Raw genomic sequence first — 68995 nt, forward strand, 5'->3', positions numbered from 1 at the left:
ACAGTTCACCAACAGCACGTGTCAGGACGAACGACCAAATGTCAGCTAGCTTCTGTCTTCAGTGGGGGACCAGGCAGGGATGCCCACTCTCCCCCTCACTATTTGCTATCTTTATTGAACCACTAGCAGCAGCAATTAGGCAAACAACAGATATTAAAGGGATAAAGTGTAAGAAAATAGAACATAAGATCAGTCTTTATGCAGATGATGTTTTACTCTTTCTCCAGAATTCTCAATCATCTCTCTCCCAAGCAATAGAACTGATAAACTCTTTTTCCAGAGTTTCAGATTACTCTATAAACTGGTTAAAATCCACAGTTCTACCAATTAATTTCTCATTTGTCAATTTGCTTAATACACAATTGGAGTCAGGGAATATCACATACCTGGGAATTAATATCTCTCCCAAGTTAGCGGATCTAACCAAACTGAATTACATCCCACTTTTAAGGAAAGTGGAAGATGATATTGCAAGATGGAAATCCTTACCAATATCACTCATGGGGAGAGTTGCTACAATTAAAATGATGGTCTTACAAAGAATAAATTTCTTATTCTCGATGATCCCAAACAAACCTCCAGCTGACTGGTTTAAATCTCTGGACTCCTCAATTACTAAATTCCTTTGGCAGGATAAACCTCCACGAATTAGCTTAAAAACGCTTAGGAAGACCAAAGACAGAGGAGGACTGGATTTACCCAACTTTTATTATTATTTCTTAGCCAACAGGCTGCAATATATACCAAGATGGGTGCAAGATAACCCATTAGACGAGGCCTGGTTAGATATAGAACAGACACTTTGCAATACGATAGAGCTTTCAGACTTACCATTTATTAGCCCAAGCATAAGAAAACATGAAAGCTTCAAAAGTATTAGTATCAGCACCTCTCTGACAGCATGGTGGGAGTATCATAAAATGACAGAGTCTTCACTAGTACCATGCAGACGCACACCTATCTGGAAAAATCCTGACATTTCCTTGAACCGTCACCTGATCGTGGTGGAGGAGTTTGAGTGCCCTAATGATCCTAGGAGCTATGTTGTCTGGGGCACTTAGTGCCCCTGGTAGGGTCTCCCATGACAAATTGGTCTTAGGTGAAGGGTGAGACAAAGAACGGTTCGAAGGATCTTTCATGGCGGTTAAAACGAAGAGTCGGAGTACTTGGCCCGGAGGGTTACCGGGGTCCCACCCTAGACCCAGGCCTGGGGTTGGGGCCCGTGAGCGAGCGCCTGGTGGCCGGGCTTTCGCCCATGGGGCCCGGCCGGGCCCAGCCCAAACCGGATACATGGGCTCGTCCAACTGTGGACCCACCACCCGCAGGAGGAACATGAAGGGTCCGGTGCAAAGCGAATCGGGTGGCAGACCAAGGCGGGAGCCTTGGCGGTCCAATCCCCGGACAAGAAAACTAGTTTTTGGGACATGGAACGTCACCTTGCTGGCGGGGAAGGAGCCGGAGCTTGTGGCAGAGGTTGAGCGGTACCGGCTAGATATAGTCGGACTCACCTCGACACATTGCATTGGCTCTGGAACCCGAGACCTGGAGAGGGGTTGGACACTCTACTTTGCTGGAGTTGCTCCGGGTGAGAGGCGGAGGGCTGGGGTTGGCTTTTTGTTAGCCCCGAGACTCTCTGCCTGTGTGTTGGGGTTTACCCCAGTGGACAAGAGGGTAGCTTCCTTGCGCCTTTGGGTCGGGGAAAGGGTCCTGACTGTTGTTTGTGCTTATGGGCCAAATATCAGTTCAGAGTACACACCCTTTTTGGAGTCCCTGGGACGAGTGCTAGATAGTGCTCCATCAGGGGACTCCATTGTCCTGCTGGGGGACTTCAATGCTCACGTGGTCAATGACAGCTTGACCTGGAGGGGTGTGATTGGGAGGAACGGCCCACCTAATCTGAACTCGAGCGGTGTTTTGTTATTGGACTTCTGTGCAAGCCGCAGTTTGGCCATAACGAACACCATGTTCGAACATAAGGATGCCCACCGGTTCACTTGGTACCAGGGCAGCCTAGGTCACAGGTCGATGATAGATTTTGTAGTCGTATCATCTGACCTGCGGCCGTATGTTTTGGACACCCGAGTGAAGAGAGGGGCGGAGCTGTCAACTGATCACCACCTGGTGGTGAGTTGGATCAGATGGCAAGGGAACATGCCGCGTAGACCTGGCAGACCCAAACGCATAGTGAGGGTCTGCTGGGAACGCCTGGCAGAAGAACCTGTCAAGATGGTCTTCAACTCCCACCTCCGGCAGAGCGTTGACCACGTCCCGAGAGCAGTGGGGGACATTGAGTCCGAGTGGGCCTTGTTCCACTCTGCGATTGTCGAGGTGGCTGTTGCTAGCTGTGGTCGTAAGGTGGCCGGTGCCAGTCGTGGTGGCAACCCCCGTACCCGCTGGTGGACACCAGAGGTTCGGGGAGCCCTCAGGCTGAAGAAGGAGGCCTACAGGGCGTGGCTGGTCTGTGGGTCTCCGGAGGCAGCAGACAGGTACCGGATAGCCAAGCGGGGTGCAGCAGTGGCAGTTGCCGAGGCAAAATCTCGGGCGTGGGAGGAGTTTGGTGAGGCCATGGAGAAAGACTATCGATCGGCTCCAAAGAGGTTCTGGCAAACTGTCCGGCGCCTCAGGAGAGGAAGGCAGCAACTCGCTCACACTGTTTACAGTGGGGATGGGGAGCTGCTGACGTCAACTGAGGCTATAGTCGGACGGTGGAAGGAATACTTTGAGGAGCTCCTCAATCCCACCAATGCGCATTCCAAGGAGGAACCAGAGCTGGGAGGCCTGGGGATGGACTGTCCGATCTCGGGGGCAGAAGTTGCTGAGGTAGTCAAACAACTACACAGCGGCGGAGCCCCGGGGGCGGATGAGGTTCGTCCTGGGTATCTCAAGGCTATGGATGTTGTAGGACTGTCATGGTTGACACGTCTCTACAACATTGCGTGGTCATGTGGGGCAGTTCCTAGGGAGTGGTAGACCGGGGTGGTCGTCCCCATCTTTAAGAAGGGTGACCTGAGGGTGAGTTCCAACTATAGGGGGATCACACTCCTCAGCCTCCCTGGAAAGGTCTACGCCAAGGTACTGGAGAGGAGGGTCCGATCGATAGTTGAATCTCAGATAGAGGAGGAGCAATGTGGTTTTCGTCCTGGCTCTGGAACTGTGGACCAGCTCTATACCCTTGCAAGGGTGATGGAGGGGGCATGGGAGTTTGCCCAACCAATCCACATGTGCTTTGTGGATTTGGAGAAGGCTTATGACCGTGTCCCCAGGGGCACCCTGTGGGGGACGCTCCAGGAGTATGGGGTGGGTGGCTTTCTGTTAAGGGCCATTCAGTCCCTTTACCAGAGGAGCGTGAGTTTGGTCCGCATAGCCGGTAGTAAGTCGGACCTGTTCCCAGTGAGGGTTGGACTCCGCCAGGGCTGCCCTTTGTCACCGGTTCTGTTCATCACTTTTATGGACAGAATTTCTAGACGCAGCCGTCGTGTGGAGTGTGTTGAGTTTGGTGGCAGGAGAATCTCGTCTCTGCTTTTTGCGGATGATGTGGTCCTCCTAGCTTCATCCAGCTCTGACCTTCAGCTCTTGCTGGGTAGGTTCGCGGCCGAATGTGAAGCGGCTGGGATGAGGATCAGCACCTCCAAATCTGAGACCATGGTTCTCGACCGGAAAAGGGTGGCTTGCCACCTCCGGGTCGGGGGAGAGGTCCTACCTCAAGTGGAGGAGTTTAAGTATCTCGGGGTCTTGTTCATGAGTGAGGGTAGGAGGCATCGGGAGATCGACAGGCGGATTGGTTCGGCGTCTGCAGTGATGCGGACGCTGAGCCGATCTGTCGTGGGGAAGAGGGAGCTGATCCAGAAAGCCAGGCTCTCGATTTACCGGTCGATCTACGTCCCAATCCTCACCTATGGTCATGAGCTTTGGGTAATGACCGAAAGAACGAGATCGCGGATACAAGCGGCCGAAATGAGTTTCCTCCATAGGGTGGCCGGGCTCAGCCTTAGAGATAGGGTGAGGAGCTCGGACATTCGGGAGGGACTCGGAGTAGAACCGCTGCTCCTCCGGATCGAAAGGACCAGTTGAGGTGGTTTGGGCTTCTGGTAAGGATGCCTCCTGGACGCCTCCCCGGGGAGGTGTTTCGGGCATGTCCTGTCGGCAGAAGGCCCCCGGGTCGACCCAGGACACGTTGGAGAGGTTACATCTCAAATCTGGTCCGGGAACGCCTTGGGGTCCTGCCGGAGGAGCTGGTGGACAAGGCCGGGGAGAGGACGGCCTGGAGCTCCCTAATTGGGATGCTGCCCCCGCAACCCGGACCCGGATAAGCGGAGGAAGACGAAGACAAAGACGAAGACAAAATGATGAACCTTCCGGACTGGAAAAATAAAGGAATCCTATACCTGGAACACATATATGAAGGATTGGACTTCATCCCATTTAATCAAATAGTCTCCCAATTTGGAATGGATAAGAATAGCTTTTTAGAATATCACCAAGTTAAATCTGTAGTCAAACAAAAATTTAAGCTCAATAAAATAGAATTACAAACACCACCAAGGGTATTAGAATTTTATAATCTCAAACCCCCCAAACTACTGTCCAAAGTATATAAGACACTGTCCAAAATAGACGATAAAATTGCAATCCCTATTGAAAAATGGGAGATGGATCTATCAGTTAGCTTTGACCAGGACTTCTGGTCCCAAACTTGTTTAAAAACTTTTGAAATGATCAGACACCCCAATTTACAATTAATTCAGTACAAAATTCTACACATAGTACACTATACAGGTCATCGGATGTTCAAGATGGGGTTTGTGTCGTCTGACACCTGTACACACTGCACAAACAACATTTCTGACAATTACATTCATGCACTGTGGTCCTGCCCACCTGTCCAGGAATTTTGGGGTAGAGTATTTGAGGATCTGTCAAAATGTCTGAAATGTCATATCCCACCTTCCCCCTCTCTTTGTTTACTGGGACAGCTGCACGATGTCCCGATTGCAACATCTTTGGTTCACGTGGTTCTGACTGCCATATGCATCTCTAAGAAAACTATCCTCTTGAATTGGAAAAATAGAGAACGTCTCTGCATTAACCAGTATAGAAATCTTTTGTTAGATCATATTGCACTTGATATAGCCTCTGCTTCCACTTCAGATGAATCTCTCTGGGCTCCTTTGATCGGTTCCATCACATAGTGAGGGTGGGGGGCCATTGATGTTGTCCTGCGGGATGGTGTGGGTGGGGGGGTGTGGGGTCTGAGTTTGGAGTATCCAGATGTTCCCTGGAGGTGGGTTCACTGGGGGTGTCTGGGACTGGAGGGCTGTTGCCCCCCTCTAGAGGTGCTTGGGTTGCCTCGGGGGGTGGACTGCTGGCGTTTGTGAGTGGGGCCCCTTGGGGATCTTGGCGGCGGCCATGGGTCACTGCCTGGCGGCTTCAATACCCCTGGGCGAGTCTGGGTGGGGGCCTCGGGGCTCGGGGTTTGGGGGTCGCCGGCCCCGTGGGGGGATCTGGGCGGGGCCTTGGGGGTCGGGTCCTGACATATATGCTGCCGGGAAGAAGGCAGGAACACTTGGCAGTGCCTGGCCCGGGTTCGGGGGCATCAGGTAGACCTTGGCTCCTCTGCAGTTCCATCACAGGGGAGGGGGAGGTCCAGGACGGGGAGGACCACACCTTACCTGGATGTCCCATGTCTTATATATTCTGGAAGTTGTGCAAATGCAGGGGTGGGCATAGATAGTCTGCTGGGATGGGGCTGGGATGGTGCCCTCGGACTCCGTGAGGCTCTGTAATGCTGCTGCTTTGGGCCCTGGCAGGATGGGCTGGGGTCTCCATGCCCTGGGTGGCAGTTTGACAACAGAGGTGCCTATCGGGGCCAGTAGGGGAGCTGGCTCCCTGGAGGGCTAAGCCTAACCAGCCATTCCTCCCCATCCCTGCATATTTCTCTCCTCCTGCTCCCTCACATCATCACACAAACATACACATAGGACCTTGGGGGGTGGGCAAGTCAGGGAGTGCGGGTATGGACCCCATTTCCGCATTCCTGTGGCAACCTGCCCCCCAATTTTATTTGCACCTTATACACTTCCACTGACGACATTCCACCCAAACACACACTTAGGGCCTTGGGAGTGAGCACATTCAACGGCATTTGGCAGGGGGATATTTCAGCCTCCTCCCGAGTGCCGGTGCCCACTTCCAATTTTAAACCGCACTTAGACACTGATGGCTGAGGGTGTAAGTGGGGTGGTGCGGTGGCATCAGCTGGCATATGCCGGATGATGCCCGCACTGCCCACTCACCACAGCCATGGAATACACCTCATGATCACACAACACTAAATTGGAGCAGGTGGAGGGAGACTAGGGGTCTTAGCAACCTCTGTTGTTGCTACGCTTCCTGGGGATGGAGGCTAGGAAGGAGATCTGGCCGTCTGGTTGGGGTCTGGGGTGGTGGGTTGCTGTGCTCAGCGTTGGGCGGGGTAGCCTGCTCATCAGCAGCCCAGCAGAAAGGGTCAAAATCTGGTTACCGGTGATGGTTGTACCCCATGTGCAGCAGTACCGGGACCAGAGTTAATAGGGTGTGTATGGGGAGCATGAGTGAGTGTCCGGCATGCATTTTTGTAAGTCTTGGGTTGTATGTGCATGTCTGAGCATGAGGGAGGGAGTGTGTGACTGTGTTTGTGTATGACTGTATATGTCAGGTGGGGCCTTTGGGTCCTCCCCTCTCCTTGAACTTCTCTTGATGATATAGATCTTTGCCCCCCCCTCCCCCTGCCACACCTGGTGTGGGGGCTTGTGCCATGGTCTGCCTGAGTGTTCGTGACAACCGGGTCTGGGGGTTTAAGATTTTGGCATCTGCCTGATAGATCCTGGTGGCTGCCTGGTGGGGTCTGGGTCCCTGGGCTCTGCTGGGTCCCCGGCGGGGGTGGTCACCCCTGAGTCCCGGGTCGCTGTGTCCCGGGCACGGCCGGCTAGGGGGTCGGAGGCTGCTGGCAGGCCTGTGGGCTTGCCTCTGATATCTCCAGGGACTCTGCCGGCTGCTGGTTGTGGCCCCCCGGGGCGATCCTCTGTGCCTCTCGAGGGGGGCGGGGGCCCTTCTGGTTGCAGTCTCCTTGGGATTCCTGCATTCTGGGGCAACGCCTGGATCTTTGGGACTTGGAGCTCCCCCCGTCTCCTGCACATCTTTGGGGGGCGGATCTGTGGTCCCTCACACTCTCTGTTGGACGCTCCTATAGAGAAACCTTAAATAAACAAGCGCGTGTACACACACAGGTGCTCACATGGTGCTCTCAAAAGTATGGGCTTGGGCATGTTCAACACATGTCTTAAGACTATGGCGGGCACTTAATGCATTGTGATTTATTATCGTGATTCTTCAGTTAAGCAATGTTGATTATATATATATATATATATATATATATATATATATATATTGTTTTTTTTTTGTTTTTTTTCATCAAGTTGACGCAGTGATAGGTAGATCTTGTTGTATTGTTGTTGTGTCCCATTTTTGTGTCCCTTTGTTTTTTTTTTGTCTTTTTCTGCAGGTTTAGAAGCAGACTCTTGTTCATTGTTTATTTTTGTGGACCCCCCCCCCCCCCCTCTCTCCCCACCTTTTCTCTTCCTTTCTCTTTCACCTCTGTCTCCATGTCTGGTCGGAATTACAAAGCATTCAACAACAATAACAATAAACTTTTAAGTATCAGGCGTGACATTAAAAGCAAACGCTTTGATGCTCCACCTGAGAATAAATCTGTAAGGCTTGTCACCAGCATTCAGACATCAATTCTGGTTGGTTCACAGCCAGACAGGACACGGTAAAAAAATAAATAAATAAATAAATAAATAAATAAATAAATAAATAAAAAAAGAAAACAGCAGCAGGACCAGAGCAGTCGCCGACGCCGACGATCAGAGCAGAAAAAAACAGCAGGACCAGCGCAGTCGCCGACGGCGACGAGCAGAGCAGGAAACAGCAGCAGGATCAGCGCATTCGCTGACGCCGATGAGCAGAGCAGAAAAAAGCAGCAGGACCAGCGCAGTCACCAACGGCGACGAGCAGAGCAGGAAACAGCAGCAGGATCAGCGCATTCGCTGACACAGATGAGCAGAGCAGAAAACAGCAGCAGGATCAGCGCAGACGCCAATGAGCAGTGCAGAAAACAGCAGCAGGACCAGCGCAGTCTCCGACGAGCAGAGCAGAAAACAGCAGCAGGGACAGCGCAGTCGCCGACGCCTACAAGCAGGGCAGAAAACAGCAGCAGGATCAGCGCAGTCAACGACGCCGATCAGTAGTGCAGAAAACAGCAGCAGGACCAGCTCAGTCGCCGACGAGCAGAGCAGAAAACAGCAGCAGGACCAGTGCAGTCGCAGACGCCGACGAGCAATGCATACGCCGACGAGCAGAGGCGAAAACAACAGCAGGACCAGCGCAGTCGCCGACGCCGATGAGCAGTGCAGAAAACAGCAGCAGGACCAGCCCAGTCGCCGACGAGCACAGCAGAAAACAGCAGCAGGACCAGCGCAGTCGCCGACACCTACGAGCAGAGCAGAAAACAGCAGCAGCATCAGCACAGCCGCCGACGCTGATTAGCAGTGCAGAAAACAGCCGCAGGATCAGCGCAGTCGCCCATGCCGTTGAGCAGTGCAGAAAAAAGCAGCAGGACCAGCGCAGTCGCAGACGCCGACGAGCAGAGCAGACGCCGACGATCAGAGAAGAAAACAACAGCAGGACCAGCGCAGTCGCCAACGGCGACGAGCAAAGCAGGAAACAGCAGCAGGATCAGCGCATTCGCTGACGCCGATGAGCAGAGCAGAAAACAGCAGCAGGATCAGCGCAGACGCCGATGAGCAGTGCAGAAAACAGCAGCAGGACCAGCGCAGTCACCGACGAGCAGAGCAGAAAACAGCAGCAGGGACAGCGCAGTCGCCGACGCCGACGAGCAGAGGCGAAAACAAACAGCAGGACCAGCGCAGTCGCCGACGCCGATGAGCAGTGCAGAAAACAGCAGCAGGACCAGCGCAGTCGCCGACGAGCACAGCAGAAAAAAGCAGCAGGAGCTGAGCAGTCGCCGACGCCTACGAGCAGAGCAGAAAACAGCAGCAGTATCAGCACAGCCGCCGACGCTGATTAGCAGTGCAGAAACCAGCAGCAGGATCAGCGCAGTCGCCGACGCCGATGAGCAGTGCAGAAAACAGCAGCAGGACCAGCGCAGTCGCAGACGCCGACGAGCAGAGCAGACGCCAACGAGCAGAGAAGAAAACAACAGCAGGACCAGCGCAGTCTCCAACGGCGACGAGCAGAGCAGGAAACAGCAGCAGGATCAGCGCAGTCGCCGACGCCTACGAGCAGAGCAGAAAACAGCAGCAGGATCAGCCCAGTCTCCGACGCCGATGAGCAGTGCAGAAAACAGCAGCAGGACCAGCGCAGACGCCGATGAGCAGTGCAGAAAACAGCAGCAGGACCAGCGTAGTCACCGATGAGCAGAGCAGAAAACAGCAGCAGGATCAGCGCCGTCGCCGACGCCTACGAGCAGAGCAGAAAAAAGCAGCAGGATCAGCCCAGTCGCCGACGCCGATGAGCAGTTCAGAAAACAGCAGCAGGACCAGCGCAGACGCCGATGAGCAGCGCAGAAAACAGCAGCAGGACCAGCGCAGTCACCGATGAGCAGAACAGAAAACAGCAGCAGGATCAGCGCAGTCGCAGACGCCGACGAGCAGAGCAGACGCCGACGAGCAGAGGCGAAAACAACAGCAGGACCAGCGCAGTCGCCGACGCCGATGAGCAGTGCAGAAAACAGCAGCAGGACCAACGCAGTCGCCGACGAGCACAGCAGAAAACAGCAGCAGGACCAGCGCAGTCGCCCACGCCTACGAGCAGAGCATAAAACAGCAGCAGGATCAGCACAGCCGCCGACGCTGATTAGCAGTGCAGAAAACAGCAGCAGGATCAGCGCAGTCGCCAACGCCGATGAGCAGTGCAGAAAACAGCAGCAGGACCAGCGCAGTCGCAGACGCCGACGAGCAGAGCAGACGCCGACGAGCAGAGAAGAAAACAACAGCAGGACCAGCGCAGTCGCCAACGGCGACGAGCAGAGCAGAAAACAGCAGCAGGACAAGCGCAGTCACCGACGCCTAAGAGCAGAGCAGAAAACAGCAGCAGGATCAGCGCAGTCGCCGACGCCGATGAGCAGTGCAGAAAACAGCAGCAGGACCAGCACAGTCGCCGACGAGCAGAGCAGAAAACAGCAGCAGGACCAGCGCAGTCGCGGACGCCGACGAGCAGAGCAGAAAACAGCAGCAGGACCAACGCAGTCGCAGACGCCGACGAGCAGAGGGCAAAACAACAGCAGGACAAGCGCAGTCGCCGATGCCGATGAGCAGTGCAGAAAACACCAGCAGGACCAGCGCAGTCGCCGACGAGCAGAGCAGAAAACAGCAGCAGGACCAGCGAAGTCGCAGATGCCGACGAGCAGAGAAGAAAACAGCAGCAGGACCAGCGCAGTCACCGACGCCGACAATCAGAGCAGAAAACAACAGCAGGACCAGCGCATTCGCCGACGCCTACGAGCAGTGCAGAAAACAGCAGCAGGACCAGCTCAGTCGCCGACGAGCAGAGCAGAAAACAGCAGCAGGACCAATGCAGTTGCAGACGCCGACGAGCAGAGCAGACGCCGACGAGCAGAGGCGAAAACAACAGCAGGACCAGCGCAGTCGCCGACGCCTACGAGCAGAGCAGGAAACAGCAGCAGGATCAGCACAGCCGGCGACGCTGATTAGCAGTGCAGAAAACAGCAGCAGGATCAGCGCAGTCGCCGACGCCGATGAGCAGTGCAGAAAACAGCAGCAGGACCAGCTCAGTCGCAGTCGCTGACGAGCAGAGCAGACGCCGACGAGCAGAGAAGAAAACAACAGCAGGACCAGCGCAGTCGCCAACGGCGACGAGCAGAGCAGGAAACAGCAGCAGGATCAGTGCTGACGGCGACGAGCAGAGCAGAAAACAGCAGCAGGATCAGAGCATTCGCTGACCCAGACGAGCAGAGCAGAAAACAGCAGCAGCATCAGCCCAGTCGATGACGCCGATGAGCAGAGCAGAAAATAGCAGCAGGAACAGCGCAGTTGCAGACACCGACGAGCAGAGCAGAAAACAGCAGCAGGATCAGCGCATTCGCCGACGCCGATGAGCAGTGCAGAAAACAGCAGCAGGACCAGCGCAGTCGTCGACGAGCAGAGCAGAAAACAGCAGCAGGACCAGCGCAGTCGCAGACGCCGACGAGCAGAGGCGAAAACAACAGCAGGACCAGCGCAGTCGCCGACGCCGATGAGCAGAGCTGAAAACACCAGCAGGACCAGCGCAGTCGCCGACGCCTACGAGCAGAGCTGAAAACACCAGCAGGACCAGCGCAGTCGCCGACGCCTACGAGCAGAGCAGAAAACAGCAGCAGGATCAGTGCAGTCGCCGACGCCGATGAGCAGTGCAGAAAACAGCAGCAGGACCAGCGCAGTCGCCGACGCCTACGAGCAGAGCAGAAAACAGCAGCAGGATCAGCGCAGTCGCCGACGCCGATGAGCAGAGCAGAAAACAGCAGCAGGACCAGCGCAGTCGCAGACGCCAACGAGCAGAGCAGACGCCTACGAGCAGAGCAGAAAACAGCAGCAGGATCAGCGCAGTCGCCGACGCCAATGAGCAGTGCAGAAAACAGCAGCAGGACCAGCGCAGTCGCCGACGCCGACGAGCAGAGGCGAAAACAAACAGCAGGACCAGCGCAGTCGCCGACGCCGATGAGCAGTGCAGAAAACAGCAGCAGGACCAGCGCAGTCGCCGACGAGCACAGCAGAAAAAAGCAGCAGGAGCTGCGCAGTCGCCGACGCCTACGAGCAGAGCAGAAAACAGCAGCAGGATCAGCACAGCCGCCGACGCTGATTAGCAGTGCAGAAACCAGCAGCAGGATCAGCGCAGTCGCCGACGCCGATGAGCAGTGCAGAAAACAGCAGCAGGACCAGCGCAGTCGCAGACGCCGACGAGCAGAGCAGACGCCAACGAGCAGAGAAGAAAACAACAGCAGGACCAGCGCAGTCGCCAACGGCGACGAGCAGAGCAGGAAACAGCAGCAGGATCAGCGCAGTCGCCGACGCCTACGAGCAGAGCAGAAAACAGCAGCAGGATCAGCCCAGTCTCCGACGCCGATGAGCAGTGCAGAAAACAGCAGCAGGACCAGCGCAGACGCCGATGAGCAGTGCAGAAAACAGCAGCAGGACCAGCGCAGTCACCGACGAGCAGAGCAGAAAACAGCAGCAGGATCAGCGCCGTCGCCGACGCCTACGAGCAGAGCAGAAAAAAGCAGCAGGATCAGCCCAGTCGCCGACTCCGATGAGCAGTTCAGAAAACAGCAGCAGGACAAGCGCAGACGCCGATGAGCAGTGCAGAAAACAGCAGCAGGACCAGCGCAGTCACCGATGAGCAGAACAGAAAACAGCAGCAGGATCAGCGCAGTCGCAGACGCCGACGAGCAGAGCAGACGCCGACGAGCAGAGGCGAAAACAACAGCAGGACCAGCGCAGTCGCCGACGCCGATGAGCAGTGCAGAAAACAGCAGCAGGACCAACGCAGTCGCCGACGAGCACAGCAGAAAACAGCAGCAGGACCAGCGCAGTCGCCCACGCCTACGAGCAGAGCATAAAACAGCAGCAGGATCAGCACAGCCGCCGACGCTGATTAGCAGTGCAGAAAACAGCAGCAGGATCAGCGCAGTCGCCAACGCCGATGAGCAGTCTAGAAAACAGCAGCAGGACCAGCGCAGTCGCAGACGCCGACGAGCAGAGCAGACGCCGACGAGCAGAGAAGAAAACAACAGCAGGACCAGCGCAGTCGCCAACGGCGACGAGCAGAGCAGAAAACAGCAGCAGGACAAGCGCAGTCACCGACGCCTACGAGCAGAGCAGAAAACAGCAGCAGGATCAGCGCAGTCGCCGACGCCGATGAGCAGTGCAGAAAACAGCAGCAGGACCAGCACAGTCGCCGACGAGCAGAGCAGAAAACAGCAGCAGGACCAGCGCAGTCGCGGACGCCGACGAGCAGAGCAGAAAACAGCAGCAGGACCAGCGCAGTCGCAGACGCCGACGAGCAGAGGGCAAAACAACAGCAGGACAAGCGCAGTCGCCGATGCCGATGAGCAGTGCAGAAAACACCAGCAGGACCAGCGCAGTCGCCGACGAGCAGAGCAGAAAACAGCAGCAGGACCAGCGAAGTCGCAGACGCCGACGAGCAGAGAAGAAAACAGCAGCAGGACCAGCGCAGTCACCGACGCCGACAATCAGAGCAGAAAACAACAGCAGGACCAGCGCATTCGCCGACGCCTACGAGCAGTGCAGAAAACAGCAGCAGGACCAGCTCAGTCGCCGACGAGCAGAGCAGAAAACAGCAGCAGGACCAATGCAGTTGCAGACGCCGATGAGCAGAGCAGACGCCGACGAGCAGAGGCGAAAACAACAGCAGGACCAGCACAGTCGCCAACGCCGATAAGCAGTGCAGAAAAAAGCAGCAGGACCTGCGCAGTCGCCGACGAGCACAGCAGAAAACAGCAGCAGGACCAGCGCAGTCGCCGACGCCTACGAGCAGAGCAGGAAACAGCAGCAGGATCAGCACAGCCGGCGACGCTGATTAACAGTGCAGAAAACAGCTGCAGGATCAGCGCAGTCGCCGACGCCGATGAGCAGTGCAGAAAACAGCAGCAGGACCAGCTCAGTCGCAGTCGCTGACGAGCAGAGCAGACGCCGACGAGCAGAGCAGAAAACAGCAGCAGCGAACGCCCAGTCGATGACGCCGATGAGCAGAGCAGAAAATAGCAGCAGGAACAGCGCAGTTGCAGACACCGACGAGCAGAGCAGAAAACAGCAGCAGGATCAGCGCATTCGCCGACGCCGATGAGCAGTGCAGAAAACAGCAGCAGGACCAGCGCAGTCGTCGACGAGCAGAGCAGAAAACAGCAGCAGGACCAGCACAGTCGCAGACGTCGACGAGCAGAGGCGAAAACAACAGCAGGACCAGCGCAGTCGCCGACGCCGATGAGCAGAGCTGAAAACACCAGCAGGACCAGCGCAGTCGCCGACGCCTACGAGCAGAGCAGAAAACAGCAGCAGGATCAGTGCAGTCGCCGACGCCGATGAGCAGTGCAGAAAACAGCAGCAGGACCAGCGCAGTCGCCGACGCCTACGAGCAGAGCAGAAAACAGCAGCAGGATCAGCGCAGTCGCCGACGCCGATGAGCAGAGCAGAAAACAGCAGCAGGACCAGCGCAGTCGCAGACGCCAACGAGCAGAGCAGACGCCTACGAGCAGAGCAGAAAACAGCAGCAGGATCAGCGCAGTCGCCGACGCCAATGAGCAGTGCAGAAAACAGCAGCAGGACCAGCGCAGTCGCCGACGAGCAGAGCAGAGAACAGCAGCAGGACCAGCCCAGTCGCAGACGGCGATGAGCAGAGCTGACGCCGACGAGCAGAGAATAAAACAGCAGCAGGACCAGCGCAGTCGCCGACGGCGACGAGCAGAGCAGGAAACAGCAGCAGGATCAGCGCATTCGCTTACACAGATGAGCAGAGCAGGAAACAGCAGCAGGATCAGCGCAGACGCCAATGAGCAGTGCAGAAAACAGCAGCAGGACCAGCGCAGTCTCCGACGAGCAGAGCAGAAAACAGCAGCAGGGACAGCGCAGTCGCCGACGCCTACATGCAGGGCAGAAAACAGCAGCAGGATCAGCGCAGTCAACGACGCCGATCAGTAGTGCAGAAAACAGCAGCAGGACCAGCTCAGTCGCCGACGAGCAGAGCAGAAAACAGCAGCAGGACCAGTGCAGTCGCAGACGCCGACGAGCAATGCATATGCCGACGAGCAGAGGCGAAAACAACAGCAGGACCAGCGCAGTCGCCGACGCCGATGAGCAGTGCAGAAAACAGCAGCAGGACCAGCCCAGTCGCCGACGAGCACAGCAGAAAACAGCAGCAGGACCAGCGCAGTCGCCGACACCTACGAGCAGAGCAGAAAACAGCAGCAGCATCAGCACAGCCGCCGACGCTGATTAGCAGTGCAGAAAACAGCCGCAGGATCAGCGCATTCGCCCATGCCGATGAGCAGTGCAGAAAACAGCAGCAGGACCAGCGCAGTCGCAGACGCCGACGAGCAGAGCAGACGCCGACGATCAGAGAAGAAAACAACAGCAGGACCAGCGCAGTCGCCAACGGCGACGAGCAAAGCAGGAAACAGCAGCAGGATCAGCGCATTCGCTGACGCCGATGAGCAGAGCAGAAAACAGCAGCAGGATCAGCGCAGACGCCGATGAGCAGTGCAGAAAACAGCAGCAGGACCAGCGCAGTCACCGACGAGCAGAGCAGAAAACAGCAGCAGGGACAGCGCAGTCGCCGACGCCGACGAGCAGAGGCGAAAACAAACAGCACGACCAGCGCAGTCGCCGACGCCGATGAGCAGTGCAGAAAACAGCAGCAGGACCAGCGCAGTTGCCGACGAGCACAGCAGAAAAAAGCAGCAGGAGCTGCGCAGTCGCCGACGCCTACGAGCAGAGCAGAAAACAGCAGCAGGATCAGCACAGCCGCCGACGCTGATTAGCAGTGCAGAAACCAGCAGCAGGATCAGCGCAGTCGCCGACGCCGATGAGCAGTGCAGAAAACAGCAGCAGGACCAGTGCAGTCGCAGACGCCGACGAGCAGAGCAGACGCCAACGAGCAGAGAAGAAAACAACAGCAGGACCAGCGCAGTCGCCAACGGCGATGAGCAGAGCAGGAAACAGCAGCAGGATCAGCGCAGTCGCCGACGCCTACGAGCAGAGCAGAAAACAGCAGCAGGATCAGCCCAGTCTCCGACGCCGATGAGCAGTGCAGAAAACAGCAGCAGGACCAGCGCAGACGCCGATGAGCAGTGCAGAAAACAGCAGCAGGACCAGCGCAGTCACCGACGAGCAGAGCAGAAAACAGCAGCAGGATCAGCGCCGTCGCCGACGCCTACGAGCAGAGCAGAAAAAAGCAGCAGGATCAGCCCAGTCGCCGACGCCGATGAGCAGTTCAGAAAACAGCAGCAGGACCAGCGCAGACGCCGATGAGCAGTGCAGAAAACAGCAGCAGGACCAGCGCAGTCACCGATGAGCAGAACAGAAAACAGCAGCAGGATCAGCGCAGTCGCAGACGCCGACGAGCAGAGCAGACGCCGACGAGCAGAGGCGAAAACAACAGCAGGACCAGCGCAGTCGCCGACGCCGATGAGCAGTGCAGAAAACAGCAGCAGGACCAACGCAGTCGCCGACGAGCACAGCAGAAAACAGCAGCAGGACCAGCGCAGTCGCCCACGCCTACGAGCAGAGCATAAAACAGCAGCAGGATCAGCACAGCCGCCGACGCTGATTAGCAGTGCAGAAAACAGCAGCAGGATCAGCGCAGTCGCCAACGCCGATGAGCAGTGCAGAAAACAGCAGCAGGACCAGCGCAGTCGCAGACGCCGACGAGCAGAGCAGACGCCGACGAGCAGAGAAGAAAACAACAGCAGGACCAGCGCAGTCGCCAACGGCGACGAGCAGAGCAGAAAACAGCAGCAGGACAAGTGCAGTCACCGACGACTAAGAGCAGAGCAGAAAACAGCAGCAAGATCAGCGCAGTCGCCGACGCCGATGAGCAGTGCAGAAAACATCAGCAGGACCAGCACAGTCGCCGACGAGCAGAGCAGAAAACAGCAGCAGGACCAGCGCAGTCGCGGACGCCGACGAGCAGAGCAGAAAACAGCAGCAGGACCAGCGCAGTCGCAGACGCCGACGAGCAGAGGGCAAAACAACAGCAGGACAAGCGCAGTCGCCGATGCCGATGAGCAGTGCAGAAAACACCAGCAGGACCAGCGCAGTCGCCGACGAGCAGAGCAGAAAACAGCAGCAGGACCAGCGAAGTCGCAGACGCCGACGAGCAGAGAAGAAAACAGCAGCAGGACCAGCGCAGTCACCGACGCCGACAATCAGAGCAGAAAACAACAGCAGGACCAGCGCATTCGCCGACGCCTACGAGCAGTGCAGAAAACAGCAGCAGGACCAGCTCAGTCGCCGACGAGCAGAGCAGAAAACAGCAGCAGGACCAATGCAGTTGCAGACGCCGACGAGCAGAGCAGACGCCGACGAGCAGAGGCGAAAACAACAGCAGGACCAGCGCAGTCGCCAACGCCGATTAGCAGTGCAGAAAAAAGCAGCAGGACCTGCGCAGTCGCCGACGAGCACAGCAGAAAACAGCAGCAGGACCAGCGCAGTCGCCGACGCCTACGAGCAGAGCAGGAAACAGCAGCAGGATCAGCACAGCCGGCGACGCTGATTAGCAGTGCAGAAAACAGCAGCAGGATCAGCGCAGTCGCCGACGCCGATGAGCAGTGCAGAAAACAGCAGCAGGACCAGCTCAGTCGCAGTCGCTGACGAGCAGAGCAGACGCCGACGAGCAGAGAAGAAAACAACAGCAGGACCAGCGCAGTCGCCAACGGCGACGAGCAGAGCAGGAAACAGCAGCAGGATCAGTGCTGACGGTGACGAGCAGAGCAGAAAACAGCAGCAGGATCAGAGCATTCGCTGACGCAGACGAGCAGAGCAGAAAACAGCAGCAGCATCAGCCCAGTCGATGACGCCGATGAGCAGAGCAGAAAATAGCAGCAGGAACAGCGCAGTTGCAGACACCGACGAGCAGAGCAGAAAACAGCAGCAGGATCAGCGCATTCGCCGACGCCGATGAGCAGTGCAGAAAACAGCAGCAGGACCAGCGCAGTCGTCGACGAGCAGAGCAGAAAACAGCAGCAGGACCAGCGCAGTCGCAGACGCCGACGAGCAGAGGCGAAAACAACAGCAGGACCAGCGCAGTCGCCGACGCCGATGAGCAGAGCTGAAAACACCAGCAGGACCAGCGCAGTCGCCGACGCCTACGAGCAGAGCAGAAAACAGCAGCAGGATCAGTGCAGTCGCCGACGCCGATGAGCAGTGCAGAAAACAGCAGCAGGACCAGCGCAGTCGCCGACGCCTACGAGCAGAGCAGAAAACAGCAGCAGGATCAGCGCAGTCGCCGACGCCGATGAGCAGAGCAGAAAACAGCAGCAGGACCAGCGCAGTCGCAGACGCCAACGAGCAGAGCAGACGCCTACGAGCAGAGCAGAAAACAGCAGCAGGATCAGCGCAGTCGCCGACGCCAATGAGCAGTGCAGAAAACAGCAGCAGGACCAGCGCAGTCGCCGACGAGCAGAGCAGAAAACAGCAGCAGGACCAGCCCAGTCGCAGACGGCGATGAGCAGAGCTGACGCCGACGAGCAGAGAATAAAACAGCAGCAAGACCATCGCAGTCGCCGACGGCGACGAGCAGAGCAGGAAACAGCAGCAGGATCAGCGCATTCGCTGACGCCGATGAGCAAAGCAGAAAATAGCAGCAGGATCAGCGCAGTCGCCGACGCCAACGAGCAGAGCAGAAAACAGCAGCAGGACCAGCACAGTCGCCAACGTCGACGAGCAGAGCAGAAAACAGCAGCAGGGCCAGCGCAGTCGCCGACGCCGACGAGCAGAGCAGAAAACAGGAGCAGGGCCAGTGCAGTCGCCGACGCCGACGAGCAGAGCAGAAAACAGCAGCAGGACCAGCGCAGTCGCCGACGCCGATGAGCAGACCAGAAAATAGCAGCAGGATCAGCGCAGTCGCCGACGCGGACGAGCAGAGCAGTAAACAGCAGCAGGATCAGCGCAGTCACAGACGCCGATGAGCAGTGCAGAAAACAGCAGCAGGACCAGCCCAGTCGCAGACGCCGACGAGCAGAGGCGAAAACAACAGCAGGACCAGCGCAGTCGCCGACGCCGATGAGCAGAGCTGAAAACACCAGCAGGACCAGCGCAGTCGCCGACGCCTACGAGCAGAGCAGAAAACAGCAGCAGGATCAGTGCAGTCGCCGACGCCGACGAGCAGAGGCGAAAACAACAGCAGGACCAGCGCAGTCGCCGACGCCGATGAGCAGAGCTGAAAACACCAGCAGGACCAGCGCAGTCGCCGACGCCTACGAGCAGAGCAGAAAACAGCAGCAGGATCAGTGCAGTCGCCGACGCCGATGAGCAGTGCAGAAAACAGCAGCAGGACCAGCGCAGTCGCCGACGCCTACGAGCAGAGCAGAAAACAGCAGCAGGATCAGCGCAGTCGCCGACGCCGATGAGCAGAGCAGAAAACAGCAGCAGGACCAGCGCAGTCGCAGACGCCAACGAGCAGAGCAGACGCCTACGAGCAGAGCAGAAAACAGCAGCAGGATCAGCGCAGTCGCCGACGCCAATGAGCAGTGCAGAAAACAGCAGCAGGACCAGCGCAGTCGCCGACGAGCAGAGCAGAAAACAGCAGCAGGACCAGCCCAGTCGCAGACGGCGATGAGCAGAGCTGACGCCGACGAGCAGAGAATAAAACAGCAGCAAGACCAGCGCAGTCGCCGACGGCGACGAGCAGAGCAGGAAACAGCAGCAGGATCAGCGCATTCGCTGACGCTGATGAGCAAAGCAGAAAATAGCAGCAGGATCAGCGCAGTCGCCGACGCCAACGAGCAGAGCAGAAAACAGCAGCAGGACCAGCACAGTCGCCAACGTCGACGAGCAGAGCAGAAAACAGCAGCAGGGCCAGCGCAGTCGCCGACGCCGACGAGCAGAGCAGAAAACAGGAGCAGGGCCAGTGCAGTCGCCGACGCCGACGAGCAGAGCAGAAAACAGCAGCAGGACCAGCGCAGTCGCTGACGCCGATGAGCAGACCAGAAAATAGCAGCAGGATCAGCGCAGTCGCCGACGCGGACGAGCAGAGCAGTAAACAGCAGCAGGATCAGCGCAGTCACAGACGCCGATGAGCAGTGCAGAAAACAGCAGCAGGACCAGCCCAGTCGCAGACGGCGATGAGCAGAGCTGACGCCGACGAGCAGAGAATAAAACAGCAGCAAGACCAGCGCAGTCGCCGACGGCGACGAGCAGAGCAGGAAACAGCAGCAGGATCAGCGCATTCGCTGACGCCGATGAGCAAAGCAGAAAATAGCAGCAGGATCAGCGCAGTCGCCGACGCCAACGAGCAGAGCAGAAAACAGCAGCAGGACCAGCACAGTCGCCAACGTCGACGAGCAGAGCAGAAAACAGCAGCAGGGCCAGCGCAGTCGCCGACGCCGACGAGCAGAGCAGAAAACAGGAGCAGGGCCAGTGCAGTCGCCGACGCCGACGAGCAGAGCAGAAAACAGCAGCAGGACCAGCGCAGTCGCCGACGCCGATGAGCAGACCAGAAAATAGCAGCAGGATCAGCGCAGTCGCCGACGAGCAGAGCAGAGCAGAAAACAGCAGCAGGATCAGCGCAGTCACAGACGCCGATGAGCAGTGCAGAAAACAGCAGCAGGACCAGCGCAGTCACCGACGAGCAGAGCAGAAAACAGCAGCAGGGCCAGCGCAGTCGCCGACGCCTACGAGCAGAGCAGAAAATAGCAACAGGATCAGCGCAGTCGCCGACGCCAAGGAGCAGTGCAGAAAACAGCATTTGGACCAGCGCAGTTGCAGACGCTGACGAGCAGAGCAGAAAACATCAGCAGGACCAGTGCAGTCGCAGACGCCGACGAGCAGAGCAGACGCCGACGAGGAGAGGCGAAAACAAGAGCAGGACCAGCGCAGTCGCCGACGCTGATGAGCAGTGCAGAAAACAGCAGCAGGACCAGCGCAGTCGCCGACGCCGATTAGCAGTGCAGAAAACAGCAGCAGGATGAGCGCAGTCGCCAACGCCGATGAGCAGTGCAGAAAAAAGCAGCAGGACCAGCGCAGTCACCGACGAGCAGAGCAGAAAACAGCAGCAGGACCAGCGCAGTCGCAGACGCCGACGAGCAGAGCAGACGCCAACGAGCAGAGAAGAAAACAACAGCAGGACCAGCGCAGTCACCGACGGCGACGAGCAGAGCAGGAAACAGCAGCAGGATAAATGCTGACGGCGACGAGCAGAGCAGAAAACAGCAGCAGGACCAGCGCAGTCACCGACGCCTACGAGCAGAGCAGAAAACAGCAGCAGGATCAGCGCAGTCGCCGACGCCGATGAGAAGTGCAGAAAACAGCAGCAGGACCAGCGCAGTCGCCGACACCTACGAGCAGAGCAGAAAACAGCAGCAGGACCAGCGCAGTTGCAGACGCCGACGAGCAGAGCAGACGCCGACGAGCAGAGGGCAAAACAACAGCAGGACCAGCGCAGTCGCCGATGCCGATGAGCAGTGCAGAAAACACCAGCAGCACCAGCGCAGTCGCCGACGAGCAGAGCAGAAAACAGCAGCAGGACCAGCGAAGTTGCAGACGCCGACGAGCAGAGCAGACGCCGACGAGCAGAGAAGAAAACAGCAGCAGGACCAGCGCAGTCGCCGACGCCGACAATAAGAGCAGAAAGCAACAGCAGGACCAGCGCAGTCGCCGACGCCTACGAGCAGAGCAGAAAACAGCAGCAGGGCCAGCGCAGTCGACGACGCCTACGAGCAGAGCAGAAAACAGCAGCAGGATCAGCGCAGTCGCCGACGCCAATGAGCAGTGCAGAAAACAGCAGCAGGACCAGCGCAGTCACCTACGATCAGCGCAGAAAACAGCAGCAGGATCAGCGCTGTCGCAGACGCCGATGAGCAGTGCAGAAAACAGCAGCAGGACCAGCGCAGTCGCCGACGAGCAGAGCAGAAAACAGAAGCAGGACCAGCGCAGTCGCAGACGCCGACGAGCAGAGCAGACGCCGACGAGCAGAGGCCAAAACAACAGCAGGACCTGCGCAGTCGCCGATGCCGACAATCAGAGCAGATAACAACAGCAGGACCAGCGCAGTCACAGACGACGACGAGCAGAGCAGACGCCGACGAGCAGAGAAGAAAACAGCAGCAGGACCAGCGCAGTCGCCGATGCCGACAATCAGAGCAGATAACAACAGCAGGACCAGCGCAGTCGCCGACGGCGACGAGCAGAGCAGGAAACAGCAGCAGGATCAGCACATTGGCTGACGCCGATGAGCAGAGCAGAGAATAGCAGCAGGATCAGCGCAGTCGCCGACGCCGAGGAGCAGAGCAGAAAACAGCAGCAGGGCCAGCGCAGTGGCCGACTTCCACAAGCAGAGCAGAAAACAGCAGCAGGATCAGCGCAGTCACCGAAGCCGATGAGCAGTGCAGAAAACAGCAGCAGGACCTGCGCAGTCGCCTACGAGCAGAGCAGAAAACAGCAGCAGGACCAGCGCAGTCGCAGACGCCGACGAGCAGAGCAGACGCCAACGAGCAGAGGCCAAAACAACATTAGGACCAGTGCAGTCGCCGATGCCGATGAGCAGTGCAGAAAACACCAGCAGGACCAGCGCAGTCGCCGACGCCGACAATCAGAGCAGAAAACAACAGCAGGACCAGCGCAGTCGCCGACGATGACGAGCAGAGCAGGAAACAGCAGCAGGATCAGCGCAGTCGCCGACGAGCAGAGCAAAAAACAGCAGCAGGACCAGTGCAGTCGCAGACGCCGATGAGCAGAGAAGACGCCGACGAGGAGAGGCGAAAACAACAGCAGGACCAGCGCAGTCCCCGACGCCGATGAGCAGTGCAGAAAACAGCAGCAGGACCAACGCAGTCGCAGACGCCCACGAGCAGAGCATACGCCGACGAGCAGAGGCCAAAACAACAGCAGGACAAGCGCAGTCGCGGATGCCGATGAGCAGTGCAGAAAACAGCAGCAGGACCAGCACAGTCGCCGACGAGCAGAGCAGAAAACAGCAGCAGGACCAGCGCAGTCGCAGACGCCGACGAGCAGAGCAGACGCCGACGAGCAGAAAAGAAAACAGCGGCAGGACCGCTGACGACTCTCTCGTCGGCGTCGGCGAATGCGCAGATCCTGCTGCAGTTTTTTACTCTGCTCATCGGCGGTAGCGCTGGTCCTGCTGTTGTTTTCTTCTCTGCTCGTTGGCGTCTTTTCTGCTCGTCGGCGTCTGCGACTGCGCTGGTCCTGCTGCTGTTTTCTTCTCTGCTCGTTGGCGTCTGCGACTGCGCATCTCCTGCTGCTTTTTTCTGCTCTGCTCGTCGGCGTCAGCGACTGCGCTGATCCTGCTGCTGTTTTCTGCTCTGCTTGTCGGCGTCGGCGACTGCGCTGATCCTGCTGCTGTTGTCTGCACTGCTAATCGGCGTCGCCGAGTGCGCTGATCCTGCTGCTGTTTTCTGCTCTGCTCGTAGGCTTCGGCGACTGCGCTGGTCCTGCTGCTTTTTTCTGCTCTGCTCGTCGGCGTCGGCGACTGCGTTGATCCTGCTGCTGTTTTCTGCTCTGCTCGTTGGCGTCCGTGGCTGCGCATCTCCTGCTGCTTTTTTCTGCTCTGCTCGTCGGCGTCAGCGACTGCGCTGGTCCTGCTGCTGTTTTCTGCTCTGCTCGTCGGCGTCAGTGACTGGGCTGATCCTGCTGCTATTTTCTTCTCTTCTCGTGTGCGTCAGCGAATGCGCTGATCCTGCTGCTGTTTCCTGCTCTGCTCGTCAGCGTCGGCGACTGCGCTGGTCCTGCTGTTGTTTTCTGCTCTGATCGTCAGCGTCGGCGACTGCGCTGGTGCTGCTGCTGATTTCTTCTCTGCTCGTCGGCGTCTTCTCTGCTCGTCGGCGTCTGCGACTGCGCTGGTCCTGCTGCTGTTTTCTGCTCTGCTCGTCGGTGACTGCGCTGGTCCTGCTGCTGTTTTGTGCACTGCTCATCGGCATCGACGACTGCGCTGGTCCTGCTGTTGTTTTCGCCTTTGCGCGTCGGCGTCTGCGACTGCGCTGGTCCTGCTTCTGTTTTCTGTTCTGCTCGTCGGCGACTGCGCTGGTCCTGCTGCTGTTTTCTGCACTGCTCATCGGCGTCGGCGACTGCTCTGATCCTGCAGCTGTTTTTTGCTCTGCTCATCGGCATCAGCGACTGCGCTGATCCTGCTGCTGTTTTCTGCTCTGCTCGTCGGCGTCGGCGACTGCGCTGGTCCTGCTGCTGTTTTCTGCTCTGCTCGTCGGCGACGGCGACTGCGCTGACCCTGCTGCTGCTTTCTGCTCTGCTCATCGGCGACTGCGCTGGTCCTGCTGCTGTTTTCTGCTCTGCTCGTCGGTGTCGGCGACTGCGCTGGTCCTGCTGCTGTTTTCTGCTCTGCTCGTCGGTGACTGCTCTGGTCCTTCTGCTGTTTTCTGCACTGCTCATCGGCGTCGGTGACTGTGCTGATCCTGCTGCTGTTTTCTGATCTGCTCGTGGGCGTCGGTGACTGCGCTGGTCCTGCTGCTGTTTTCTGCTCTGCTCGTCGGTGACTGCTCTGATCCTGCTACTGTTTTCTGTACTGCTAATCGGCGTCGGCGACTGCGATGATCCTGCTGCTGTTTTCTGCTCTGCTTGTTGGCGTCTGCGACTGCGCATCTCCTGCTGCTTTTTTCTGCTCTGCTCTTCGGCGTCAGCGACAGCGCTGATCCTGCTGCAGTTTTCTGCTCTGCTCGTCGGCGTCTGCGACTGCGCATCTCCTGCTGCTGTTTTTTGCTCTGCTCGTCGGCGACTGCGCTGGTCCTGCTGCTGTTTTCTGCTCTGCTCATCGCATCGGCGACTGGGCTGATCCTGCTGCTGTTTTCTGCTCTTCTCGTTGGCGTCTGCGACTGCGCATCTCCTGCTGCTTTTTTCTGCTCTGCTCGTCGGCGTCAGCGACTGCGCTGATCCTGCTGCTGTTTTCTGCTCTGCTTGTTGGCGTCTGCGACTGCGCATCTCCTGCTGCTTTTTTCTGCTCTGCTCTTCGGCGTCAGCGACAGCGCTGATCCTGCTGCAGTTTTCTGCTCTGCTCGTCGGCGTCTGCGACTGCGCATCTCCTGCTGCTGTTTTTTGCTCTGCTCGTCGGCGACTGCGCTGGTCCTGCTGCTGTTTTCTGCTCTGCTCATCGCGTCGGCGACTGGGCTGATCCTGCTGCTGTTTTCTGCTCTTCTCGTTGGCGTCTGCGACTGCGCATCTCCTGCTGCTTTTTTCTGCTCTGCTCGTCGGCGTCAGCGACTGCGCTGATCCTGCTGCTGTTTTCTGCTCTGCTCGTCAGCGTCTGCAACTGCGCTGATCCTGCTGCTGTTTCCTGCTCTGCTCATCGGCGACTGCGACTGCGCTGGTCCTGCTGCTGTTTTCTTCTCTGCTCGTTGGCGTCTGCCACTGCGCATCTCCTGCTGCTGTTTTTTACTCTGCTCGTCGGCGACTGCGCTGATCCTGCTGCTGTTTTCTGCTCTGCTCGTCTGCGTCAGTGACTGCACTGATCCCTCTGCTGTTTTCCTCTCTGCTCGTCGGCGTCTGCTCTGCTCGTCGGCGTCTGCGACTGCACTGGTCCTGCTGCTGTTTTCTGCACTGCTCATCGGCGTCGGCAACTGCGCTTGTCCTGTTGCTGTTTTCTGCTCTGCTCGAAGGCGTCGGCGACTGCGCTGGTCCTGCTGCTGTTTTCTGCTCTGCTCATCGGCGACTGCGCTGGTCCTGCTGCAGTTTTCTGCTCTGCTCATCGGCGACTGCGCTGATCCTGCTGCTGTTTTCTTCTCTGCTTGTTGGCGCCTGCGACTGCGCATCTCCTGCTGCTTTTTTCTGCTCTGCTTGTCGGCGTCTGCGACTGCGCTGGTCCTGCTTTTGTTTTCTTCTCTGCTCATCGGCGTCTGCTCTGCTCGTCGGCGTCTGCGACTGCGCTGGTCCCGCTGCTGTTTTCTGCTCTGCTCGTCCGTGACTGCTCTGGTCCTGCTGCTGTTTTCTGCACTGCTCATCGGCGTCGGCGACTGCGCTGATCCTGCTACTGTTTTCTGCACTGCTCATCGGCGTCGGCGACTGCGCACATCCTGCAGCTGTTTTCGGCTCTGCTCGTCGGCGTCGGCAACTGCGCTGATCCTGCTGCTGTTTTCTGCTCTGCTCGTCGGCGACTGCGCTGGTCCTGCTGCTGTTTTTTGCACTGCTCATCGGCGTCGGCGACTGCGTTGATCCTGCTGCTGTTTTCTGCTCTGCTTGTTGGCGTCTGCGACTGCGCATCTCCTGCTGCTTTTTTCTGCTCTGCTCGTTGGCATCTGCGACTGCGCATTTCCTGCTGCTGTTTTTTGCTCTGCTCGTCGGTGACTGCGCTGGTCCTGCTGCTGTTTTCTGCGCTGCTCATCGCCGTCAGCGACTGCACTGGTCCTGCTGTTGTTTTCTGATCTGATCGTCGGCGTCGGCGACTGCACAGGTCCTGCCGCTGTTTTCTTTTCTGCTCGTCGGCGTCTGCTCTGCTCGTCGGCGTCAGCGACTGCGCTGATCCTGCTGCTGTTTTCTGCTCTACTCGTCGTCATCTGCGACTGCACATCTCCCTCTGCTGTTTTCTGCTCTGCTCGTTGCCGTCTGCGACTGCGCATTTCCTGCTGCTGTTTTTTGCTCGGCTCGTCGGTGACTGCGCTGGTCCTGCTGCTGTTTTCTGCTCTGCTCGTAGGCGTCTGCGACTGCGCTGGTCCTGCTGCTTTTTTCTGCTCTGCTCGTCGGCGTCGGCGATTGCGTTGATCCTGCTGCTGTTTTCTGCTCTGCTCGTTGGCGTCTGCGCATCTCCTGCTCCTTTTTTCTGCTCTTCTCGTCGGCGTCAGCGACTGCGCTGGTCCTGCTGCTGTTTTCTGCTCTGCTCGTCGGCGTCAGCGACTGGGCTGGTCCTGCTGTTGTTTTCTGCTCTAATTGTCGGCGTCGGCGACTGCGCTGGTCCTGCTGCTGTTTTCTTCTCTGCTCGTCGGGGTCTGCTCTGCTCGTCGGCTTCTGCGACTGCGCTGGTCCTGCTGCTGTTTTGTGCACTGCTCATCGGCGTCTGCGACTGCGCTGGTCCTGCTGTTGTTTTCGCCTTTGCTCGTCGGCGTCTGCAACTGCGCTGGTCCTGCTGCTGTTTTCTGCTCTGCTTGTCGGCGACTGCGCTGGTCCTGCTGCTGTTTTCTGCACTGCTCATCGGTGTCGGCGACTGCGCTGATCCTGCTGCTGTTTTCTTCTCTGCTCGTTGGCGTCTGCGACTGCACATCTCCTGCTGCTTTTTTCTGCTCTGCTCGTCGGCGTCAGCGACTGCGCTGATCCTGCTGCTGTTTTCTGCTCTCCTCGTCGGCGTCTGCGACAGCGCTGGTCCTGCTGCTGTTTTTTGCTCTGCTCGTCGGTGTCGGCGAATGCCCAGATCCTGCTGCAGTTTTCTACTCTGCTCGTCGGCGACAGCGCTGGTCCTGCTGTTGTTTTCTTCTCCGCTCGTCGGCGTCTGTTCTGCTCGTCGGCGTCTGCGACTGCGCTGGTCCTGCTGCTGTTTACTGCACTGCTCATCGGCGTTGGCGACTGCGCTGATCCTGCTGCTGTTTTCTGTACTGCTAATCGGCGTCGGCGCCTGCGCTGATCCTGCTGCTGTTTTCTTCTCTGCTCTTCGGTTTCTGCTCTGCTTGTCGGCGTCTGCGACTGCGCTGGTCCTGCTGCTGTTTTCTGCTCTGCTCGTCGGCGACTGCGCTGGTCCTGCTGCTGTTTTGTGCACTGCTCATCGGCGTCGGCGACTGCGCTGGTCCTGCTGCTGTTTTCTTCTCTGCTCGTTGGTGCTGCGACTGCGCATCTACTGCTGCTTTTTTCTGCTCTGCTCGTCGGCGTCAGCGACTGCGCTGATCCTGCTGCTGTTTTCTGCTCTGCTCGTCGGCGTCTGCGACAGCGCTGGTCCTGCTGCTGTTTTTTGCTCTGCTCGTTGGCATCGGCGACTGCGCTGATCCTGCTTCTGTTTTCTGCGCTGCTCATCGGCGTCGGCGACTGCGCTGGTCCTGCTGCTGTTTTCTGCTCTGCTCGTAGGCGTCAGCGACTGCGCTGGTCCTGCTGCTGTTTTCTGCTCTGCTCGTCGGCTTTGGCGACTGCGCTGGTCCTGCAGCTGTTTTCTGCTCTGCTCATCGGCGTCGGCGACTGCGCTGATCATGCTGCTGCATTCTACTCTGCTTGTCGGCGACAGCGCTGGTCCTGGTGCTTTTTTCTGCACTGCTCATCGGCGACTGCGCTGGTCCTGCTGTTGTTTTCTTCTCCGCTCGTCGGCGTCTGCTCTGCTCGTCGGCGTCTGCGACTGCGCTGGTCCTGCTGCTGTTTTCTGCTCTGCTCGTCGGCGACTGCTCTGGTCCTGCTGCTGTTTTCTGCACTGCTCATCGGCGTCGGCGACTGCGCTGATCCTGCTACTGTTTTCTGCACTGCTAATCGGCGTCAGCGACTTCACTGATTCTGCAGCTGTTTTCGGCTCTGCTCGTCGGCGTCGGCAACTGCGCAGCTCCTGCTGCTGTTTTCTAAACTGCTCATTGGCGTCGGCGACTGCGTTGATCCTGCTGCTTTTTTCTGCTCTGCTCGTTGGCGTCTGCGACTGCGCATCTCCTGCTGCTTTTTGCTGCTCTGCTCGTCGGCGTCAGCGACTGCGCTGATCCTGCTGCTGTTTTCTGCTCTGCTCGTTGGTGTCTGCAACTGCGCTGATCCTGCTGCTTTTTTCTGCTCTGCTCGTCGGTGTCAGCGACTGCGCTGATCCTGCTGCTGTTTTCTGCTCTTCTCGTCGGCGTCCGCGACTGCGCATCTCCTGCTGCTGTTTTCTGCGCTGCTCTTCGCCGTCAGCGACTGCACTGGTCCTGCTGTTGTTTTCTGATCTGATCGTCGGCGTCGGCGACTGCGCAGGTCCTGCCGCTGTTTTCTTTTCTGCTCGTCGGCGTCTGCTCTGCTCGTCGGCGTCAGCGACTGCGCTGATCCTGCTGCTGTTTTCTGCTCTACTCGTCGTCATCTGCGACTGCACATCTCCCTCTGCTGTTTTCTGCTCTGCTCGTTGGCGTCTGCGACTGCGCATTTCCTGCTGCTGTTTTTTGCTCGGCTCGTCGGTGACTGCGCTGGTCCTGCTGCAGTTTTCTGCTCTGCTCGTAGGCGTCTGCGACTGCGCTGATCCTGCTGCTTTTTTCTGCTCTGCTCGTCGGCGTCGGCGATTGCGTTGATCCTGCAGCTGTTTTCTGCTCTGCTCGTTGGCGTCTGCGCATCTCCTGCTCCTTTTTTCTGCTCTTCTCGTCGGCGTCAGTGACTGCGCTGGTCCTGCTGCTGTTTTCTGCTCTGCTCGTCGGCGTCAGCGACTGGGCTGGTCCTGCTGTTGTTTTCTGCTCTAATCGTCGGCGTCGGCGACTGCGCTGGTCCTGCTGCTGTTTTCTTCTCTGCTCGTCGGGGTCTGCTCTGCTCGTCGGCTTCTGCGACTGCGCTGGTCCTGCTGCTGTTTTGTGCACTGCTCATCGGCGTCAGCGACTGCGCTGGTCCTGCTGTTGTTTTTGCCTTTGCTCGTCGGCGTCTGCAACTGCGCTGGTCCTGCTGCTGTTTTCTGCTCTGCTTGTCGGCGACTGCGCTGGTCCTGCTGCTGTTTTCTGCACTGCTCATCGGTGTCGGCGACTGCGCTGATCCTGCTGCTGTTTTCTTCTCTGCTCGTTGGCGTCTGCGACTGCACATCTCCTGCTGCTTTTTTCTGCTCTGCTCGTCGGCGTCAGCGACTGCGCTGATCCCGCTGCTGTTTTCTGCTCTGCTTGTCGGCGTCTGCGACAGCGCTGGTCCTGCTGCTGTTTTTTGCTCTGCTCGTCGGTGTCGGCGAATGCGCAGATCCTGCTGCAGTTTTCTACTCTGCTCGTCGGCGACAGCGCTGGTCCTGCTGTTGTTTTCTTCTCCGCTCGTCGGCGTCTGTTCTGCTCGTCGGCGTCTGCGACTGCGCTGGTCCTGCTGCTGTTTACTGCACTGCTCATCGGCGTTGGCGACTGCGCTGATCCTGCTGCTGTTTTCTGCACTGCTAATCGGCGTCGGCGCCTGCGCTGATCCTGCTGCTGTTTTCTTCTCTGCTCGTCGGTGTCTGCTCTGCTTGTCGGCGTCTGCGACTGCGCTGGTCCTGCTGCTGTTTTCTGCTCTGCTCGTCGGCGACTGCGCTGGTCCTGCTGCTGTTTTGTGCACTGCTCATCGGCGTCGGCGACTGCGCTGGTCCTGCTGTTGTTTTCGCCTTTGCTCATCGGCGTCTGCGACTGCGCTGGTCCTGCTGCTGTTTTCTGCACTGCTCATCGGCGTCGGCGACTGCGCTGATCCTGCTGCTGTTTTCTTCTCTGCTCGTTGGTGCTGCGACTGCTTATCTCCTGCTGCTTTTTTCTGCTCTGCTCGTCGGCGTCAGCGACTGCGCTGATCCTGCTGCTGTTTTCTGCTCTGCTCGTCGGCGTCTGCGACAGCGCTGGTCCTGCTGCTGTATTTTGCTCTGCTCGTTGGCATCGGCGACTGCGCTGATCCTGCTTCTGTTTTCTGCGCTGCTCGTCGGCGTCGGCGACAGCGCTGGTCCTGGTGCTTTTTTCTGCACTTCTCATCGGCGACTACGCTGGTCCTGCTGTTGTTTTCTTCTCCGCTCGTCGGCGTCTGCTCTGCTCGTCGGCGTCTGCGACTGCGCTGGTCCTGCTGCTGTTTTCTGCTCTGCTCGTCGGCGACTGCTCTGGTCCTGCTGCTGTTTTCTGCACTGCTCATCGGCGTCGGCAACTGCGCTGATCCTGCTACTGTTTTCTGCACTGCTAATCGGCGTCAGCGACTTCGCTGATTCTGCAGCTGTTTTCGTCTCTGCTCGTCGGCGTCGGCAACTGCGCTGATCCTGCTGCTGTTTTCTGCTCTGCTCGTCGGCAACTGCGCAGCTCCTGAGAATCAGAGAAGAAAACAACAGCAGGACCAGCGCAGTCGCCAACGGCGACGAGCAAAGCAGGAAACAGCAGCAGGATCAGCGCATTCGCTGACGCCGATGAGCAGAGCAGAAAACAGCAGCAGGATCAGCGCAGACGCCGATGAGCAGTGCAGAAAACAGCAGCAGGACCAGCGCAGTCACCGACGAGCAGAGCAGAAAACAGCAGCAGGGACAGCGCAGTCGCCGACGCCGACGAGCAGAGGCGAAAACAAACAGCACGACCAGCGCAGTCGCCGACGCCGATGAGCAGTGCAGAAAACAGCAGCAGGACCAGCGCAGTTGCCGACGAGCACAGCAGAAAAAAGCAGCAGGAGCTGCGCAGTCGCCGACGCCTACGAGCAGAGCAGAAAACAGCAGCAGGATCAGCACAGCCGCCGACGCTGATTAGCAGTGCAGAAACCAGCAGCAGGATCAGCGCAGTCGCCGACGCCGATGAGCAGTGCAGAAAACAGCAGCAGGACCAGTGCAGTCGCAGACGCCGACGAGCAGAGCAGACGCCAACGAGCAGAGAAGAAAACAACAGCAGGACCAGCGCAGTCGCCAACGGCGATGAGCAGAGCAGGAAACAGCAGCAGGATCAGCGCAGTCGCCGACGCCTACGAGCAGAGCAGAAAACAGCAGCAGGATCAGCCCAGTCTCCGACGCCGATGAGCAGTGCAGAAAACAGCAGCAGGACCAGCGCAGACGCCGATGAGCAGTGCAGAAAACAGCAGCAGGACCAGCGCAGTCACCGACGAGCAGAGCAGAAAACAGCAGCAGGATCAGCGCCGTCGCCGACGCCTACGAGCAGAGCAGAAAAAAGCAGCAGGATCAGCCCAGTCGCCGACGCCGATGAGCAGTTCAGAAAACAGCAGCAGGACCAGCGCAGACGCCGATGAGCAGTGCAGAAAACAGCAGCAGGACCAGCGCAGTCACCGATGAGCAGAACAGAAAACAGCAGCAGGATCAGCGCAGTCGCAGACGCCGACGAGCAGAGCAGACGCCGACGAGCAGAGGCGAAAACAACAGCAGGACCAGCGCAGTCGCCGACGCCGATGAGCAGTGCAGAAAACAGCAGCAGGACCAACGCAGTCGCCGACGAGCACAGCAGAAAACAGCAGCAGGACCAGCGCAGTCGCCCACGCCTACGAGCAGAGCATAAAACAGCAGCAGGATCAGCACAGCCGCCGACGCTGATTAGCAGTGCAGAAAACAGCAGCAGGATCAGCGCAGTCGCCAACGCCGATGAGCAGTGCAGAAAACAGCAGCAGGACCAGCGCAGTCGCAGACGCCGACGAGCAGAGCAGACGCCGACGAGCAGAGAAGAAAACAACAGCAGGACCAGCGCAGTCGCCAACGGCGACGAGCAGAGCAGAAAACAGCAGCAGGACAAGTGCAGTCACCGACGACTAAGAGCAGAGCAGAAAACAGCAGCAAGATCAGCGCAGTCGCCGACGCCGATGAGCAGTGCAGAAAACATCAGCAGGACCAGCACAGTCGCCGACGAGCAGAGCAGAAAACAGCAGCAGGACCAGCGCAGTCGCGGACGCCGACGAGCAGAGCAGAAAACAGCAGCAGGACCAGCGCAGTCGCAGACGCCGACGAGCAGAGGGCAAAACAACAGCAGGACAAGCGCAGTCGCCGATGCCGATGAGCAGTGCAGAAAACACCAGCAGGACCAGCGCAGTCGCCGACGAGCAGAGCAGAAAACAGCAGCAGGACCAGCGAAGTCGCAGACGCCGACGAGCAGAGAAGAAAACAGCAGCAGGACCAGCGCAGTCACCGACGCCGACAATCAGAGCAGAAAACAACAGCAGGACCAGCGCATTCGCCGACGCCTACGAGCAGTGCAGAAAACAGCAGCAGGACCAGCTCAGTCGCCGACGAGCAGAGCAGAAAACAGCAGCAGGACCAATGCAGTTGCAGACGCCGACGAGCAGAGCAGACGCCGACGAGCAGAGGCGAAAACAACAGCAGGACCAGCGCAGTCGCCAACGCCGATTAGCAGTGCAGAAAAAAGCAGCAGGACCTGCGCAGTCGCCGACGAGCACAGCAGAAAACAGCAGCAGGACCAGCGCAGTCGCCGACGCCTACGAGCAGAGCAGGAAACAGCAGCAGGATCAGCACAGCCGGCGACGCTGATTAGCAGTGCAGAAAACAGCAGCAGGATCAGCGCAGTCGCCGACGCCGATGAGCAGTGCAGAAAACAGCAGCAGGACCAGCTCAGTCGCAGTCGCTGACGAGCAGAGCAGACGCCGACGAGCAGAGAAGAAAACAACAGCAGGACCAGCGCAGTCGCCAACGGCGACGAGCAGAGCAGGAAACAGCAGCAGGATCAGTGCTGACGGTGACGAGCAGAGCAGAAAACAGCAGCAGGATCAGAGCATTCGCTGACGCAGACGAGCAGAGCAGAAAACAGCAGCAGCATCAGCCCAGTCGATGACGCCGATGAGCAGAGCAGAAAATAGCAGCAGGAACAGCGCAGTTGCAGACACCGACGAGCAGAGCAGAAAACAGCAGCAGGATCAGCGCATTCGCCGACGCCGATGAGCAGTGCAGAAAACAGCAGCAGGACCAGCGCAGTCGTCGACGAGCAGAGCAGAAAACAGCAGCAGGACCAGCGCAGTCGCAGACGCCGACGAGCAGAGGCGAAAACAACAGCAGGACCAGCGCAGTCGCCGACGCCGATGAGCAGAGCTGAAAACACCAGCAGGACCAGCGCAGTCGCCGACGCCTACGAGCAGAGCAGAAAACAGCAGCAGGATCAGTGCAGTCGCCGACGCCGATGAGCAGTGCAGAAAACAGCAGCAGGACCAGCGCAGTCGCCGACGCCTACGAGCAGAGCAGAAAACAGCAGCAGGATCAGCGCAGTCGCCGACGCCGATGAGCAGAGCAGAAAACAGCAGCAGGACCAGCGCAGTCGCAGACGCCAACGAGCAGAGCAGACGCCTACGAGCAGAGCAGAAAACAGCAGCAGGATCAGCGCAGTCGCCGACGCCAATGAGCAGTGCAGAAAACAGCAGCAGGACCAGCGCAGTCGCCGACGAGCAGAGCAGAAAACAGCAGCAGGACCAGCCCAGTCGCAGACGGCGATGAGCAGAGCTGACGCCGACGAGCAGAGAATAAAACAGCAGCAAGACCATCGCAGTCGCCGACGGCGACGAGCAGAGCAGGAAACAGCAGCAGGATCAGCGCATTCGCTGACGCCGATGAGCAAAGCAGAAAATAGCAGCAGGATCAGCGCAGTCGCCGACGCCAACGAGCAGAGCAGAAAACAGCAGCAGGACCAGCACAGTCGCCAACGTCGACGAGCAGAGCAGAAAACAGCAGCAGGGCCAGCGCAGTCGCCGACGCCGACGAGCAGAGCAGAAAACAGGAGCAGGGCCAGTGCAGTCGCCGACGCCGACGAGCAGAGCAGAAAACAGCAGCAGGACCAGCGCAGTCGCCGACGCCGATGAGCAGACCAGAAAATAGCAGCAGGATCAGCGCAGTCGCCGACGCGGACGAGCAGAGCAGTAAACAGCAGCAGGATCAGCGCAGTCACAGACGCCGATGAGCAGTGCAGAAAACAGCAGCAGGACCAGCCCAGTCGCAGACGCCGACGAGCAGAGGCGAAAACAACAGCAGGACCAGCGCAGTCGCCGACGCCGATGAGCAGAGCTGAAAACACCAGCAGGACCAGCGCAGTCGCCGACGCCTACGAGCAGAGCAGAAAACAGCAGCAGGATCAGTGCAGTCGCCGACGCCGACGAGCAGAGGCGAAAACAACAGCAGGACCAGCGCAGTCGCCGACGCCGATGAGCAGAGCTGAAAACACCAGCAGGACCAGCGCAGTCGCCGACGCCTACGAGCAGAGCAGAAAACAGCAGCAGGATCAGTGCAGTCGCCGACGCCGATGAGCAGTGCAGAAAACAGCAGCAGGACCAGCGCAGTCGCCGACGCCTACGAGCAGAGCAGAAAACAGCAGCAGGATCAGCGCAGTCGCCGACGCCGATGAGCAGAGCAGAAAACAGCAGCAGGACCAGCGCAGTCGCAGACGCCAACGAGCAGAGCAGACGCCTACGAGCAGAGCAGAAAACAGCAGCAGGATCAGCGCAGTCGCCGACGCCAATGAGCAGTGCAGAAAACAGCAGCAGGACCAGCGCAGTCGCCGACGAGCAGAGCAGAAAACAGCAGCAGGACCAGCCCAGTCGCAGACGGCGATGAGCAGAGCTGACGCCGACGAGCAGAGAATAAAACAGCAGCAAGACCAGCGCAGTCGCCGACGGCGACGAGCAGAGCAGGAAACAGCAGCAGGATCAGCGCATTCGCTGACGCTGATGAGCAAAGCAGAAAATAGCAGCAGGATCAGCGCAGTCGCCGACGCCAACGAGCAGAGCAGAAAACAGCAGCAGGACCAGCACAGTCGCCAACGTCGACGAGCAGAGCAGAAAACAGCAGCAGGGCCAGCGCAGTCGCCGACGCCGACGAGCAGAGCAGAAAACAGGAGCAGGGCCAGTGCAGTCGCCGACGCCGACGAGCAGAGCAGAAAACAGCAGCAGGACCAGCGCAGTCGCTGACGCCGATGAGCAGACCAGAAAATAGCAGCAGGATCAGCGCAGTCGCCGACGCGGACGAGCAGAGCAGTAAACAGCAGCAGGATCAGCGCAGTCACAGACGCCGATGAGCAGTGCAGAAAACAGCAGCAGGACCAGCCCAGTCGCAGACGGCGATGAGCAGAGCTGACGCCGACGAGCAGAGAATAAAACAGCAGCAAGACCAGCGCAGTCGCCGACGGCGACGAGCAGAGCAGGAAACAGCAGCAGGATCAGCGCATTCGCTGACGCCGATGAGCAAAGCAGAAAATAGCAGCAGGATCAGCGCAGTCGCCGACGCCAACGAGCAGAGCAGAAAACAGCAGCAGGGCCAGCGCAGTCGCCGACGCCGACGAGCAGAGCAGAAAACAGGAGCAGGGCCAGTGCAGTCGCCGACGCCGACGAGCAGAGCAGAAAACAGCAGCAGGACCAGCGCAGTCGCCGACGCCGATGAGCAGACCAGAAAATAGCAGCAGGATCAGCGCAGTCGCCGACGAGCAGAGCAGAGCAGAAAACAGCAGCAGGATCAGCGCAGTCACAGACGCCGATGAGCAGTGCAGAAAACAGCAGCAGGACCAGCGCAGTCACCGACGAGCAGAGCAGAAAACAGCAGCAGGGCCAGCGCAGTCGCCGACGCCTACGAGCAGAGCAGAAAATAGCAACAGGATCAGCGCAGTCGCCGACGCCAAGGAGCAGTGCAGAAAACAGCATTTGGACCAGCGCAGTTGCAGACGCTGACGAGCAGAGCAGAAAACATCAGCAGGACCAGTGCAGTCGCAGACGCCGACGAGCAGAGCAGACGCCGACGAGGAGAGGCGAAAACAAGAGCAGGACCAGCGCAGTCGCCGACGCTGATGAGCAGTGCAGAAAACAGCAGCAGGACCAGCGCAGTCGCCGACGCCGATTAGCAGTGCAGAAAACAGCAGCAGGATGAGCGCAGTCGCCAACGCCGATGAGCAGTGCAGAAAAAAGCAGCAGGACCAGCGCAGTCACCGACGAGCAGAGCAGAAAACAGCAGCAGGACCAGCGCAGTCGCAGACGCCGACGAGCAGAGCAGACGCCAACGAGCAGAGAAGAAAACAACAGCAGGACCAGCGCAGTCACCGACGGCGACGAGCAGAGCAGGAAACAGCAGCAGGATAAATGCTGACGGCGACGAGCAGAGCAGAAAACAGCAGCAGGACCAGCGCAGTCACCGACGCCTACGAGCAGAGCAGAAAACAGCAGCAGGATCAGCGCAGTCGCCGACGCCGATGAGAAGTGCAGAAAACAGCAGCAGGACCAGCGCAGTCGCCGACACCTACGAGCAGAGCAGAAAACAGCAGCAGGACCAGCGCAGTTGCAGACGCCGACGAGCAGAGCAGACGCCGACGAGCAGAGGGCAAAACAACAGCAGGACCAGCGCAGTCGCCGATGCCGATGAGCAGTGCAGAAAACACCAGCAGCACCAGCGCAGTCGCCGACGAGCAGAGCAGAAAACAGCAGCAGGACCAGCGAAGTTGCAGACGCCGACGAGCAGAGCAGACGCCGACGAGCAGAGAAGAAAACAGCAGCAGGACCAGCGCAGTCGCCGACGCCGACAATAAGAGCAGAAAGCAACAGCAGGACCAGCGCAGTCGCCGACGCCTACGAGCAGAGCAGAAAACAGCAGCAGGGCCAGCGCAGTCGACGACGCCTACGAGCAGAGCAGAAAACAGCAGCAGGATCAGCGCAGTCGCCGACGCCAATGAGCAGTGCAGAAAACAGCAGCAGGACCAGCGCAGTCACCTACGATCAGCGCAGAAAACAGCAGCAGGATCAGCGCTGTCGCAGACGCCGATGAGCAGTGCAGAAAACAGCAGCAGGACCAGCGCAGTCGCCGACGAGCAGAGCAGAAAACAGAAGCAGGACCAGCGCAGTCGCAGACGCCGACGAGCAGAGCAGACGCCGACGAGCAGAGGCCAAAACAACAGCAGGACCTGCGCAGTCGCCGATGCCGACAATCAGAGCAGATAACAACAGCAGGACCAGCGCAGTCACAGACGACGACGAGCAGAGCAGACGCCGACGAGCAGAGAAGAAAACAGCAGCAGGACCAGCGCAGTCGCCGATGCCGACAATCAGAGCAGATAACAACAGCAGGACCAGCGCAGTCGCCGACGGCGACGAGCAGAGCAGGAAACAGCAGCAGGATCAGCACATTGGCTGACGCCGATGAGCAGAGCAGAGAATAGCAGCAGGATCAGCGCAGTCGCCGACGCCGAGGAGCAGAGCAGAAAACAGCAGCAGGGCCAGCGCAGTGGCCGACTTCCACAAGCAGAGCAGAAAACAGCAGCAGGATCAGCGCAGTCACCGAAGCCGATGAGCAGTGCAGAAAACAGCAGCAGGACCTGCGCAGTCGCCTACGAGCAGAGCAGAAAACAGCAGCAGGACCAGCGCAGTCGCAGACGCCGACGAGCAGAGCAGACGCCAACGAGCAGAGGCCAAAACAACATTAGGACCAGTGCAGTCGCCGATGCCGATGAGCAGTGCAGAAAACACCAGCAGGACCAGCGCAGTCGCCGACGCCGACAATCAGAGCAGAAAACAACAGCAGGACCAGCGCAGTCGCCGACGATGACGAGCAGAGCAGGAAACAGCAGCAGGATCAGCGCAGTCGCCGACGAGCAGAGCAAAAAACAGCAGCAGGACCAGTGCAGTCGCAGACGCCGATGAGCAGAGAAGACGCCGACGAGGAGAGGCGAAAACAACAGCAGGACCAGCGCAGTCCCCGACGCCGATGAGCAGTGCAGAAAACAGCAGCAGGACCAACGCAGTCGCAGACGCCCACGAGCAGAGCATACGCCGACGAGCAGAGGCCAAAACAACAGCAGGACAAGCGCAGTCGCGGATGCCGATGAGCAGTGCAGAAAACAGCAGCAGGACCAGCACAGTCGCCGACGAGCAGAGCAGAAAACAGCAGCAGGACCAGCGCAGTCGCAGACGCCGACGAGCAGAGCAGACGCCGACGAGCAGAAAAGAAAACAGCGGCAGGACCGCTGACGACTCTCTCGTCGGCGTCGGCGAATGCGCAGATCCTGCTGCAGTTTTTTACTCTGCTCATCGGCGGTAGCGCTGGTCCTGCTGTTGTTTTCTTCTCTGCTCGTTGGCGTCTTTTCTGCTCGTCGGCGTCTGCGACTGCGCTGGTCCTGCTGCTGTTTTCTGCTCTGCTCGTCGGCGACTGCTCTGGCGCTGCTGCTGTTTTCTGCACTGCTAATCGGCGTCGGCGCCTGCGCTGATCCTGCTGCTGTTTTCTTCTCTGCTCGTCCGCGTCTGCTCTGCTCATCGGCGTCTGCGACTGCGCTGGTCCTGCTGCTGTTTTCTGCTCTGCTCGTCGGCGACTGCGCTGGTCCTGCTGCTGTTTTCTGCACTGCTCATCGGCGTCGGCGACTGAGCTGATCCTGCTGCTGTTTTCTTCTCTGCTCGTTGGCGTCTGCGACTGCGCATCTCCTGCTGCTTTTTTCTGCTCTGCTCGTCGGCGTCAGCGACTGCGCTGATCCTGCTGCTGTTTTCTGCTCTGCTTGTCGGCGTCGGCGACTGCGCTGATCCTGCTGCTGTTGTCTGCACTGCTAATCGGCGTCGCCGAGTGCGCTGATCCTGCTGCTGTTTTCTGCTCTGCTCGTAGGCTTCGGCGACTGCGCTGGTCCTGCTGCTTTTTTCTGCTCTGCTCGTCGGCGTCGGCGACTGCGTTGATCCTGCTGCTGTTTTCTGCTCTGCTCGTTGGCGTCCGTGGCTGCGCATCTCCTGCTGCTTTTTTCTGCTCTGCTCGTCGGCGTCAGCGACTGCGCTGGTCCTGCTGCTGTTTTCTGCTCTGCTCGTCGGCGTCAGTGACTGGGCTGATCCTGCTGCTATTTTCTTCTCTTCTCGTGTGCGTCAGCGAATGCGCTGATCCTGCTGCTGTTTCCTGCTCTGCTCGTCAGCGTCGGCGACTGCGCTGGTCCTGCTGTTGTTTTCTGCTCTGATCGTCAGCGTCGGCGACTGCGCTGGTGCTGCTGCTGATTTCTTCTCTGCTCGTCGGCGTCTTCTCTGCTCGTCGGCGTCTGCGACTGCGCTGGTCCTGCTGCTGTTTTCTGCTCTGCTCGTCGGTGACTGCGCTGGTCCTGCTGCTGTTTTGTGCACTGCTCATCGGCATCGACGACTGCGCTGGTCCTGCTGTTGTTTTCGCCTTTGCGCGTCGGCGTCTGCGACTGCGCTGGTCCTGCTTCTGTTTTCTGTTCTGCTCGTCGGCGACTGCGCTGGTCCTGCTGCTGTTTTCTGCACTGCTCATCGGCGTCGGCGACTGCTCTGATCCTGCAGCTGTTTTTTGCTCTGCTCATCGGCATCAGCGACTGCGCTGATCCTGCTGCTGTTTTCTGCTCTGCTCGTCGGCGTCGGCGACTGCGCTGGTCCTGCTGCTGTTTTCTGCTCTGCTCGTCGGCGACGGCGACTGCGCTGACCCTGCTGCTGCTTTCTGCTCTGCTCATCGGCGACTGCGCTGGTCCTGCTGCTGTTTTCTGCTCTGCTCGTCGGTGTCGGCGACTGCGCTGGTCCTGCTGCTGTTTTCTGCTCTGCTCGTCGGTGACTGCTCTGGTCCTTCTGCTGTTTTCTGCACTGCTCATCGGCGTCGGTGACTGTGCTGATCCTGCTGCTGTTTTCTGATCTGCTCGTGGGCGTCGGTGACTGCGCTGGTCCTGCTGCTGTTTTCTGCTCTGCTCGTCGGTGACTGCTCTGATCCTGCTACTGTTTTCTGTACTGCTAATCGGCGTCGGCGACTGCGATGATCCTGCTGCTGTTTTCTGCTCTGCTTGTTGGCGTCTGCGACTGCGCATCTCCTGCTGCTTTTTTCTGCTCTGCTCTTCGGCGTCAGCGACAGCGCTGATCCTGCTGCAGTTTTCTGCTCTGCTCGTCGGCGTCTGCGACTGCGCATCTCCTGCTGCTGTTTTTTGCTCTGCTCGTCGGCGACTGCGCTGGTCCTGCTGCTGTTTTCTGCTCTGCTCATCGCGTCGGCGACTGGGCTGATCCTGCTGCTGTTTTCTGCTCTTCTCGTTGGCGTCTGCGACTGCGCATCTCCTGCTGCTTTTTTCTGCTCTGCTCGTCGGCGTCAGCGACTGCGCTGATCCTGCTGCTGTTTTCTGCTCTGCTTGTTGGCGTCTGCGACTGCGCATCTCCTGCTGCTTTTTTCTGCTCTGCTCTTCGGCGTCAGCGACAGCGCTGATCCTGCTGCAGTTTTCTGCTCTGCTCGTCGGCGTCTGCGACTGCGCATCTCCTGCTGCTGTTTTTTGCTCTGCTCGTCGGCGACTGCGCTGGTCCTGCTGCTGTTTTCTGCTCTGCTCATCGCGTCGGCGACTGGGCTGATCCTGCTGCTGTTTTCTGCTCTTCTCGTTGGCGTCTGCGACTGCGCATCTCCTGCTGCTTTTTTCTGCTCTGCTCGTCGGCGTCAGCGACTGCGCTGATCCTGCTGCTGTTTTCTGCTCTGCTCGTCAGCGTCTGCAACTGCGCTGATCCTGCTGCTGTTTCCTGCTCTGCTCATCGGCGACTGCGACTGCGCTGGTCCTGCTGCTGTTTTCTTCTCTGCTCGTTGGCGTCTGCCACTGCGCATCTCCTGCTGCTGTTTTTTACTCTGCTCGTCGGCGACTGCGCTGATCCTGCTGCTGTTTTCTGCTCTGCTCGTCTGCGTCAGTGACTGCACTGATCCCTCTGCTGTTTTCCTCTCTGCTCGTCGGCGTCTGCTCTGCTCGTCGGCGTCTGCGACTGCACTGGTCCTGCTGCTGTTTTCTGCACTGCTCATCGGCGTCGGCAACTGCGCTTGTCCTGTTGCTGTTTTCTGCTCTGCTCGAAGGCGTCGGCGACTGCGCTGGTCCTGCTGCTGTTTTCTGCTCTGCTCATCGGCGACTGCGCTGGTCCTGCTGCAGTTTTCTGCTCTGCTCATCGGCGACTGCGCTGATCCTGCTGCTGTTTTCTTCTCTGCTTGTTGGCGCCTGCGACTGCGCATCTCCTGCTGCTTTTTTCTGCTCTGCTTGTCGGCGTCTGCGACTGCGCTGGTCCTGCTTTTGTTTTCTTCTCTGCTCATCGGCGTCTGCTCTGCTCGTCGGCGTCTGCGACTGCGCTGGTCCCGCTGCTGTTTTCTGCTCTGCTCGTCCGTGACTGCTCTGGTCCTGCTGCTGTTTTCTGCACTGCTCATCGGCGTCGGCGACTGCGCTGATCCTGCTACTGTTTTCTGCACTGCTCATCGGCGTCGGCGACTGCGCACATCCTGCAGCTGTTTTCGGCTCTGCTCGTCGGCGTCGGCAACTGCGCTGATCCTGCTGCTGTTTTCTGCTCTGCTCGTCGGCGACTGCGCTGGTCCTGCTGCTGTTTTTTGCACTGCTCATCGGCGTCGGCGACTGCGTTGATCCTGCTGCTGTTTTCTGCTCTGCTTGTTGGCGTCTGCGACTGCGCATCTCCTGCTGCTTTTTTCTGCTCTGCTCGTTGGCATCTGCGACTGCGCATTTCCTGCTGCTGTTTTTTGCTCTGCTCGTCGGTGACTGCGCTGGTCCTGCTGCTGTTTTCTGCGCTGCTCATCGCCGTCAGCGACTGCACTGGTCCTGCTGTTGTTTTCTGATCTGATCGTCGGCGTCGGCGACTGCACAGGTCCTGCCGCTGTTTTCTTTTCTGCTCGTCGGCGTCTGCTCTGCTCGTCGGCGTCAGCGACTGCGCTGATCCTGCTGCTGTTTTCTGCTCTACTCGTCGTCATCTGCGACTGCACATCTCCCTCTGCTGTTTTCTGCTCTGCTCGTTGCCGTCTGCGACTGCGCATTTCCTGCTGCTGTTTTTTGCTCGGCTCGTCGGTGACTGCGCTGGTCCTGCTGCTGTTTTCTGCTCTGCTCGTAGGCGTCTGCGACTGCGCTGGTCCTGCTGCTTTTTTCTGCTCTGCTCGTCGGCGTCGGCGATTGCGTTGATCCTGCTGCTGTTTTCTGCTCTGCTCGTTGGCGTCTGCGCATCTCCTGCTCCTTTTTTCTGCTCTTCTCGTCGGCGTCAGCGACTGCGCTGGTCCTGCTGCTGTTTTCTGCTCTGCTCGTCGGCGTCAGCGACTGGGCTGGTCCTGCTGTTGTTTTCTGCTCTAATTGTCGGCGTCGGCGACTGCGCTGGTCCTGCTGCTGTTTTCTTCTCTGCTCGTCGGGGTCTGCTCTGCTCGTCGGCTTCTGCGACTGCGCTGGTCCTGCTGCTGTTTTGTGCACTGCTCATCGGCGTCTGCGACTGCGCTGGTCCTGCTGTTGTTTTCGCCTTTGCTCGTCGGCGTCTGCAACTGCGCTGGTCCTGCTGCTGTTTTCTGCTCTGCTTGTCGGCGACTGCGCTGGTCCTGCTGCTGTTTTCTGCACTGCTCATCGGTGTCGGCGACTGCGCTGATCCTGCTGCTGTTTTCTTCTCTGCTCGTTGGCGTCTGCGACTGCACATCTCCTGCTGCTTTTTTCTGCTCTGCTCGTCGGCGTCAGCGACTGCGCTGATCCTGCTGCTGTTTTCTGCTCTCCTCGTCGGCGTCTGCGACAGCGCTGGTCCTGCTGCTGTTTTTTGCTCTGCTCGTCGGTGTCGGCGAATGCCCAGATCCTGCTGCAGTTTTCTACTCTGCTCGTCGGCGACAGCGCTGGTCCTGCTGTTGTTTTCTTCTCCGCTCGTCGGCGTCTGTTCTGCTCGTCGGCGTCTGCGACTGCGCTGGTCCTGCTGCTGTTTACTGCACTGCTCATCGGCGTTGGCGACTGCGCTGATCCTGCTGCTGTTTTCTGTACTGCTAATCGGCGTCGGCGCCTGCGCTGATCCTGCTGCTGTTTTCTTCTCTGCTCTTCGGTTTCTGCTCTGCTTGTCGGCGTCTGCGACTGCGCTGGTCCTGCTGCTGTTTTCTGCTCTGCTCGTCGGCGACTGCGCTGGTCCTGCTGCTGTTTTGTGCACTGCTCATCGGCGTCGGCGACTGCGCTGGTCCTGCTGCTGTTTTCTTCTCTGCTCGTTGGTGCTGCGACTGCGCATCTACTGCTGCTTTTTTCTGCTCTGCTCGTCGGCGTCAGCGACTGCGCTGATCCTGCTGCTGTTTTCTGCTCTGCTCGTCGGCGTCTGCGACAGCGCTGGTCCTGCTGCTGTTTTTTGCTCTGCTCGTTGGCATCGGCGACTGCGCTGATCCTGCTTCTGTTTTCTGCGCTGCTCATCGGCGTCGGCGACTGCGCTGGTCCTGCTGCTGTTTTCTGCTCTGCTCGTAGGCGTCAGCGACTGCGCTGGTCCTGCTGCTGTTTTCTGCTCTGCTCGTCGGCTTTGGCGACTGCGCTGGTCCTGCAGCTGTTTTCTGCTCTGCTCATCGGCGTCGGCGACTGCGCTGATCATGCTGCTGCATTCTACTCTGCTTGTCGGCGACAGCGCTGGTCCTGGTGCTTTTTTCTGCACTGCTCATCGGCGACTGCGCTGGTCCTGCTGTTGTTTTCTTCTCCGCTCGTCGGCGTCTGCTCTGCTCGTCGGCGTCTGCGACTGCGCTGGTCCTGCTGCTGTTTTCTGCTCTGCTCGTCGGCGACTGCTCTGGTCCTGCTGCTGTTTTCTGCACTGCTCATCGGCGTCGGCGACTGCGCTGATCCTGCTACTGTTTTCTGCACTGCTAATCGGCGTCAGCGACTTCACTGATTCTGCAGCTGTTTTCGGCTCTGCTCGTCGGCGTCGGCAACTGCGCAGCTCCTGCTGCTGTTTTCTAAACTGCTCATTGGCGTCGGCGACTGCGTTGATCCTGCTGCTTTTTTCTGCTCTGCTCGTTGGCGTCTGCGACTGCGCATCTCCTGCTGCTTTTTGCTGCTCTGCTCGTCGGCGTCAGCGACTGCGCTGATCCTGCTGCTGTTTTCTGCTCTGCTCGTTGGTGTCTGCAACTGCGCTGATCCTGCTGCTTTTTTCTGCTCTGCTCGTCGGTGTCAGCGACTGCGCTGATCCTGCTGCTGTTTTCTGCTCTTCTCGTCGGCGTCCGCGACTGCGCATCTCCTGCTGCTGTTTTCTGCGCTGCTCTTCGCCGTCAGCGACTGCACTGGTCCTGCTGTTGTTTTCTGATCTGATCGTCGGCGTCGGCGACTGCGCAGGTCCTGCCGCTGTTTTCTTTTCTGCTCGTCGGCGTCTGATCTGCTCGTCGGCGTCAGCGACTGCGCTGATCCTGCTGCTGTTTTCTGCTCTACTCGTCGTCATCTGCGACTGCACATCTCCCTCTGCTGTTTTCTGCTCTGCTCGTTGGCGTCTGCGACTGCGCATTTCCTGCTGCTGTTTTTTGCTCGGCTCGTCGGTGACTGCGCTGGTCCTGCTGCAGTTTTCTGCTCTGCTCGTAGGCGTCTGCGACTGCGCTGATCCTGCTGCTTTTTTCTGCTCTGCTCGTCGGCGTCGGCGATTGCGTTGATCCTGCAGCTGTTTTCTGCTCTGCTCGTTGGCGTCTGCGCATCTCCTGCTCCTTTTTTCTGCTCTTCTCGTCGGCGTCAGTGACTGCGCTGGTCCTGCTGCTGTTTTCTGCTCTGCTCGTCGGCGTCAGCGACTGGGCTGGTCCTGCTGTTGTTTTCTGCTCTAATCGTCGGCGTCGGCGACTGCGCTGGTCCTGCTGCTGTTTTCTTCTCTGCTCGTCGGGGTCTGCTCTGCTCGTCGGCTTCTGCGACTGCGCTGGTCCTGCTGCTGTTTTGTGCACTGCTCATCGGCGTCAGCGACTGCGCTGGTCCTGCTGTTGTTTTTGCCTTTGCTCGTCGGCGTCTGCAACTGCGCTGGTCCTGCTGCTGTTTTCTGCTCTGCTTGTCGGCGACTGCGCTGGTCCTGCTGCTGTTTTCTGCACTGCTCATCGGTGTCGGCGACTGCGCTGATCCTGCTGCTGTTTTCTTCTCTGCTCGTTGGCGTCTGCGACTGCACATCTCCTGCTGCTTTTTTCTGCTCTGCTCGTCGGCGTCAGCGACTGCGCTGATCCCGCTGCTGTTTTCTGCTCTGCTTGTCGGCGTCTGCGACAGCGCTGGTCCTGCTGCTGTTTTTTGCTCTGCTCGTCGGTGTCGGCGAATGCGCAGATCCTGCTGCAGTTTTCTACTCTGCTCGTCGGCGACAGCGCTGGTCCTGCTGTTGTTTTCTTCTCCGCTCGTCGGCGTCTGTTCTGCTCGTCGGCGTCTGCGACTGCGCTGGTCCTGCTGCTGTTTACTGCACTGCTCATCGGCGTTGGCGACTGCGCTGATCCTGCTGCTGTTTTCTGCACTGCTAATCGGCGTCGGCGCCTGCGCTGATCCTGCTGCTGTTTTCTTCTCTGCTCGTCGGTGTCTGCTCTGCTTGTCGGCGTCTGCGACTGCGCTGGTCCTGCTGCTGTTTTCTGCTCTGCTCGTCGGCGACTGCGCTGGTCCTGCTGCTGTTTTGTGCACTGCTCATCGGCGTCGGCGACTGCGCTGGTCCTGCTGTTGTTTTCGCCTTTGCTCATCGGCGTCTGCGACTGCGCTGGTCCTGCTGCTGTTTTCTGCACTGCTCATCGGCGTCGGCGACTGCGCTGATCCTGCTGCTGTTTTCTTCTCTGCTCGTTGGTGCTGCGACTGCTTATCTCCTGCTGCTTTTTTCTGCTCTGCTCGTCGGCGTCAGCGACTGCGCTGATCCTGCTGCTGTTTTCTGCTCTGCTCGTCGGCGTCTGCGACAGCGCTGGTCCTGCTGCTGTATTTTGCTCTGCTCGTTGGCATCGGCGACTGCGCTGATCCTGCTTCTGTTTTCTGCGCTGCTCGTCGGCGTCGGCGACAGCGCTGGTCCTGGTGCTTTTTTCTGCACTTCTCATCGGCGACTACGCTGGTCCTGCTGTTGTTTTCTTCTCCGCTCGTCGGCGTCTGCTCTGCTCGTCGGCGTCTGCGACTGCGCTGGTCCTGCTGCTGTTTTCTGCTCTGCTCGTCGGCGACTGCTCTGGTCCTGCTGCTGTTTTCTGCACTGCTCATCGGCGTCGGCAACTGCGCTGATCCTGCTACTGTTTTCTGCACTGCTAATCGGCGTCAGCGACTTCGCTGATTCTGCAGCTGTTTTCGTCTCTGCTCGTCGGCGTCGGCAACTGCGCTGATCCTGCTGCTGTTTTCTGCTCTGCTCGTCGGCAACTGCGCAGCTCCTGCTGCTGTTTTCTAAACTGCTCATTGGCGTCGGCGACTGCGTTGATCCTGCTGCTTTTTTCTGCTCTGCTCGTTGGCGTCTGCAACTGCGCTGATCCTGCTGCTTTTTTCTGCTCTGCTCGTCGGTGTCAGCGACTGCGCTGATCCTGCTGCTGTTTTCTGCTCTTCTCGTCGGCATCCGCGACTGCGCATCTCCTGCTGCTGTTTTCTGCTCTGCTCATCGGCGTCTGCGACTGCGCATTTCCTGCTGCTGTTTTTTGCTCTGCTCGTCGGTGACTGCGCTGGTCCTGCTGCTGTTTTCTGCGCTGCTCGTCGCCGTCGGCGACTGCGCTGGTCCAGCTGTTGTTTTCTGCTCTGATCGTCGGCGTCGGCGACTGCGCTGGTCCTGCCGCTGTTTTGTTCTCTGCTCGTCGGCGTCTGCTCTGCTCGTCGGCGTCTGCGCTGATCCTGCTGCTGTTGTTTGTACTGCTAATCGGCGTCGGCGACTGCACTGATCCTGCTGCTGTTTTCTGCTCTGCTCATAGGCTTCGGCGACTGCGCTGGTCCTGCTGCTTTTTTCTGCTCTGCTCGTCGGCGTCGGCGACTGCGTTGATCCTGCTGCTGTTTTCTGCTCTGCTCGTTGGCGTCTGCGGCTGCGCATCTCCTGCTGCTTTTTTCTGCTCTGCTCGTCGGCGTCAGCGACTGCGCTGGTCCTGCTGCTGTTTTCTGCTGTAATCGTCGGCGTCAGCGAATGCGCTGATCCTGCTGCTGTTTCCTGCTCTGCTCGTCGGCGTCGGCGACTGCGCTGGTCCTGCTGTTGTTTTCTGCTCTGATCGTCGGCGTCGGCGACTGCGTTGGTCCTGCTGCTGTTTTCTTCTCTGCTCGTCGGCGTCTGCTCTGCTCGTCAGCGTCTGTGACTGCGCTGGTCCTGCTGCTGTTTTCTGGTCTCCTCGTCTGCGACTGCGCTGGTCCTGCTGCTGTTTTCTGCTCTGCTCGTCGGCGTCGGTGACTGCGCTGGTCCTGCTGCTGTTTTCTGCGCTGCTCATCGCCGTCGGCTACTGCGCTGGTCCTGCTGTTGTTTTCTTCTCTGATCGTCGGCGTTGGCGACTGCGCTGGTCCTGCCGCTGTTTTCTTCTCTGCTCGTCGGCGTCTGCTCTGCTCGTCGGTGTCAGCGACTGCGCTGATCCTGCTGCTGTTTTCTGCTCTACTCGTCGTCATCTGCGACTGCACATCTCCTGCTGCAGTTTTCTACTCTGCTCGTGGGCGTCTGCGACTGCGCATTTCCTGCTGCTGTTTTTTGCTCGGCTCGTCGGTGACTGCGCTGGTCCTGCTGCTGTTTTCTGCACTGCTCATCGGCGTCGGCGACTGCGCTGATCCTGCTGCTGTTTTCTGCTCTGCCCTTAGGCGTCAGCGACTGCGCTGGTCCTGCTGCTTTTTTCTGCTCTGCTCGTCGGCGTCGGCGATTGCGTTGATCCTGCTGCTGTTTTCTGCTCTGCTCGTTGGCGTCTGCGCATCTCCTGCTGCTTTTTTCTGCTCTGCTCGTCGGCGTCAGCGACTGCGCTGGTCCTGCTGCTGTTTTCTGCTCTAATCGTCGGCGTCAGCGAATGCGCTGATCCTGCTGCTGTTTCCTGCTCTGCTCGTCGGCGTCGGCGACTGCGCTGGTCCTGCTGTTGTTTTCTGCTCTGATCGTCGGCGTCGGCGACTGCGTTGGTCCTGCTGCTGTTTTCTTCTCTGCTCGTCGGCGTCTGCTCTGCTCGTCAGCGTCTGCGACTGCGCTGGTCCTGCTGCTGTTTTCTGGTCTCCTCCTCGGCGACTGCGCTGGTCCTGCTGCTGTTTTCTGCTCTGCTCGTCGGCGTCGGTGACTGCGCTGGTCCTGCTGCTGTTTTCTGCGCTGCTCATCGCCGTCGGCGACTGCGCTGGTCCTGCTGTTGTTTTCTTCTCTGATCGTCGGCGTTGGCGACTGCGCTGGTCCTGCCGCTGTTTTCTTCTCTGCTCGTCGGCGTCTGCTCTGCTCGTCGGTGTCAGCGACTGCGCTGATCTTGCTGCTGTTTTCTGCTCTACTCGTCGTCATCTGCGACTGCACATCTCCTGCTGCTGTTTTCTACTCTGCTCGTTGGCATCTGCGACTGCGCATTTCCTGCTGCTGTTTTTTCCTCGGCTCGTTGGTGACTGCGCTGGTCCTGCTGCTGTTTTCTGCACTGCTCATCGGCGTCGGCGACTGCGCTGATCCTGCTGCAGTTTTTTACTCTGCTCATCTGCGACTGCGCTGGTCCTGCTGCTGTTTTCTGCTCTACTCGTCGGCGTTGGCGAATGCGCTGGTCCTGCTGCTGTTTTCTGCTCTACTCGTCGTCATCTGCGACTGCACATCTCCTGCTGCTGTTTTTTTGCTCAGCTCCTCTGTGACTGCGCTGGTCCTGCTGCTGTTTTCTGCACTGCTCATTAGCGTAGGCGACTGCGCTGATCATGCTGCTGTTTTCTGCTCTGGTCGTAGGCGTCGGCGACTGCGCTGGTCCTGCTGCTTTTTTCTGCTCTGCTCGTCGGCGTCGGCGATTGCGTTGATCCTGCTGCTGTTTTCTGCTCTGCTCGTTGGCGTCTGCGCCTCTCCTGCTGCTTTTTTCTGCTCTGCTCGTCGGCGTCAGCGACTGCGCTGGTTTTGCTGCTGTTTTCTGCTCTGCTCGTCGGCGTCAGCGACTGGGCTGGTCCTGCTGTTGTTTTCTGCTCTGATCGTCGGCTTCGGCGACTGCGCTGGTCCTGCTGCTGTTTTCGCCTTTGCTCGTCGGCGTCTGCGACTGCGCTGGTCCTGCTGCTGTTTTCTGCTCTGCTCGTCGGTGACTGCGCTGGTCCTGCTGCTGTTTTCTGCACTGCTCATCGGCGTCGGCGACTGCGCTGATCCTGCTGCTGTTTTCTTCTCTGCTTGTTGGCGTCTGCGACTGCGCATCTACTGCTGCTTTTTTCTGCTCTGCTCGTCGGCGTCAGCGACTGCGCTGATCCTACTGCTGTTTTCTGCTCTGCTCGTCGGCGTCTGCGACAGCGCTGGTCCTGCTGATGTTTTTTGCTCAGCTCGTCGGCTTCGGCGACTGCGCTGATCCTGCTTCTGTTTTCTGCTCTGCTCGTCGGCGTCGGCGACTGCGCTGGTCCTGCTGCTGTTTTCTGCACTGCTCATCGGCGTCGGCGACTGTGCTGATCCTGCTGCTGTTTTCTGCTCTGCTCATCAGCGTCGGCGAATGCGCAGATCCTGCTGCAGTTTTTTTATCTGCTCGTCGGCGACAGCGCTGGTCCTGCTGTTGTTTTCTTCTCCGCTCGTTGGCGTCTGTTCTGCTCGTCGGCGTCTGCGACTGCGCTGGTCCTGCTGCTGTTTTCTGCTCTGCTCGTTGGCGACTGCTCTGGTGCTGCTGCTGTTTTCTGCACTGCTCATCGGCGTTGGCGACTGCGCTGATCCTGCTGCTGTTTTCTGCACTGCTAATCGACGTCGGCGCCTGCGCTGATCCTGCTGCTGTTTTCTTCTCTGCTCGTCGGCGTCTGCAACTGCGCTGGTCCTGCTGCTGTTTTCTGCTCTGCTCGTCGGCGTCGGTGACTGCGCTGGTCCTGCTGCTGTTTTCTGCGCTGCTCATCGCCGTCGGCGACTGCGCTGGTCCTGCTGTTGTTTTCTTCTCTGATCGTCGGCGTTGGCGACTGCGCTGGTCCTGCCGCTGTTTTCTTCTCTGCTCGTCGGCGTCTGCTCTGCTCGTCGGTGTCAGCGACTGCGCTGATCCTGCTGCTGTTTTCTGCTCTACTCGTCGTCATCTGCGACTGCACATCTCCTGCTGCTGTTTTCTACTCTGCTCGTTGGCGTCTGCGACTGCGCATTTCCTGCTGCTGTTTTTTGCTCGGCTCGTCGGCGTCGGCAACTGCGCTGATACTGTTGCTGTTTTCAGCTCTGCTCTTAGGCGTCGGCGACTGCGCTGGTCCTGCTGCTTTTTTCTGCTCTGCTCGTCGGCGTCGGCGATTGCGTTGATCCTGCTGCTGTTTTCTGCTCTGTTCGTTGGCGTCTGCACATCTCCTGCCGCTTTTTTCTGCTCTGCTCGTCGGCGTTAGCGACTGCGCTGGTCCTGCTGCTGTTTTCTGCTCTGCTTGTCGGCGTCAGCGACTGGGCTGGTCCTGCTGTTGTTTTCGGCTCTGATCGTCGGCTTCGGCGACTGCGCTGGTCCTGCAGCTGTTTTCTTCTCTGCTCGTCGGCATCTGCGACTGCGCTGGTCCTGCTGCTGTTTTGTGCACTGCTCATCGGCGTCAGCGACTGCGCTGGTCCAGCTGTTGTCTTCGCCTTTGCTCGTCGGCGTCTGCGACTGCGCTGGTCCTGCTGCTGTTTTCTGCTCTGCTCGTCGGTGACTGCGCTGGTCCTGCTGCTGTTTTCTGCACTGCTCATCGGCGTCGGCGACTGCGCTGATCCTGCTGCTGTTTTCTTCTCTGCTCGTTGGCGTCTGCGACTGCGCATCTACTGCTGCTTTTTTCTGCTCTGCTCGTCGGCGTCAGCGACTGCGCTGATCCTGCTGCTGTTTTCTGCTCTGCTCGTCGGCGTCTGCGACAGCGCAGGTCCTGCTGCTGTTTTTTGCTCAGCTCGTCGCCGTCGGCGACTGCGCTGATCCTGCTTCTGTTTTCTGCTCTGCTCGTCGTCGTCGGCGACTGCGCTGGTCCTGCTGCTGTTTTCTGCACTGCTCATCGGCGTCGGCGACTGTGCTGATCCTGCTGCTGTTTTCTGCTCTGCTCGTCAGCGTCGGCGAATGCGCAGATCCTGCTGCAGTTTTTTACTCTGCTCATCTGCGACTGCGCTGGTCCTGCTGCTGTTTTCTGCTCTACTCGTCGGCGTTGGCGAATGCGCTGGTCCTGCTGTTGTTTTCTGCTCTACTCGTCGTCATCTGCGACTGCACATCTCCTGCTGCTGTTTTCTCCTCTGCTCGTTGGTGTCTGCGACTGCGCATTTCCTGCTGCTGTTTTTTGCTCGGCTCCTCTGACTGCGCATTTCCTGCTGCTGTTTTCTGCTCTGCTCGTTGGCGTCTGCGCCTCTCCTGCTGCTTTTTTCTGCTCTGCTCGTCAGCGCCAGCGACTGCGCTGGTCCTGCTGCTGTTTTCTGCTCTGCTCGTCGGCGTCAGCGACTGGGCTGGTCCTGCTGTTGTTTTCTGCTCTGATCGTCGGCTTCGGCGACTGCGCTGGTCCTGCGGCTGTTTTCTTCCCTGCTCGTCGGCGTCTGCTCTGCTCGTCGGCGTCTGCGACTACGCTGGTTCTGCTGCTGTTTTGTGCACTGCTCATCGACGTCAGCGACTGCGCTGGTCCTGCTGTTGTTTTCGCCTTTGCTCGTCGGCGTCTGCGCTGGTCCTGCTGCTGTTTTCTGCTCTGCTCGTCGGTGACTGCGCTGGTCCTGCTGCTGTTTTCTGCACTGCTCATCGGCGTCGGCGACTGCGCTGATCCTGCTGCTGTTTTCTTCTCTGCTTGTTGGCGTCTGCGACTGCGCATCTACTGCTGCTTTTTTCTGCTCTGCTCGTCGGCGTCAGCGACTGCGCTGATCCTTCTGCAGTTTTCTGCTCTGCTCGTCGGCGTCTGCGACAGCACTGGTCCTGCTGCTGTTTTTTGCTCAGCTCGTCGGCGTCGGCGACTGCGCTGATCCTGCTTCTGTTTTCTGCTCTGCTCGTCGGCGTCGGCGACTGCGCTGGTCCTGCTGCTGTTTTCTGCACTGCTCATCGGCGTCGGCGACTGTGCTGATCCTGCTGCTGTTTTCTGCTCTGCTCATCAGCGTCGGCGAATGCGCAGATCCTGCTGCAGTTTTTTACTCTGCTCGTCGGCGACAGCGCTGGTCCTGCTGTTGTTTTCTTCTCCGCTCGTTGGCGTCTGTTCTGCTCGTCGGCGTCTGCGCTGGTCCTGCTGCTGTTTTCTTCTCCGCTCGTTGGCGTCTGTTCTGCTCGTCGGCGTCTGCGACTGCGCTGGTCCTGCTGCTGTTTTCTGCTCTGCTCGTTGGCGACTGCTCTGGTGCTGCTGCTGTTTTCTGCACTGCTCATCGGCGTTGGCGACTGCGCTGATCCTGCTGCTGTTTTCTGCACTGCTCGTCGGCGTCTGCGACTGCGCTGATCCTGCTACTGTTTTCTGCTCTGCTCGTCGGCAACTGCTCTGGTCCTGCTGCTGTTTTGTGCACTGCTCATCGGCGTCGGCGACTGCGCTGGTCCTGCTGTTGTTTTCGCCTTTGCTCGTCGGCGTCTGCGACTGTGCTGGTCCTGCTGCTGTTTTCTGCTCTGCTCGTCGGTGACTGCGCTGGTCCTGCTGCTGTTTTCTGCACTGCTCATCGGCGTCGGCGACTGCGCTGATCCTGCTGCTGTTTTCTTCTCTGCTCGTTGGCGTCTGCGACTGCGCATCTCCTGCTGCTTTTTTCTGCTCTGCCCGTCGGCGTCAGCGACTGCGCTGATCCTGCAGCTGTTTTCTGCTCTGCTCGTCGGCGTCTGCGACAGCGCTGGTCCTGCTGCAGTTTTTTGCTCTGCCCGTCGGCATCGGCGACTGCGCTGATCCTGCTTCTGTTTTCTGCTCTGCTCGTCGGCGTCGGCGACTGCGCTGATCCTGCTTCTGTTTTCTGCTCTGCTCGTCGGCGTCGGCGACTGCGCTGGTCCTGCTGCTGTTTTCTGCTCTTCTCGTCGGCGTCGGCGACTGCGCTGATCCTGCTGCTGCTTTCGTCTCTGCTCGACGGCGACTGTGCTGATCCTGCTACTGTTTTCTGCTCTGCTCGTAGGCGTCGGCGACTGCGCTGGTCCTGCTGCTGTTTTCTGCACTGCTCATCGGCGTCGGCGACTGCGCTGGTCCTGCTGCTGTTTTCTGCACTGCTCATTGGCGTCAGCGACAGCGCTGGTCCTGCTGCAGTTTTCTACTCTGCTAGTAGGCGACAGCGCTGGTCCTGGTGCAGTTTTCAGCACTGCTCATCGGCGACTGCGCTGGTCCTGCTGCTGTTTTCTGCACTGCTCATCGGCGTCGGCGAATGCGCTGGTCCTGCTGCTGTTTTCTGCACTGCTCATCGGCGTCAGCGACAGCGCTGGTCCTGCTGCAGTTTTCTACTCTGCTAGTCGGCGACAGCGCTGGTCCTGGTGCAATTTTCAGCACTGCTCATCGGCGACTGCGCTGGTCCTGCTGTTGTTTTCTGCACTGCTCATCGGCGACTGCGCTGGTCCTGCTGTTGTTTTCTTCTCCGCTCGTCGGCGTCTGCACTGCTCATCGGCGTCAGCGACAGCGCTGGTCCTGCTGCAGTTTTCTACTCTGCTAGTCGGCGACAGCGCTGGTCCTGCTGCAGTTTTCTACTCTGCTAGTCGGTGACAGCGCTGGTCCTGGTGCAGTTTTCAGCACTGCTCATCGGCGACTGCGCTGGTCCTGCTGCTGTTTTCTGCACTGCTCATCGGCGTCGTCGACTGCGTTGATCCTGCTGCTGTTTTCTGCTCTGCTCGTTGGCGTCTGCGACTGCGCATCTCCTGCTGCTTTTTTCTACTCTGCTCGTCGGCGTCAGCGACTGCGCTGATCCTGCTGCTGTTTTCTGCTCTTCTCGTCGGCGTCCGCGACTGCGCATCTCCTGCTGCTGTTTTCTGCTCTGCTCGTCGGCGTCCGCGACTGCGCATTTCCTGCTGCTGTTTTTTGCTCTGCTCGTCGGTGACTGCGCTGGTCCTGCTGCTGTTTTCTGCGCTGCTCGTCGCCGTCGGCGACTGCGCTGGTCCTGCTGTTGTTTTCTGCTCTGATCGTCGGCGTCGGCGACTGCGCTGGTCCTGCCGCTGTTTTCTTCTCTGCTCGTCGGCGTCTGCTCTGCTCGTCGGCGTCTGCGCTGATCCTGCTGCTGTTGTCTGTACTGCTAATCGGTGTCGGCGACTGCACTGATCCTGCTGCTGTTTTCTGCTCTGCTCGTAGGCTTCGGCGACTGCGTTGATCCTGCTGCTGTTTTCTGCTCTGCTCGTCGGCGACTGAGCTGGTCCTGCTGCTGTTTTCTGCACTGCTCATCGGCGTCGGCGACTGCATTTGATCCTGCTGCTGTTTTCTGCTCTGCTCGTTGGCGTCTGCGACTGAACAACTCCTACTGCTTTTTTTTGCTCTACTCGTCGGCGTCAGCGACTGCGCTGATCCTGCTGCTGTTTTCTGCTCTGCTCGTTGGCGTCTGCGACTGCGCAACTCCTACTGCTGTTTTTTGCTCTGCTCGTCGGTGTCAGCGACTGCGCTGATCCTGCTTTTTTTTCTGCTCTGCTCATCGGCGTCAGCGACTGGGCTGATCCTGCTGCTGTTTTCTGCTCTGCTCATCGGCGTCGGAAACTGCGCTGATCCTGCTGCTGTTTTCTTCTCTGCTTGTTGGCTTCTGCGACTGCGCATCTACTGCTGCTTTTTTCTGCTCTGCTCGTCGGCGTCAGCGACTGCGCTGATCCTGCTGCTGTTTTCTGCTCTGCTCGTCGGCGTCTGCGACAGCGCTGGTCCTGCTGCTGTTTTTTGCTCAGCTCGTCGGCGTCGGCGACTGCGCTGATCCTGCTTCTGTTTTCTGCTCTGCTCGTCGGCGTCGGCGACTGTGCTGATCCTGCTGCTGTTTTCTGCTCTGCTCGTCAGCGTCGGCGAATGCGCAGATCCTGCTGCAGTTTTTTACTCTGCTCCTCGGCGACAGCGCTGGTCCTGCTGTTGTTTTCTTCTCCGCTCATTGGCGTCTGTTCTGCTCGTCGGCGTCTGCGACTGCGCTGGTCCTGCTGCTGTTTTCTGCTCTGCTCGTTGGCGACTGCTCTGGTGCTGCTGCTGTTTTCTGCACTGCTCATCGGCGTTGGCGACTGCGCTGATCCTGCTGCTGTTTTCTGCACTGCTAATCAGCGTCGGCGCCTGCGCTGATCCTGCTGCTGTTTTCTTCTCTGCCCGTCGGCGTCTGCTCTGCTCTTCGGCGTCTGCTCTGCTCGTCGGCGTCTGCGACTGCGCTGGTCCTGCTACTGTTTTCTGCTCTGCTCGTCGGCGACTGCGCTGGTCCTGCTGCTGTTTTGTGCACTGCTCATCGGCGTCGGCGACTGCGCTGGTCCTGCTGTTGTTTTCACCTTTGCTCGTCAGCGTCTGCGACAGCGCTGGTCCTGCTGCTGTTTTCTGCTCTGCTCGGCGGCGACTGCGCTGGTCCTGCTGCTGTTTTCTGCACTGCTCATCGGCGTCGGTGACTGCGCTGATCCTGCTGCTGTTTTCTTCTCTGCTCGTTGGCGTCTGTGACTGCGCATCTCCTGCTGCTTTTTTCTGCTCTGCTCGTCGGCGTCAGCGACTAAGCTGATCCTGCTGCTGTTTTCTGCTCTGCTCGTCGGCGTCTGCGACAGCGCTGGTCCTGCTGCTGTTTTTTGCTCTGCTCGTCGGCATCGGCGACTGCGCTGATCCTGCTTCTGTTTTCTGCTCTGCTCGTCGGCGTCGGCAACTGCGCTGGTCCTGCTACTGTTTTCTGCTCTGCTCTTAGGCGTCAGCGACTGCGCTGGTCCTGCTGCTATTTTCTGCTCTGATCGTCGGCTTTGGTGACTGCGCTGGTCCTGCTGCTGTTTTCTGCTCTTCTCGTCGGCGTCGGCGACTGCGCTGATCCTGCTGCTGCTTTCTGCTCTGCTCGTCGGCGACTGCGCTGGGCCTGCTGCTGTTTTCTGCACTGCTCGTCTGCGTTGGCGACTGTGCTGATCCTGCTGCTGTTTTCTGCTCTGCTCGTAGGCGTCAGCGACTGCGCTGGTCCTGCTGCTGTTTTCTGCACTGCTCATTGGCGTCGGCGACTGCGCTGGTCCTGCTGCTGTTTTCTGCACTGCTCATCGGCGTCAGCGACAGCGCTGGTCCTGCTGCAGTTTTCTACTCTGCTAGTCGGCGACAGCGCTGGTCCTGGTGCAGTTTTCAGCACTGCTCATTGGCGACTGCGCTGGTCCTGCTGCTGTTTTCTGCACTGCTCGTCGGCGTTGGCGACTGTGCTGATCCTGCTGCTGTTTTCTGCTCTGCTCGTAGTCGTCGGCGACTGCGCTGGTCCTGCTGCTGTTTTCTGCACTGCTCATCGGCGTCGGCGACTGCGCTGGTCCTGCTGCTGTTTTCTGCACTGCTCGTAGGGGACTGCGCTGGTCCTGCTGTTGTTTTCTGCACTGCTCATCGACGACTGCGCTGGTCCTGCTGTTGTTTTCTTCCCCGCTCGTCGGCGTCTGCACTGCTCATCGGCGTCAGCGACAGCGCTGGTCCTGCTGCAGTTTTCTACTCTGCTAGTCGGCGACAGCGCTGGTCCTGCTGCAGTTTTCTACTCTGCTAGTCGGCGACAGCGCTGGTCCTGGTGCAGTTTTCAGCACTGCTCATCGGCGACTGCGCTGGTCCTGCTGCTGTTTTCTGCACTGCTCATCGGCGTCGGCGACTGCGTTGATCCTGCTGCTGTTTTCTGCTCTGCTCGTTGGCGTCTGCGACTGCGCATCTCCTGCTGCTTTTTTCTGCTCTGCTCGTCGGCGTCAGTGACTGCGCTGATCCTGCTGCTGTTTTCTGCTCTGCTTGTTGGCGTCTGCAACTGCGCTGATCCTGCTGCTTTTTTCTGCTCTTCTCGTCGGTGTCCGCGACTGCGCATCTCCTGCTGCTGTTTTCTGCTCTGCTCGTCGGCGTCTGCGACTGCGCATTTCCTGCTGCTGTTTTTTGCTCTGCTCGTCGGTGACTGCGCTGATCCTGCTGCTGTTTTCTGCGCTGCTCATCGCCGTCGGCGACTGCGCTGGTCCTGCTGTTGTTTTCTGCTCTGAACGTCGGCGTCGGCGACTGCGCTGGTCCTGCCGATGTTTTCTTCTCTGCTCGTCGGCGTCTGCTCTGCTCGTCGGCGTCTGCGCTGATCCTGCTGCTGTTGTCTGTACTGCTAATCGGAGTCGGCGACTGCACTGATCCTGCTGCTGTTTTCTGCTCTGCGCGTAGGCTTCGGCGACTGCGCTGGTCCTGCTGCTTTTTTCTGCTCTGCTCGTCGGCGTCGGCGACTGCGTTGATCCCGCTGCTGTTTTCTGCTCTGCTCGTTGGCGTCTGCGGCTGCGCATCTCCTGCTGCTTTTTTCTGCTCTGCTCGTCGGCGTCAGCAACTGCGCTGGTCCTGCTGCTGTTTTCTGATCTAATCGTCGGCGTCAGTGAATGCGCTGATCCTGCTGCTGTTTCCTGCTCTGCTCGTCGGCGTCGGTGACTGCGCTGGTCCTGCTGTTGTTTTCTGCTCTGATCGTCGGCGTTGGCGACTGCGCTGGTCCTGCCGCTGTTTTCTTCTCTGCTCGTCGGCGTCTGCTCTGCTCGTCGGCGTCAGCGACTGTGCTGATCCTGCTGCTGTTTTCTGCTCTACTCGTCGTCATCTGCGACTGCACATCTCCTGCTGCTGTTTTCTGCTCTGCTCGTTGGCGACTGCGCATTTCCTGCTGCTCTTTTTTGCTCGGCTCGTCGGTGACTGCACTGGTCCTGCTGCTGTTTTCTGAACTGCTCATCGGCGTCGGCGACTGCGCTGTTCCTGCTGCTGTTTTCTGCTCTGCTCGTAGGCGTTGGCGACATGCGCTGGTCCTGCTGCTTTTTTCTGCTCTGCTCGTCGGCGTCGGCGATTGCGTTGATCCTGCTGCTGTTTTATGCTCTGCTCATTGGCGTCTGCACATCTCCTGCTGCTTTTTTCTGCTCTGCTCGTCGGCGTCAGCGACTGCGCTGGTCCTGCTGCTGTTTTCTGCTCTGCTCGTCGGCGTCAGCGACTGGGCTGGTCCTGCTGTTGTTTTCTGCTCTGATCGTCGGCTTCGGCGACTGCGCTGGTCCTGCTGCTGTTTTCTTCTCTGCTCTTCGGCATCTGCTCTGCTCGTCGGCATCTGCGACTGCGCTGGTCCTGCTGCTGTTTTGTGCACTGCTCATCGGCGTCAGCGACTGCGCTGGTCCTGCTGTTGTTTTCACCTTTGCTCGTCGGCGTCTGCGACTGCGCTGGTCCTGCTGCTGTTTTCTGCTCTGCTCGTCGGTGCCTGCGCTGGTCCTGCTGCTGTTTTCTGCACTACTCATCGGCGTCGGCGACTGCGCTGATCCTGCTGCTGTTTTCTTCTCTGCTCGTTGGCGTCTGCGACTGCGCATCTACTGCTGCTTTTTTCTGTTCTGCTCGTCGGCGTCAGCGACTGCGCTGATCCTGCTGCTGTTTTCTGCTCTGCTCGTCGGCGTCTGCGACACCGCTGGTCCTGCTGCTGTTTTTTGCTCAGCTCGTTGGCGTTGGCGACTGCGCTGATCCTGCTTCTGTTTTCTGCTCTCCTCGTCGGCGGCGGCGGCTGCGCTGGTACTGCTGCTGTTTTCTGCACTGCTCATCGGCGTCGGCGACTGTGCTGATCCTGCTGCTGTTTTCTGCTCTGCTGGTCGGCGTCGGCGAATGCGCAGATCCTGCTGCAGTTTTTTACTCTGCTCTTCGGCGACAGCGCTGGTCTTGCTGTTGTTTTCTTCTCCGCTCGTTGGCGTCTGTTCTGGTCGTCGGCGTCTGCGACTGCGCTGGTCCTGCTGCTGTTTTCTGCTCTGCTCGTCGGCGACTGCGCTGGTCCTGCTGCTGTTTTGTGCACTGCTCATCGGCGTCGGCGACTGCGCTGGTCCTGCTGTTGTTTTCGCCTTTGCTCGTCGGCGTCTGCGACTGCGCTTGTCCTGCTGCTGTTTTCTGCTCTGCTCGTCGGCGTCGGCGACTGCGCTGATCCTGCTGCTGTTTTCTTCTCTGCTCGTTGGCGTCTGCGACTGCGCATCTCCTGCTGTTTTTTTCTGCTCTGCTCCTCAGTGACTGTGCTGATCCTGCTGCTGTTTTCTGCTCTGCTCGTCGGCATCTGCGACAGCGCTGGTCCTGCTTCTGTTTTCTGCTCTGCTCGTCGGCGTCGACGACTGCGCTGGTCCTGCTGCTGTTTTCTGCTCTGCTCGTAGGCGTCTGCGACTGTGCTGGTCCTGCTGCTGTTTTCTGCTCTGCTCGTCGGCTTTGGCGACTGCGCTGGTCCTGCTGCTGTTTTCTGCTCTGCTCGTCGGCGTCGGCGACTGCACTGAACCTGCTGCTGCTTTCTGCTCTGCTCGTCGGTGACTGCGCTGGTCCTGCTGCTGTTTTCTGCACAGCTCGTCGGCGTTGGCGACTGTGCTGATCCTGCTGCTGTTTTCTGCTCTGCTCGTAGGCGTCGGCGACTGCGCTGGTCCTGCTGCTGTTTTCTGCACTGCTCATCGGCGTCGGCGACTGCGCTGGTCCTGCTGCTGTTTTCTGCACTGCTCATCGGCGTCAGCGACAGCGCTGGTCCTGCTGCAGTTTTCTACTCTGCTAGTCGGCGACAGCGCTGGTCCTGGTGCAGTTTTCAGCACTGCTCATCGGCGACTGCGCTGGTCCTGCTGTTGTTTTTTCCACTGCTCATCGGCGACTGCGCTGGTCCTGCCCTTGTTTTCTTCTCCGCTCGTCTGCGTCTGCTCTGCTCGTCGGCGTGTGCGACTGTGCTGGTCCTGCTGCTGTTTTCTGCTCTGCTCGTCGGCGACTGCTCTGGTCCTGCTGCTGTTTTCTGCACTGCTCATCGGCGTCGGCGACTGCGCTGATCCTGCTGCTATTGTCTGTACTGCTAATCGGCGTCGGCGACTGCGCTGATCCTGCTGCTGTTTTCTGCTCTGCTCGTAGGCTTCGGCGACTGCGCTGGTCCTGCTGCTTTTTTCTGCTCTGCTCGTCGGCGTCGGCGACTGAGTTGATCCTGCTGCTGTTTTCTGCTCTGCTCGTTGGCATCTGATGCTGCGCATCTCCTGCTGCTTTTTTTCTGCTCTGCTCGTCGGCGTCAGCGACTGCGCTGGTCCTGCTGCTGTTTTCTGCTCTAATCGTCGGTGTCAGCGAATGCGCTGATCCTGCTGCTGTTTCCTGCTCTGCTCGTCGGCGTCGGCGACTGTGCTGGTCCTGCTGTTGTTTTCTGCTCTGATCGTCGGCGTCGGCGACTGCGCTGGTCCTGCTGCTGTTTTCCTCTCTAATCGTCGGTGTCAGCGAATGCGCTGATCCTGCTGCTGTTTCCTGCTCTGCTAGTCAGCGTCTGCGACTGCGCTGGTCCTGCTGCTGTTTTCTGCTCTTCTCGTCGGCGACTGAGCTGGTCCTGCTGTTGTTTTCTGCTCTGCTCGTCGGCGTCAGCGACTGCGCTGGTCCTGCTGCTGTTTTCTGCTCTAATCGTCGGTGTCAGCGAATGCGCTGATCCTGCTGCTGTTTCCTGCTCTGCTAGTCAGCGTCTGCGACTGCGCTGGTCCTGCTGCTGTTTTCTGCTCTTCTCGTCGGCGACTGCGCTGGTCCTGCTGCTGTTTTCTGCTCTGCTCGTCGGCGTCGGCGACTGCGCTGATCCTGCTGCTGTTTTCTGCTCTGCTCGTAAGTGTCGGCGACTGTGCTGGTCCTGCTGCTGTTTTCTGCAGTGCTCATCGGCGACTGCGCTGGTCCTGCTGTTGTTTTCTTCTCTGCTCGTCTGCGTCTGCTCTGCTCGTCGGCGTCTGCGACCTGCGCTGGTCCTGCTGCTGTTTTCTGCTCTGCTCGTCGGTGACTGCTCTGGTCCTGCTGCTGTTTTCTGCACTGCTCATCGGCGTCGGCGACTGCGCTGATCCTGCTACTGTTTTCTGCACTGCTAATCGGCGTCGGCGACTGCGCTGATCCTGCAGCTGTTTTCGGCTCTGCTCGTCGGCGTCGGCAACTGCGCTGATCCTGCTGCTGTTTTCTGCTCTGCTCGTCGGCGTCTGCGCATCTCCTGCTGCTTTATTCTGCTCTGCTCGTCGGCGACTGCGCTGGTCCTGCTGTTGTTTTCTGCTCTGATCGTCGGCGTCGGCGACTGCGCTGGTCTTGCCGCTGTTTTCTGCTCTGCTCGTTGGCGTCTGCCGCTGCGCATCTCCTGCTGCTTTTTTCTGCTCTGCTCGTCGGCGTCAGCGACTGCGCTTGTCCTGCTGGTGTTTTCTGCACTGCTCGTCGGCGTCTGCTCTGCTCGTCGGCGTCGGCGACTGCGTTGATCCTGCTGCTGTTTTCTGCTCTGCTCGTTGGCGTCTGCCGCTGCACATCTCCTGCTGCTTTTTTCTGCTCTGCTCATCGGCGTCAGCGACTGCGCTTGTCCTGCTGGTGTTCTCTGCACTGCTCATCGGCGTCGGCGACTGAGCTGGTCCTGCTGTTGTTTTCGCCTCTGCTCTTCGGCGTCTTCTCTGTTCGTCGGCGTCTGCGACTGCGCTGGTCGTGCTGCTGTTTTCTGCTCTGCTCGTCGGCGACTGCCCTGGTCCTGCTGCTGTTTTCTGCACTGGTCATCGGCATCGGCGACTGCGCTGATCCTGCTGCTGTTTTCTGCTCTGCTCGTAGGCTTCGGCGACTGCGCTGGTCCTGCTGCTGTTTTCTGCTCTTCTCGTCGGTGACTGCTCTGGTCCTGCTGCTGTTTTCTTCACTGCTCATCGGCGTCGGCGACTGCGTTGATCCTGCTGCTGTTTTCTGCTCTGCTCGTTGGTGTCTGCGACTGCGCATCTCCTGCTGCTGTTTTTTGCTCTGCTCGTCGGCATCGGCGACTGCGCTGGTCCTGCTGCTGTTTTCTTCACTGCTCATCGGCGTCGGCGACCACGTTGATCCTGCTGCTGTTTTCTGCTCTGCTCGTTGGCGTCTGCGACTGCGCATCTCCTGCTGCTTTTTTCTGCTCTGCTCGTCGGCGTCAGCGACTGCGCTGATCCTGCTGCTGTTTTCTGCTCTGCTCGTCGGCGTCTGCGCATCTCCTGCTGCTGTTTTTTGCTTTGCTCGTCGGCGTCAGCGACTGCGCTGGTCCTGCTGCTGTTTTCTGCTCTGCTTGTTGGCGACTGCGCTGATCCTGCTGCTGTTTTCTGCTCTGCTCGTAGGCGTCGGCGACTGCGCTGGTCCTGCTGCTGTTTTCTGCTCTGCTTGTCGGCGATTGCGCTGGTCCTGCTGCTGTTTTCTGCACTGCTTATCGGCGTCGGCGACTGCGCTGGTCCTGCTGTTGTTTTCGCCTCTGCTCGTCGGCGTCTGCTCTGCTCGTCGGCGTCTGCGCTGGTCCTGCTGCTGTTTTCTGCTCTGCTCGTCGGCGACTGCGTTGGTCCTGCTGCTGTTTTCTGCACTGCTCATCGGCGACTGCGTTGATCCTGCTGCTGTTTTCTGCTCTGCCTGTTGGCGTCTATGACTGCGCATCTCCTTCTGCTGTTTTCTGCTCTGCTCGTCGGCGGCGGCGACTGCGCTGGTCCTGCTGCTGTTTTCTGCACTGCTTGTCGGCGACTGTGTCTGCGCATCTCCTGCTGCTGTTTTTTGCTCTGCTCGTCGGCGACTGCGCTGGTCCTGCTGCTATTTTTTGCTCTGCTCATCGGCGTCAGCGACTGGGCTGATCCTGCTGCTGTTTTCTGCTCTGCTCGTCTCTGTCAGCGAATGCGCTGATCCTGCTGCTGTTTTCTGCTCTGCTCATCGCCGTCTGCGACTGCGCTGGTCCTGCTGTTGTTCTCTGCTCTGATCGTCGGCGTTGGCGACTGCGCTTGTCCTGCTGTTGTTTTCGCCTCTGTTCGTCGGCGTCTGCTCTGCTCGTCGGCGTCTACTCTGCTAGTCAGCGTCTGCGACTGCGCTGGTCCTGCTGCTGTTTTCTGCTCTTCTCGTCGGCGACTGCGCTGGTCCTGCTGCTGTTTTCTGCTCTGCTCGTCGGCGTCGGCGACTGCGCTGATCCTGCTGCTGTTTTCTGCTCTAATCGTCGGTGTCAGCGAATGCGCTGATCCTGCTGCTGTTTCCTGCTCTGCTCGTCGGCGTCGGCGACTGTGCTGGTCCTGCTGTTGTTTTCTGCTCTGATCGTCGGCGTCGGCGACTGCGCTGGTCCTGCTGCTGTTTTCCTCTCTAATCGTCGGTGTCAGCGAATGCGCTGATCCTGCTGCTGTTTCCTGCTCTGCTAGTCAGCGTCTGCGACTGCGCTGGTCCTGCTGCTGTTTTCTGCTCTTCTCGTCGGCGACTGAGCTTGTCCTGCTGTTGTTTTCTGCTCTGCTCGTCGGCGTCAGCGACTGCGCTGGTCCTGCTGCTGTTTTCTGCTCTAATCGTCGGTGTCAGCGAATGCGCTGATCCTGCTGCTGTTTCCTGCTCTGCTAGTCAGCGTCTGCGACTGCGCTGGTCCTGCTGCTGTTTTCTGCTCTTCTCGTCGGCGACTGCGCTGGTCCTGCTGCTGTTTTCTGCTCTGCTCGTCGGCGTCGGCGACTGCGCTGATCCTGCTGCTGTTTTCTGCTCTGCTCGTAAGTGTCGGCGACTGTGCTGGTCCTGCTGCTGTTTTCTGCAGTGCTCATCGGCGACTGCGCTGGTCCTGCTGTTGTTTTCTTCTCTGCTCGTCTGCGTCTGCTCTGCTCGTCGGCGTCTGCGACCTGCGCTGGTCCGGCTGCTGTTTTCTGCTCAGCTCGTCGGTGACTGCTCTGGTCCTGCTGCTGTTTTCTGCACTGCTCATCGGCGTCGGCGACTGCGCTGATCCTGCTACTGTTTTCTGCACTGCTAATCGGCGTCGGCGACTGCGCTGATCCTGCAGCTGTTTTCGGCTCTGCTCGTCGGCGTCGGCAACTGCGCTGATCCTGCTGCTGTTTTCTGCTCTGCTCGTCGGCGTCTGCGCATCTCCTGCTGCTTTATTCTGCTCTGCTCGTCGGCGACTGCGCTGGTCCTGCTGTTGTTTTCTGCTCTGATCGTCGGCGTCGGCGACTGCGCTGGTCTTGCCGCTGTTTTCTGCTCTGCTCGTTGGCGTCTGCCGCTGCGCATCTCCTGCTGCTTTTTTCTGCTCTGCTCGTCGGCGTCAGCGACTGCGCTTGTCCTGCTGGTGTTTTCTGCACTGCTCGTCGGCGTCTGCTCTGCTCGTCGGCGTCGGCGACTGCGTTGATCCTGCTGCTGTTTTCTGCTCTGCTCGTTGGCGTCTGCCGCTGCACATCTCCTGCTGCTTTTTTCTGCTCTGCTCATCGGCGTCAGCGACTGCGCTTGTCCTGCTGGTGTTCTCTGCACTGCTCATCGGCGTCGGCGACTGAGCTGGTCCTGCTGTTGTTTTCGCCTCTGCTCTTCGGCGTCTTCTCTGTTCGTCGGCGTCTGCGACTGCGCTGGTCGTGCTGCTGTTTTCTGCTCTGCTCGTCGGCGACTGCCCTGGTCCTGCTGCTGTTTTCTGCACTGGTCATCGGCATCGGCGACTGCGCTGATCCTGCTGCTGTTTTCTGCTCTGCTCGTAGGCTTCGGCGACTGCGCTGGTCCTGCTGCTGTTTTCTGCTCTTCTCGTCGGTGACTGCTCTGGTCCTGCTGCTGTTTTCTTCACTGCTCATCGGCGTCGACGACTGCGTTGATCCTGCTGCTGTTTTCTGCTCTGCTCGTTGGTGTCTGCGACTGCGCATCTCCTGCTGCTGTTTTTTGCTCTGCTCGTCGGCATCGGCGACTGCGCTGGTCCTGCTGCTGTTTTCTTCACTGCTCATCGGCGTCGGCGACCACGTTGATCCTGCTGCTGTTTTCTGCTCTGCTCGTTGGCGTCTGCGACTGCGCATCTCCTGCTGCTTTTTTCTGCTCTGCTCGTCGGCGTCAGCGACTGCGCTGATCCTGCTGCTGTTTTCTGCTCTGCTCGTCGGCGTCTGCGCATCTCCTGCTGCTGTTTTTTGCTTTGCTCGTCGGCGTCAGCGACTGCGCTGGTCCTGCTGCTGTTTTCTGCTCTGCTTGTTGGCGACTGCGCTGATCCTGCTGCTGTTTTCTGCTCTGCTCGTAGGCGTCGGCGACTGCGCTGGTCCTGCTGCTGTTTTCTGCTCTGCTTGTCGGCGATTGCGCTGGTCCTGCTGCTGTTTTCTGCACTGCTTATCGGCGTCGGCGACTGCGCTGGTCCTGCTGTTGTTTTCGCCTCTGCTCGTCGGCGTCTGCTCTGCTCGTCGGCGTCTGCGCTGGTCCTGCTGCTGTTTTCTGCTCTGCTCGTCGGCGACTGCGTTGGTCCTGCTGCTGTTTTCTGCACTGCTCATCGGCGACTGCGTTGATCCTGCTGCTGTTTTCTGCTCTGCCTGTTGGCGTCTATGACTGCGCATCTCCTTCTGCTGTTTTCTGCTCTGCTCGTCGGCGGCGGCGACTGCGCTGGTCCTGCTGCTGTTTTCTGCACTGCTTGTCGGCGACTGTGTCTGCGCATCTCCTGCTGCTGTTTTTTGCTCTGCTCGTCGGCGACTGCGCTGGTCCTGCTGCTATTTTTTGCTCTGCTCATCGGCGTCAGCGACTGGGCTGATCCTGCTGCTGTTTTCTGCTCTGCTCGTCTCTGTCAGCGAATGCGCTGATCCTGCTGCTGTTTTCTGCTCTGCTCATCGCCGTCTGCGACTGCGCTGGTCCTGCTGTTGTTCTCTGCTCTGATCGTCGGCGTTGGCGACTGCGCTTGTCCTGCTGTTGTTTTCGCCTCTGCTCGTCGGCGTCTGCTCTGCTCGTCGGCGTCTACTCTGCTAGTCAGCGTCTGCGACTGCGCTGGTCCTGCTGCTGTTTTCTGCTCTTCTCGTCGGCGACTGCGCTGGTCCTGCTGCTGTTTTCTGCTCTGCTCGTCGGCGTCGGCGACTGCGCTGATCCTGCTGCTGTTTTCTGCTCTGCTCGTAAGCGTCGGCGACTGTGCTGGTCCTGCTGCTGTTTTCTGCAGTGCTCATCGGCGACTGCGCTGTTCCTGCTGTTGTTTTCTTCTCTGCTCGTCTGCGTCTGCTCTGCTCGTCGGCGTCTGCGACCTGCGCTGGTCCTGCTGCTGTTTTCTGCTCTGCTAGTCGGTGACTGCTCTGGTCCTGCTGCTGTTTTCTGCACTGCTCATCGGCGTCGGCGACTGCGCTGATCCTGCTACTGTTTTCTGCATTGCTAATCGGCGTCGGCGACTGCGCTGATCCTGCAGCTGTTTTCGGCTCTGCTCGTCGGCTTCGGCAACTGCGCTGATCCTGCTGCTGTTTTCTGCTCTGCTCGTCGGCGTCTGCGCAGCTCCTGCTGCTTTATTCTGCTCTGCTCGTCGGCGACTGCGCTGGTCCTGCTGCTGTTTTCTGCGCTGCTCGTCGCCGTCGACGACTGCGCTGGTCCTGCTGTTGTTTTCTGCTCTGATCGTCGGCGTCAGCGACTGCGCTGGTCTTGCCGCTGTTTTCTGCTCTGCTCGTTGGCGTCTGCCGCTGCGCATCTCCTGCTGCTTTTTTCTGCTCTGCTCGTCGGCGTCAGCGACTGCGCTTGTCCTGCTGGTGTTTTCTGCACTGCTCGTCGGCGTCTGCTCTGCTCGTCGGCGTCGGCGACTGCGTTGATCCTGCTGCTGTTTTCTGCTCTGCTCGTTGGCGTCTGCCGCTGCGCATATCCTGCTGCTTTTTTCTGCTCTGCTCGTCGGCGTCAGCGACTGCGTTTGTCCTGCTGGTGTTTTCTGCACTGCTCATCGGCGTCGGCGACTGCGCTGGTCCTGCTGTTGTTTTCGCCTCTGCTCTTCGGCGTCTTCTCTGTTCGTCGGCGTCTGCGACTGCGCTGGTCGTGCTGCTGTTTTCTGCTCTGCTCGTCGGCGACTGACCTGGTCCTGCTGCTGTTTTCTGCACTGGTTATCGGCAACGGCGACTGCGCTGATCCTGCTGCTGTTTTCTGCTCTGCTCGTAGGCTTCGGCGACTGCGCTGGTCCTGCTGCTGTTTTCTGCTCTTCTCGTCGGTGACTGCTCTGGTCCTGCTGCTGTTTTCTTCACTGATCATCGGCGTCGGCGACTGCGTTGATCCTGCTGCTGTTTTCTGCTCTGCTCGTTGGTGTCTGCGACTGCGCATCTCCTGCTGCTTTTTTCTGCTCTGCTCGTCGGCGTCAGCAACTGCGCTGATCCTGCTGCTGTTTTCTGCTCTGCTCGTCTGCGTCTGCGACTGCGCATCTCCTGCTGCTGTTTTTTGCTCTGCTCGTCGGCATCGGCGACTGCGCTGGTCCTGCTGCTGTTTTCTTCACTGCTCATCGGCGTCGGCGACCACGTTGATCCTGCTGCTGTTTTCTGCTCTCCTCGTTGGCGTCTGCGACTGCGCATCTCCTGCTGCTTTTTTCTGCTCTGCTCGTCGGCGTCAGCGACTGCGCTGATCCTGCTGCTGTTTTCTGCTCTGCTCGTCGGCGTCTGCGCATCTCCTGCTGCTGTTTTTTGCTTTGCTCGTTGGCGTCGGCGACTGCGCTGGTCCTGCTGCTGTTTTCTGCTCTGCTTGTTGGCGACTGCGCTGATCCTGCTGCTGTTTTCTGCTCTGCTCGTAGGCGTCGGCGACTGCGCTGGTCCTGCTGCTGTTTTCTGCTCTGCTCGTCGGCGACTGCGCTGGTCCTGCTGCTGTTTTCTGCGCTGCTCGTCGCCGTCGACGACTGCGCTGGTCCTGCTGTTGTTTTCTGCTCTGATCGTCGGCGTCGGCGACTGCGCTGGTCTTGCCGCTGTTTTCTGCTCTGCTCGTTGGCGTCTGCCGCTGCGCATCTCCTGCTGCTTTTTTCTGCTCTGCTCGTCGGCGTCAGCGACTGCGCTTGTCCTGCTGGTGTTTTCTGCACTGCTCGTCGGCGTCTGCTCTGCTCGTCGGCGTCGGCGACTGCGTTGATCCTGCTGCTGTTTTCTGCTCTGCTCGTTGGCGTCTGCCGCTACACATCTCCTGCTGCTGTTTTCTGCTCTGCTTGTCGGCGATTGCGCTGGTCCTGCTGCTGTTTTCTGCACTGCTTATCGGCGTCGGCGTCTGCGCTGGTCCTGCTGCTGTTTTCTGCTCTGCTCGTCGGCGACTGCGTTGGTCCTGCTGCTGTTTTCTGCACTGCTCATCGGCGACTGCGTTGATCCTGCTGCTGTTTTCTGCTCTGCCTGTTGGCGTCTATGACTGCGCATCTCCTTCTGCTGTTTTCTGCTCTGCTCGTCGGCGGCGGCGACTGCGCTGGTCCTGCTGCTGTTTTCTGCACTGCTTGTCGGCGACTGCGTCTGCGCATCTCCTGCTGCTGTTTTTTGCTCTGCTCGTCGGCGACTGCGCTGGTCCTGCTGCTAATTTTTGCTCTGCTCATCGGCGTCAGCGACTGGGCTGATCCTGCTGCTGTTTTCTGCTCTGCTCGTCTCTGTCAGCGAATGCGCTGATCCTGCTGCTGTTTCCTGCTCTGCTCATCGCCGTCTGCGACTGCGCTGGTCCTGCTGTTGTTCTCTGCTCTGATCGTCGGCGTCGGCGACTGCGCTTGTCCTGCTGTTGTTTTCGCCTCTGCTCGTCGGCGTCTGCTCTGCTCGTCGGCGTCTACTCTGCTAGACAGCGTCTGCGACTGCGCTGGTCCTGCTGCTGTTTTCTGCTCTTCTCGTCGGCGACTGCGCTGGTCCTGCTGCTGTTTTCTGCTCTGCTCGTCGGCGTCGGCGACTGCGCTGATCCTGCTGCTGTTTTCTGCTCTGCTCGTAAGCGTCGGCGACTGTGCTGGTCCTGCTGCTGTTTTCTGCAGTGCTCATCGGCGACTGCGGTGGTCCTGCTGTTGTTTTCTTCTCTGCTCGTCTGCGTTTGCTCTGCTCGTCGGCGTCTGCGACCTACGCTGGTCCTGCTGCTGTTTTCTGCTCTGCTCGTCGGTGACTGCTCTGGTCCTGCTGCTGTTTTCTGCACTGCTCATCGGCGTCGGCGACTGCGCTGATCCTGCTACTGTTTTCTGCACTGCTCGTCGGCGTCTGCTCTGCTCGTCGGCGTCGGCGACTGCGTTGATCCTGCTGCTGTTTTCTGCTCTGCTCGTTGGCGTCTGCCGCTGCGCATCTCCTGCTGCTTTTTTCTGCTCTGCTCGTCGGCGTCAGCGACTGCGCTTGTCCT

Source organism: Nothobranchius furzeri, chromosome 8, assembly GCF_043380555.1.
Source record: "Nothobranchius furzeri strain GRZ-AD chromosome 8, NfurGRZ-RIMD1, whole genome shotgun sequence".
Lineage (NCBI taxonomy): Eukaryota > Metazoa > Chordata > Actinopteri > Cyprinodontiformes > Nothobranchiidae > Nothobranchius > Nothobranchius furzeri.